This window comes from Vipera ursinii (assembly GCF_947247035.1).
Source record: "Vipera ursinii genome assembly, chromosome: 2".
Classification (NCBI taxonomy): Eukaryota; Metazoa; Chordata; class Lepidosauria; order Squamata; family Viperidae; genus Vipera; species Vipera ursinii.
In genome coordinates, this window is record NC_139513.1 from 16,410,391 (window position 1) to 16,481,086 (window position 70,696).

The window sequence follows — 70,696 nt, forward strand, 5'->3', positions numbered from 1 at the left end:
CTAGACGCCAAAGGCGCACGGAACGCTGTTACCTTCCCACCGTAGTGGTCCCTATTTTTCTACTTGCATTTTTACATGCTTTCAAACTGCTAGGTTGGCAGAAGCGGGGACGAGTAACAGGCGCTCACTCTGCTACGCGGCACTCGGGATTCGACCCGCCAAACTGCCGACCTTCTGATCGACAAGCTCAGTGTCCTAACCCACTGAGCCACCGCGTCCCTTTTTTCTATCTACTCTACAGGAATTCAAATCACTAGAACCAGATGGATTACATTACAGAGTTCTGAAGGAGCTGGCAGATATGATCACTGAACCAATGGTGAGACTCAGCCGGTTTACACCACTTCGGCAGAACCAGTAGCTAATTTTTTTTTTTGTTGCCCAGGCCCAGAATGGTCTTCTGGAAGTGGCATCCACACAGAGAACATCATGAGAAAGGCAGGACTAGATGAATCAAAAGTTGGAGTTAAGATTGCCGGGAGAAATATCAACAACCTAAGATATGCAGATGATGCCACTCTAATGGCAGAAAGTGAAGAACTAAAGAGCCTCTTGATGCGGGTGAAGAAGGAGAGTGCAAAACTTGGGTTGAAACTTAACATTAAGAAAACCAAGATCATGGCATCCGGCCCTCTCAATTCCTGGCAAATAGATGGGGAAGAAATGGAGGTAGTGACAGATTTGATTTTCCTGGGCTCCAAGATCACTGCAGATGGGGACTGTAGCCAAGAAATTAAAAGACGCTTGCTCCTGGGGAGGAAAGCCATGGCAAATCTAGACAGCACACTAAAAAGCAGAGACATCACCCTGTCAACAAAAGTGCGTATAGTCAAAGCTATGGTCTTCCCAGTTGCAATGTATGGCAGTGAAAGTTGGACCATAAGACAGGCTGAGCACCAAAGAATTGAGGCCTTTGAACTATGGTGCTGGAGAAGACTCCTGCGACTCCCTTGGACTGCAAGGTGATCAAATCGGTCACTCCTAGAGATCAACCCTGACTGCTCTTTAGAAGGCCAGATCCTGAAGCTAAAATTCAAATACTTTGGCCACCTAATGAGAAGGAAGGACTCACTGGAGAAGAGCCTAATGCTGGGAAAGATTGAGGGAAATAGAAGAAGGGGACGACAGAGAATGAGGTGGCTGGATGGAGTCACTGAAGCAGTAGGTGTGAGCTTAAATGGACTCCAGAAGATGGTAGAGGACAGGAAGGCCTGGAGGAACGTTGTCCATAGGGTCACGATGGGTCGGACACGACTTCGCAGCTAACAACAACGACAGTGTGCTCGGGTCACGTGATCACCTTTTGCGACCTTCTGACAGGCAGTCAACGGGGAAGCCAAGTTCACTTAACAACCACATTACTAACTTAACACCTGCCGTGATTCGCTTGACAGCTTTAGCAAGAGGGGTCGTAAAATCTGGCAAAATTCAGTTAATAACTGTCTCAGGTGGCAACAGAAATTTTGGGCTGCGCTGTGGTTGTTAAGTCAAGAACTAGCTGTATATGCTTCGCAGTCAAAATATGACAGATGGGCAGCTATTAAAATATAAACAAAAAGCCCATCGTCAACCTATGCAAGCAGCTACATAAACCTGGTAACAAGGGAATGAATAACTAACTAACTTATGCTGCCTTGAGTTGCTTGGGGGAAAGGAGGAGCGTAAACAACAATACAACAGTCGACTTAGCATTTGGGACACCCAGCAACTGGCAGTCATTTGTGGCTGTAATTTATGATGTTTGTTCCCAGAAACTCGTTTTCTACTAGATCTGTAAAAAATGCCCATTGTGGACAATGAGTTTGCTTAACAACCATGGTAATTTACTTAATGATCATCTCAAAGAATGTAAAATCGGGTTTGTTGCATGATGACCTGCTTAATGACCAGCACCAGTGGCGTAGCGTGGGTTGTCAGCACCCGGGGCAAGGCAACCGGAGGTGGAAATAGAGGGGTGGGCGGGCGGTGACATCACGGCACCGCCGAAAAGACGCGCCCCGCAGCAGCGTAGACTTTCCAAGAAGAGTCGCGCGCATGCGGGATGCTTCCGGGTCCCTCTCGAGGGCGGCTGGGCGGGGCTCCGACCTGCAAGAGCCGCTGCATTCAAGCTCGCACGTGAGCCCCGCTAAATAAAGCCACGCATGCGCATGAAGCTAGGCCGGCCGGCCGGCAGGTCCATCTTCGTTCAGCCAAGCCTGCCGGGGCGCCTGCGGGGCGCTTGCGGTTGGCCTGAGCCTGGGCGGAGAGTTGGGCACTTCTATTTATTTTATTCAGTTTATGTGGCCGCCTCTCTCACCTGCCGGACTCGTTTCGCTTTGCAAGAAAGAGCAGCTCGAGAGCGGAGCCAAGCCGACTCTGTGCAGCCCTTGGGGCTCCCTGAGCAGCTCAGTGCGAGCGCGCCCCCCCAGATGTTGTGCCCGGTGCGGCTGGCCCCCCCTGCACCCCCCACGCTACGCCACTGACCAGCACAACTTATACTTTAATTCCAAGGTCAGCTATGATCATAAAGTTGAGGAATAACTACTCTGATCTGTGACTTGTCATAGTAAGATCCATGGAAGATAAATAACTCTACTTTTGTTTTTTGCTGTAACACTTGGAAACATGGTTGTTGTTTTTTTAGTAAGGTTTTACAGTACAGATGTGTCGATCAGGTTATCAACGTAGCACAGAGTAATGTCTTAGCCCCTTAGAATGGTCCATTTAGGGACCATTCAAAGTTACAGCAAAGAAAAAAAAAGGGACCTGGCCGTTTTTCACACTTATGACCCTTGTAGCATTCCCCCCCCGGTCACGTGATCATAACGCCAAAGCTTGGCAACTAGCCTGCATTTATTTTATTTATTTTTTATTTTAATCCCATATATAGCTCTCAGGCCCAGGCTGAGAATTATTTTAATTTTAATTTTAATTTATTTTAATTTTAACTGGGGTTTTACTTATTCAGGGACGGATAAGGTAAAAGGTAAAGGTTCCCCCGCACATGCGTGCTAGTCGTTTCCAACTCTAGGGGCCGGTGCTCATCTCCGTTTCATAGCCGAAGAGCCAGCGCTTGTCCGAGGACGTCTCCGTGGTCATGTGGCCGGCATGACTAGATGCCAAAGGCGCACGGGACGGATATAATTTTATAAAATTTGTTTTTAACTTTTGTATTTTTGTTTTTAATCACCCTGTAAACCGCCCTGAGTCCTTCGGGAAAGGGCGGTATATAAATGTAATAAAATAAATAAATAAATAAATAAATATCCCGCCCTTCTCCGAAGACTCAGGGCGGCTTACAATCTAAGCATAAACCAATGTGCTTAGCAATAGCCTTCATTCTATGTATATGCCTGCTTATTAGGGCTTGCGCCCCCCCCCCGTGGCATTATTTATTTATTTAGTTATATTTATATACCGCCCTATTCCCTTATTACAAAGTCAGCTTATTGCCCCCAACAATCTGGGTCCTCATTTTACCTACCTGGGAAGGATGGAAGGCTGAGTCAACCTGGAGCCTGGTGGGACTCGAACCCGCACTAATTGCAGGCAGCTGGTGTTACTTAAGGAGGCATTAGCCCACTGCTCCACCAAGGCTCTTTATGACGGTTGCCGTGCCCGGGGGGGGGGGAGACCCAAGTGACCCCCCCTTTGAGATTCCTCCCCCCCCTTTCTGACAAGCAAAGTCAAAGGTGCTGCTAACTCACTCACTACGGCGCTGCTAACTTGCACAACTGCGGCAAGGCAAGTCGTGAAAATGGGGCAAAAACTTTCCTTCACCATCGCCTGGCTTAGCCCGGTGGTGGTCGCATAGGCGAGGACCGACCTGACTTACGGCCAACGCCCAGATGGAAAGGGGCTCCTCCTCATCAGAGCCACGGGCGGCTTCCCTGCAAACTCGACCCACCCACCCCCTCCCCCCTCCTTCGCCAAACCCCGGGCATGTGCTAGCCCAGGGGTAGGCAACCTCGGCTCTTTTAGGACTCATGGACTTCAACTCCCAGAATTCACACGAGTTCCTAACTTAACAATTGCAATGATTCACTTAGCAACTGTGGCAAGAAAGGTTGTAACACGGGGCAAAACTCAGCGAACAAATGTCTCGCTGAGCAACATAAATTTTGGGCTCGACCGGTTGTTAAGTCGAGGACTACCGGTAGAGTAACCATGGCAATAAAATCATGTGACTCAGGGATGCTGCAAAGGTCATAAGGTAAAGGTAAAGGTTCCCCCGCACATGCGTGCTAGTCGTTTCCGACTCTAGGGGCCGGTGCTCATCTCCGTTTCAAAGCCGAAGAGCCAGCGCTTGTCCGAGGACGTCTCCGTGGTCATGTGGCCGGCATGACTAGACGCCAAAGGCGCACGGAACACTGTTACCTTCCCACCGCAGTGGTCCCTATTTTTCTACTTGCATTTTTACGTGCTTTCGAACTGCTAGGTTGGCAGAAGCTGGGACGAGTAACAGGCGCTCACTCTGCTACGCGGCACTCGGGATTCGACCCGCCAAACTGCCGACCTTCCGATCAACAAGCTCAGCGTCCTAACCCACTGAGCCATAGATGACCAAAAAAAAAAAAAAGGGTGGGTTGGTTTTTCAGAAGGGTTGCTACAGGAGGCAGTTGGTAAAAACCAGATCTACCCCTCCTGTATCAGGGATTGGCAGCCTTGGCTCTTTTAGGACTTGTGGACTTCAACTCCCAGAATTCTGGGAGTTGAAGTCCACGAGTCCTAAAAAGAGCCGAGGTTGCCTAACACCCTGGGCTAGCCGTTTGGTCACGCGCGTGCGCGCTCCCTCCCCCCCCCTCGGGGCTTCGCTCGGCCGCCCCCCCCCCGGCGCGCGCGCGCGCGCCTGCGCCGGTTTCTCCCCCCTCCCCCCCCCCCTTTTTTTTTTTTTTTGCTCAAAAGGTTAAAGACACCGAGCTCTCCTGCCTAGAAAGGTCCAGATTTGTGGCGGGTGGGGGGGGGGGAAAGGAGTGGGAAGGGTCGTCGCCGCCTCCTCCTCCTCCTCCTCCTCCTCCTTCTTCCTGTCCTGGCTCGGCTCCTTCCTCTCGGTGAGAAACTGCCCTTTGTATGCTTCTCCATCCTGGGTGCCATGGAGAGGGTCACCCATTCCTGAAAGTTGGGATGCAGCGGCGGAAAGGCGCGATGCAAAGGCTGCAAAGGGAAGGTGAGCGCCGGCATCCACAGGAAGGGAAAGCCCGGGCTGGGGAGGCGGGAAAGCTTCCCGGTGGGGGGGGGGTGGAAAGAAGATCTGGCTGGGCACCATAGGACTTGCAGTCCGGCCAGCCGCTCCAGCAAGGCAGTGCTGCTGAATTGCTGGGCTGCAACCCTTGCACGCCGGAGTCCCATTGCACTAAAAGTTCCCGAATCAACGACGTGCAAAGATTTGGTGACGGATCTGCCTTTTTCTCCGGGGTAGGATTGATTTTGCTCCCTGGGACTGCGGTGTGATTTATTTTTTTTTTAAAGCCCCCCCCCCTCCCCGGAGAGAAAGTAAGAAACTATGATGCGGGATCCTTGATCAGGAAATAGGAAAAATAATAAAAAAACACCTTAGGTTCAATCCTGCCCTTGGCTGTTCAGAAGTAAGTTTTGCTAAGTTCCATAATGATTGAGGTTTAATGAGGTAAACAACCGTTTCCCATCTGCTCGGTAATTCGAGTTTGGTACACAGATTACTTAGCTATTAAAGGAGTGAAAAATGACGAGCAAAAACATTAAAATAGATAGGCAATGTATTTATTGTAAAGTGCAGAAAAGGTATTGTAAAGGCATGCAAAAGCTGCTATCCCAGAATATTTCTAAATCAGCCTTAGCTTTTAAGTTAGAATCCATCACTTTGTTCAAAACGTAAACTGGATCGGCATAAATGAATTGTAAAACGTGTATCCAGTATAACATTCAGAAGAAAGACAGCTGTAATTAAATTCAATAGTGAAAAGTGTCAGGAGTTTAGTTTTTAATCCACAACCTATCCAGTTAATTTTTCTCCAACCTATATGGAGATTCCCTACATTGCTTTTTAACAGTTTACACAACTATTTTTTTTGCAAACATCTCCAGACTTTTAAGAAACAAAAGAGCCAAAATGCCTGCAGCCAAACTGGTATAAATATTCCAAAATAATGCTCACCCTGTTGTAGAAATTGATAGATCCAAAATTCATTTTGAAAGAGAATTTTTTTTTGCAATTGCTTTGACGAAACAATCAGGAATGTAGAACATGGGTGTTTTAAACCATAAGCCTTGTTTTTCCTCTCTGTTATCCTTTTTTCTGGATTTTTTAAATTATGATGTCCAATGAAAAATCTTGGAAAGTTGCAAAATATTTTGGAAAATTTCAGTTGGCCTAATAAAAGCAGATATTACTGTCCTACAATATTCAGAATCCCTCACAATAGTCAGGTTTGTCAAAAACTGCCCTGAATAACTTAAGAGCTTCACTGATTCTCCACCTCTACAATAAAGGTATCCAGAGAATTTGAATTAACCAGGCTGCTTTTTGCTCCTTAAGTAGCAATTGGAGACCCCTGCTGAGCTATTCAAACCCATCCAATAGTGGAATAATAGATCCTAATCTACTTTTTATCCACCTTGGGCTACACTGATTATACAGTGATGGGAGATAAAGTGTAGGGTTTTTTTTCCTTGAGTTCTTCAGAAATCCAGGGCTTTTTTTCTCATAGTGAGTTCCGGCACCTTTTTTGGATGGAACCTTGTAGGGTAGGCAAGGCAGGTTGTATGACACGTGTGAGTTCAGGCACCTTTTTCTTTTACAAAAAAAGCACTGCAGAAATCTATTTCCATTTTTACTAGATCCTTAAGGCCCATCCATGTTGTAATAAGGCTGGGTTTTTGCAGCTCTGTCCCTCAGGTTACCTGTATCATACAACCACAGAACTAAATCAGAGCTAGTATGAAGATAGATTTAGTTTTAGCCCCAAACAGCTCTGGGATTCTAGGAGGCTACACAACCTGCTAGTGAGGCCAAGCAAATTGGGACAAGAGCATTAACGGCAGATTATTTTCTTCCTCCTGCTGCCAATGCAGAGATTGACCGGGAATGGCCCTGGAAAAACAGGATCACTGTAGTGTAGTACCTTTGTCTCCCATTTCCTTTTTTTCCAACAAACACAAACTCCATGGAAATGGAGCAGAACACCACGGGATGAAAGAAGTAGGTCTGGCAAGTTTGCTCCAGTTTTGTCTGCAGTGAGTATTAACCCCAGTCAGGCCCCCTGTAGATCTAGGACTGCAGTAAAAAAAAGCCAGAAGATACACTGTCCCATGTACTTCTGCGAGGAGCGTGTACTGCGAGGAGCAGCGTGTACGTGTAAAACTGCCCTGTTTGAGTGGGTTGTCTGACAGCTTAGGGCCAGCTCACAGTGGCAGCTATTTTCTCTGAGATAGTAACTGAGTTGGTTGGGCATATTATACAACTGTAATCTAGGAATTAAAGACCAGGGTGCCTTTCATCCCATTTTTGAATAAAAGAATTACTTTTCAGTGTCAGAAGAAAAAAAACACCTTGAAATCCTAGTTGTTCCTTCCTAAAAAATCAGTTTGGTGGTTGTGTTTGCAAGCATCTTTTTTGGCATTCTAAATTGAGGGGTGCAAAGTTGTTGTTGTTGTCCTGGCTAAAACACTAGGAGTAATACATGGGAATAGAACCTCTTACAGATTTCCAAGTAAGTTGGAATAGACTGTTTGATAAATCATTACTTGCCTTCTTTCCATCCCTCACTGGAGACACTAGTGCAGTGTTTCTCGACCTAGCAGACTTCAACTCCCAGAATTCCCTGGCCAACAAACTGGCTGGGGAATTATGGGAGTTGAAGTCTGCATGTCTGAAAATGGCCAAGATTGAGAAACACTACATTTGGGATTGGACCTGCTTGCAAAGGAGAATTATAGAGTTGGAAAAGTCTAATTCACTTCCTGAGCAGGGACCTGACTAAAAACTGATATAGATGGTGTCTAATATATATCTAAGGGACACGGTGGCTCAGTGGGTTAGGATGCTGAGCTTGTCGATCAGAAGGTCGGCAGTCTGGCGGGTCGAATCCTGAGTGCCGCGTAACAGAGTGAGCGCCTGTTACTCGTCCCAGCTTCTGCCAACCTAGCAGTTCGAAAGCACGCAAAAATGCAAGTAGAAAAATAGGGACCACTCCGGTGGGAAGGTAACAGCGTTCCGTGTGCCTTTGGCATCTAGTCATGCCGTCCACATGACCATGGAGACATCCTCGGACAAGCGCTGGCTCTTCGGCCTTGAAACGGAGATGAGCACCGGCCCCTAGAGTCGGAAACGACTAGCACGCATGTGCGGGGGAACCTTTACCTTATAATATATATCTAGCTGCTGAAGTACAAACAGAGGCCCAGCACTAAGCAGGTGAGAAAAAGCGTTGAAAGACTCCAGTGATTTTTCCCCCCTTCCATTTAGCAGAATAATGAATCTGAAACATTTATATTAAAATAAATATTTAGAACTTAGGATTCCTGTGGAATTTTGCCTTTTTCTCAACTGGCCACGAACTTGGCACTTTTTCTTCCTTGTGCAAAGGGATGGAAGCGAGCTGCATTCCCACAATCTTCTCACAATTCTCATAATATCCCATTGAGAAGATTCTGCCTCTCATATTCCTAATCTTACTTATTGCCTGAGGATAAAACTAGAGCCTTTGAGGTCAATCTGCCTGACATTAGCTGCTCCCTGAAGTATTTAGGTTATTTTAAAAGCCACATCAAGTACAACGTAGGGTTGGAATGTACAGTAGGCATCAAACAGCACTGATCATTAGCCAATTTTCTTTTTCCAGTTCAGATTGTCCAGCCAGCAACTAAGATGGCATCCTGTCACCTGTGGGGGCCAAAACCCCACGCAAACCAAGGGGAAAGAAACTCTCGTATTCTCTATGGGGAAACTGCAAAGAACATCCTGTCAGGGTCAGCTTTCCTGCAGAACAAACAGGGACTGGATGTAGGAGGCCTGCAAGAGAGCCAAAAAACTCAACAGCAGAAAGGATTGCCGATGGTGCCTTCTCTTTACTCTGTTTGGAGACCATCACGGTTGTTTGAGTCCGTCCCTGAGGAGGACATGATGGCGTTCAAGGCTTCATATCGGATGATGAAACAGCCCAACCAATTGACCAAGGAAGTGCGTACCCTGGGGAGGCCTATCTTGCAGGGCCTCAGCAGGGAACCACAGAAAGCCCCTGAGAATCTGACAAAATTGGGGCCTTCGAAAGAGCAGACCTTGACTGAGGCTGACAGTGACAGCTTGGAGATAAAACGCCAACATTTCCGGCATTTCTGCTACCAGGAAATTGAGGGCCCTCGAGCGGTCTTGAACGAACTCCAGGAGCTTTGTCGCCAGTGGCTTCTACCAGAGAGGCGCACCAAGGAACAAATTGTGGATCTGGTGATCCTGGAGCAGTTCCTGACCATCTTGCCACTGGAGATGCAGATCTGGGTCTGTAAAAGTAGTCCGGCCACCTGTTCTCAGGCCTTGGCCCTAGCAGAAAAGTTCCTCCGTCAGTTGCAAGAAACGGAGTCTTCTAAAGAAAAGGTAGGTCCGTGGTTCAAAGGCAGTCTACAACACTCTTCCATTGTCATGATTTTTGAGAAAGGAGTTCAAAATGTGGCCTTCTTGGAAGTCTACAAAATATAGCCAGGTATTCTTACTAGGGTGTATCATTTAGCAACCAAATGTGGTCCAAATTTTGCCAATTCTTGTGGCCCTTAATTTCTACATTTGAATGTCCATTGTCTGCATTGGCTCCAAAAAAGCCAAATGAATTTGAGGTTGCAGCAGTCGGAATATTGCTTCCAAATCACATGAATTAATATAATAGTTTCAATCTATTTTAATTATTTAATTTTATTTTATTAAATTTATATACCGCCCTTTCCTGAAGGACTCAGGGCGGTTTACAGGGTATTTAAAATCAAACAGTACAAAATACAAAAGTTAAAAAAACAATTAAAAAGATTAAATTATCCCTTAACTAAAAACCTCAGTTAAAAATTCTCAGCCTGGGCCGGAGAGCTCAAAGAGCCAGGTCTTCAGGTCCCGGCGAAGGTCAGGGGCGGTCCTAAGCTCCACGGGCATTAAGGAGGTGACATGTGTTGTCACTTATGTGTTGTTACAATACAGAAGCTCAGTCTGTAGTTTTTTTATTGATTTTCCAATATTACAATAGTATCTTTAAAAAGCAACGTGGTGTCTGAGTTACAATAATTCCATTTCGTACAAATACATATTATTACAAATCTCCAATTTGTTATAACCAGAATTTCCTCTTTTTTCCTTTGATACATATTATCTCTTATCTAAATAAACATACTTCTTATTTTTATCCATCAATTATTAAGTAGTTTTCTTACATTTATCAATACTTTAATATATTTTATATTTTAACATTCCATCTTTAAGACATCAAACCTTGTATATTTTTCCAGCTTTAATTTTGCATTAATATTAAAATTAAATGTTTGAAAGTTTCTCAGTTTTATATTTCTAGGTGACCTCCCTTCCCTTTACACAATTCTAATACCTGGTAATATAGATACACTTCTTATCTATTTCATTTCATATCAACAAGTTGATAAAACAATATAATCTTGTTTTCATTATAATTTCCACATATTAAAAATTAGCCAAAAATTTCTTCCATTTCAACATTTAATACATCCTTTCATCTTTCATATCACTACCTCTACATATATTAATTACATTATATCATTCTTAACATATACACATCTTAATCAATTTCATTTAAACAGCTCAGTATTTCAATTTAACAGTTAATATTCATACATCTGAGTTTTTTTTTAATTAGTATTTTAATCTACTCATCAAAACAATCTCTCATAATCCAAATACAATCCTGTCTATTTTAATATTCCGTTTCAGGCCTCTTAGATATGTCCATTTTTCTTCAGTCTTATTCTTGCTTTTTTCCTTTGCCATATGATTTTTCACTTCAAGGTCATCAAAGAATTCTTGTATTGTTATATCGTATTGAAGTGATTCTCCAATCTTCCTTTTTGAAGGGTTGAGGTAAAAACACCAAATCCTCTCATTATTTTCATCTCTTGATATAGTTGTCCTGGACTACATAGTTTTTCTTCCATTTATTTCTCATTTTTATCTTCAAATGTCTGTGCTTGTTGAGTAGTTAATTCTTCCATCAATGTATTTAATTGTTGAATTTTTTCTATTGTGTTCTGTCCCAATAAATTATTAGTTGTAGTCAGAATTTGAGTTTGCCTCTCCAAAACGCTTTCTGGTTTTTTTCCCAAAAGCTCTTATTTCATTGCCGACTGTAGACAGAAACTGATAAGTTTGGTAGGATATTTTCATTATAGCATAGATTTGTTTTTGCATTTCTTCCATGGTGGAGTCTCACATCTGGTGTTGAAGGCTAGTCTTACCTTATTTTTCTAGGGAGTCAGCCAAAGCAATTTCAATTGCAGTTTCAGGTTTGGCCACTGAGTGTACCCCAAGCGCTTACAGAGTTTCTTTTCTGTTTCTTTTAGGGAGGTATCTGTAAATCTCTTTCAATTATTTCTTCTATTTTGGAAGAACAGAGACAAATTTTCAAATAAGAGTAGGGGGTATGAAGTAGATAGTCAAAAGCTTTTAGTCCACGTTATAAAGTTCTAATTGAGATCAATTTGTTTTTTTCAAAAAAAATTTTAAAAACACCCCTGAAGGCTAGATCACTGCTCTCTTGAAGGGAGGATTGAAACTCCCCCCTCCCTCTCCACAGGGGGGAAAGTACTTAGCAGCTTATTTAGGTGAAAAGAAGAAGATTGGAATATCAGAGAAATAGGAATCTTACCAGTAGCTTCCACACTGCTTTAATGTTGCCTGGTGGTAAGTGTCACTTTGGCTGTCTGCAGCCTAGTAACCAGCCATGTTGTTACGGCCGGTCTTTCATCCGCCGGTTCGAAGGGAATGCACTAATGAGGGGGTTGTGGCTCCCCCGCGTTTCTGCAAAACCCCCTTCTTGCTGGTCCCCCCTCCAGGGTGACTGGCCCTTTTAGAGCTCCCCAGCAATGCGAAACTGGACGTGGAAGACGAGAGCCATCCTCCAGACGTCCATGTCGGGTGCATAGGCAAACCGGAAGCCCAGTGTGTGTGTTTTTTTTTATTTGCATACACTCTGGATTCAGTTTAGGCTCAAATGAGAGTAATTATATGAATGCAGGATACTTAATTGTGTGACTCAGCTACCAAGATTATCTCTGAAATTTCATTCAAAGAAACTGGAATTTGTTCAGAGAAAGGCATCCAATAAGGCTGATCAAAGTGAAAAAACAAGGAGAGAATAAGGGAACTGGGTATGTTCAACCTAAAGAAGAGAAGCCTTTGGGATGATGTGATGACAAAATTTTGATGTAATGAGCCTCCATTTAGAGACAGAAAAAAAATTCTGTGCAGTTATGCCACCTGTGCATTCTGTTGAGTTCCCCTGAAAGAACAAACAGATCTGGACAAAGCACTTAACATTTATGTTAACACTATGACATCTGTGATGGCTGACATGGATAGGCCAGGATCATACATCTCTGCAATATATTTTTTCATGCCTCTTTTTTTATGAACTGCATATAAATCTGGGCTGCGCCAATAGAAATGGCGACAAAGCATTGAGGACTGGATTTACCAGCATGTTTAGGGCAGGGCTTTTCAACCTTTTGCCCCATTATACCACTTTTAGGATATGGCAACATCCGAGTACCACCAGTCGCCTAGCAAGGTGTCAAGTTCTTGACACCCCCAACACAAAAAGAGAAAAAAGTGATGAAGTACAGGTAGTCCTCGACTTACAACTGTTCGCTTAGTGACTGTTCGAAGTTACAATGGCACTGAAAAAAGTGGCCCCAAGCCACAGCCGAGCAAGACGCCTGCCTGCCCGCCCGTCGGCGCTCTTCCTCCTGTCTGAGGTTTTCATTGTTGTGGGCATTTCTGTTGAGGATTGGCAGTGGGGGTGTTGTGGGGGGGCGTTTGGTTTTTATTCCCCGTCTGCTGGGTGGTTGCAGCAGGTTTTGGTCATTTCACATGATCATGGGACACTGTGACCGTCATAAATATGAATCAGTTGCCAAGCATCTGAATGTAAATCACAAGACTGGAGATGCTGCAACATTCCAGCTGATCGGTGCTTCTTCTGGGCTCAGCAGAAGCACCGGGATCAGCGCCGAGCTCCAACTGGAGCCTGGCGCTGATCCTAGCACTTCCACTGAGCCCTGACAGCCCTGAAGAAGCGTTGATCCTGGTGCTTCTGCTGAGCCCTGACAGCCCTGCAGCTCCAGCCGTCTCTCGCTCAGGCTTGTGCGGTGCTGCCACCAGTTCAGCTCATTCCCCTCCCCTGCTACCACTTCTCTAGGATGGTCGCGTACCACCTGGCAGGAGCCAATGTACCAGAGGTGGTACCCGTACTACTGGTTGAAAAGCCCTGGTTTAGGGCACTTCAAGCAGTATAAAGCAATTAGGTGTCACTCAACTACAATGTCAGGGCTGCCTCTGTTCAATCCCTAGGGAAGAAAACCCCTTGACTTCATAGATTTGAGAATACAGCAAAGTTTGAGCAAGGTGTGAAGAAAAATTGCCTGAAGAAAGAAGCTGAAGGCAACCCCAGAGCCCGCCCCTCCCAATAGCCAGGCAACCAGAGTTCAATCATCGGCCAGAAAGATGTTTTGTGAAAGTCTCTGGTCCTGGTGCACCATTCTTTCTTCGTACAGTCCGAAGCTTGGATGGTGGCCTTGAAAACGCTAAACAACCCAAGCTAGCCTCCCTGAAACCAGGCCTTCTCACCGCTTCTCAGGCGTTTCATTTCTACCTCCTGCACACTTCGCCTCCTAGATAGATATCCAATGCTCCACCCTGTACCGTTTCCAGGGCAGCTGGCAGCAAGCTTGAAAGAAAGTGAAGATGCAGGCTGACATACGATCAATGAACAGTCAAAACAGAAACAAGATGGGATGGGTCGTTCAATACAAAAACAGATACAAAAAGGTCCGTGTAACAATAGTCGATGCGAGGCTTGATCTGGCATAGTAGCTACTTTGGAAAATAAAGTACAGATTAAAATAATAACAATAATAATAATAATAATAATAATAATAATAATAATAATAATAATAATAATAATGTTGATTGATATCTCTGTACCAGGAGATGCCACAGTCGATGAAAAAGAACTGGTAAAAATTACAAAATACCGCGACATGGCCATCGAAACTGCCCGATTATGGATGAAACGTGTAACAGTGATACCCATTGTCATCGGGGCACTGGGAACTATGTCCAAAAACTTTGCAAAATACATCCAAGAAATTGCAGCTTCCTGCAATAACTCCAGCAAAGCTACAGAAAACTGCGCTTACTCGCTGGCTTACATTTTAAGGAGATACATGGTTGATACCTAGGATGCTGACAGCAGCCCGTGACAACCATTAGCGCCAGTCAATTAGAGTGTTCAGTTGACTGAGTTTGATGTTTAATGAATAAAAGATTAACAACAACAACAATAATAATAATAAAGTTGGAAGGGGCCTTGGTGGTCATCTAGTCCAACCCCTGCTCAGGCAGGAAACCCTATACCATTTCGGGCAAATGGCCGTCCAGTCTCTTCTTAAAAACTTCCAGTGTTGGAGCATTCACAGCTTCTGGAGGCAAGTTGTTCCACTGGTTAATTGTTCTAACTGTCAGGAAGTTTCTCCTTAGTTCTACGTTGCTTCTCTCCTTGGTTAGTTTCCATCCGTTGCTTCTTGTCCTGCTCTCAGGCGCTTTGGAGAACAGCTTGACTCCCTCTTCTTTGTGGCAGCCCCTGAGATATTGGAAGACTGCTATCATGTCCCCCCTCGTCCTTCTCTTCGTTAAGCTATACGTACCCAATTCCAGCAACCGTTCCTTATATGTTTTAGCCTCCAGTCCCCTGATCATCTTCCTCGACCTACAACCATTTGTTTAGCAACTGTTCAAATTTAGTGGTGAAAAATAAAGGACTCCATTCACTCATTCAGTTCCTATAGCTGCCCAACTCAACCAGGTGACTCTGGGTGACTTACAACCATCCCAGTGTTCCTGCTTTCACATGATAAAAAAAAAACAGGCTCTTGGCAACTAGCAAGAATTTATGAAATTTATGAAATCCTGGGGTCACAAGATAGCCATTTGCGACCTTCCCAGGCGTTTCTGACAAGTGAAGCCAATGGGGAAAGCCAGATTCACTTAATAAATGTAGCAAAAATAAAAAAGGTCATAAAATTGGGCACAACTCATTTAACGACCACATTGCTTAGCAACTGAAGTTCTTCTGGTCCTAACTGTGGTCATAAACTGAGGACTACCTGTAGAAAATTGACAAAAAAGAGTATCTGCTTCAGGTTATTCTCTGAGGAGTTGGGAAAGAAGCCTGCTTGTGACAAAAGTCCATTGGAATAAAACGGAGGTCTCCAAACTTGGCAAGTTAAAGACCTGTAGACTTTTAATGGGAATTCTAGGGAATTCTGGGAGTTGAAGTCCACAAGTCTTGAAAGTTGCTAGGTTTGGAGACCCCTGGACCAAAGGAATTGGAGATAAGTAGGGGGAAACCGAGTTATATGATCTTTCACCTCCTCCACCCCCCCCCAAAATAATAAATAAATCCAAAGATTGATTCTTGATTCTCTTCTTCCAAACAAACCTGCTTAGCTTAGGGTTGCTGACTTCATATCAAACCCTTCCGCCTTGGCTAATCAGATACACGTGGTGTCTTTTGTTCTTCAGGTGCCTGGACTTCTAGAGGAGGAATTGGTGAATTCCCCCACCTCTGAACATAATCCCTCAGACAGCGTGGAAAGCTGTATCTCCATAGATGATGAGGAAGAGGAAGCCATTTTGGGTAAGACTGAAGCTCTGTATTCATCAACGTTCTCTTTGAATTGAATTGAATTGATTAAAATTTATATGCCGCCCTTCTCCCTAAGGACCCAGGGCGGCTCACAACAATAAAAAGTTAAAAAAAAACATAAAATACAAAATTTTAAAAAGAATTAAACAATAAATGTAATACATACATAACAATTAACCCAATAAAACCAAATTTAGAACTATAGTCAGTCCAGGCCCGATTGTTGGAACATCCATGTCTTCAGGTCACGGCGGAAGGACCGAAGGTCAGGGGCCATCCGCAGCTCCGGAGGCAACTCATTCCAGAGGGTCGGCACGCCCACACAGAAGGCTCTCCCCCTGGGGGTCACCATTGCTTAGCTGACGGAACCCCGAGGAGGCCGACTCTGTGGGAGCGAACCGGGCGATGGGAGGTTGACAATGGCAGCAGGTGGTTTCTCTTCAAGAAACCTGATCCACGAAAGGCAAAGGGAGGGCTGACCTGCATAGACCTTAATTAATATCCAGAATTTGCCACTATAGTTTTGGGGTAACCATGCCTGCTCAATCTCTGTGCATTTGTTGAGATCTCTTTTGCTCAGTAGTGAAAATCAATATTTAGAGCCAATCAGCTTTTTTCCTTTGGCTCCAAGATCACCACAAACGGGGACTGCAGCCAAGAAATTAAAAGACGCTCCTGGGAAGGAAAGCCATGGCAAATCTAGACAGCACACTAAAAAGCACAGAGACATCACCCTGTCAACAAAAGTGCGTATAGTCAAGGCTATGGTCTTCCCAGTTGCAATGTATGGCACTGAAAGTTGGACCATAAGAAAGGCCGAGCGCCAAAGAATTGAGGCCTTTGAACTCTGGTGCTGGAGAAGACTCCTGCGAGTCCCTTGGACTGCAAGGCGATCAAACCGGTCAGTCCTAGAGGAGATCAACCCTGAGTGCTCTTTAGAAGGCCAGATCCTGAAGCTGAAACTCAAATACTTTGGCCACCTAATGAGAAGGAAGGACTCACTGGAGAAGAGCCTAATGCTGGGAAAGGTTGAGGGCAATAGAAGAAGGGGACGACAGAGAATGAGGTGGCTGGATGGAGTCACTGAAGCAGTAGCCGTGAGCTTAAATGGACTCCAGAAGATGGTAGAGGACAGGAAGGCCTGGAGGAACGTTGTCCATGGGGTCGCGATGGTTCTGACACGACTTCCCAACTAACAACAACAGCTTTTGAATATTTGGAGATTAGTCTGATCTGTTCTGATGAAATAATTCAGAGAAAAGCAATGGAACAAAAGATATTTTTTTTTCTTCTCTGGAATTATACCCACACCAACAAACTGGGTTTGTTTCCCCTGGCAGAAACTGGCTCAGGACTTTCGTGATGTGGGAGTTGCTGTGTGCACGCACATATATATTGCTTTTCTTCAAGAGCTCTCATGGCATCACCCACAATATACAGTCCGATATACCATCTTCCTCAGCCTTCTGTCCTTCAGATGCTTTGATGGGCGAATAGTTATAGCCAGCATGCCAGATGCATCTATATAAGACAATGGAGTAGAGAAAGGAGGGCATTCATTTTCAGAGCAAAAAATAACCAGCATAACAAAGGTATCGGCTAGCTTGAGAGGGCCTTTAACATTTACAGCTATACTCCCTACCCATCTCAAAATATTCAGCAGGAAAATTCTTAACCATATAGATTGCAAGTAGTGAACAGGAAAAATAATAATAAAGTTGTGGGGAAATTATAGAACATGGGGGGGGGGAATTGGAAATGGGATGTCTTGGAAATTCTGGGTGGCTGAAATGGCAGAGCAGCTTTTTCCAACCTTAGCCATTTTAAGATGTGCGGACTTCAACTCCCAGAGTATCACAGCCCAGCAATGCACAATGTGGAAGCAATAACCGTTTCATATAAAAACATCACAACAAATATTAGAAAAAATGTTTGCAACCTTTACCATAACATACAGAAGGAGCTTATAGCAACACGGTATTTCGATAACGCAGTTTAGACCATCATGTTTAATAAACCACATTTACTAACATTAAAAAAAGGGTGAGGCGGGGTTCACATATTTTTAAAATTATTAAAGTTTTAAAAACATTAACTGCTCTCTGGCAAGTTACTCCAATGACTTAAAAAAAATGAAAAATGCAATCATTGCAATGCATAAATCATGATTTAAACTTTGACTAGGTAACCTTTTTGCCGTTTTAGCTTCTGAAGACTGGATTTTTCAACCCTCCTGAATCTTTTTAGGAGTTGGAAGACTTTTAGTAAAGTAGATTGTGGGGGCTTAACTGTGAATATTAAGAATATTTTGGTATATTTTTAGCTCCGGATATGGCAGGAAGTCAGTCTCGGGAACCTCCAGAAACTTGGGTGGATCTCCTTCACATGGCCGGGGGTTTTTCATGTTACTGTTTAGCTTGGGGTGAAGGAAGATCCTTTGACCTGTCCAGCAAGTTCAGTTTGACCACGAGGAAGGAATCTAGCCAATGAATGACCCCTTCATGGTTTTTCATGATCGTGTGCTTCCTTCTTTCAGAACCTAAGGAGCCTGCACAGGACAGCCAGAAGCAAAACACCCTTCTGCTAGGAATATCGGAGCCAATGGAATGGGGTATCCCCTTAGAAAAAATCACAGGAAAGTTGCTGTCCAATCCTGAGCTAGAAGAGATTCACGGGGGCCGCCAGATGCACTACCCAGGGAAAAGTATGAAGCAGGATCGCCGTTTGGGTGAAAATAAGAGGAGCTGTCAAGAGGTCAGTCAGAAGAAGAAAAAGAAGACGACGACAACCACCAAGGCCGTTGCTGAAAACGGCCTCTGTCCAAGCCTGGGTTTCCTTAAGAATCGGAAGGTACAGACGGAGAAGGTGCAGCGATGCAACCCTTGCGAGGAAAGGTTGTCTAAAAAATCAAGCTCAGGGACGCCAGAGAAAATCGGTGCTGGAGAGCAGCCGTCTAAAGGCTGGCCGCGGGGGAGTGACCTGCCCAAGCGTAACGCCACCCTGACACGAGACGAAGAGGGACCCGAAAACCAAGAGGCAGTCTGTAAGTGTAAGGCTAAGAGGAAAAGCCCTGAGAGCCGACGCTTGCCTCAGCCCAGCTCTGCTCACTTGGGAGCGCTGCCCAAGGGGGAAAAGCCAGCTAAAAGCACCGCCTGCCGGGAGAGGCTCTCCTGGGAATCTCCTTTTCTGAGTCTTGAAAAAACTGATCCGGGAGGAAAACCGCACCAGTGCTTTGAGTGCGGCAAGAGTTTTAGCCAGAAAGGCAACCTCAACATCCACAAGAAATCCCACACGGGGGAGAAGCCGTACCCCTGCTTGGAGTGTGGGAAGCGCTTCGTGACGAACTCTCGGCTGCTGACCCACAAACGGGTGCACACGGGCGAGAAGCCGTACAACTGTTCCTACTGCGGCAACAACTTCAGCCAGCTGGCGCACCTAGTTCAGCACCAGCGGAGGCACACTGGGGAGAAGCCGTACAGCTGCCCCTACTGTGGGAAGAGCTTCAGCGTCAAAGCCAACCTGATCACCCACCAGCGCACCCACACGGGCGAGAAGCCGTACGAGTGCCCCGAGTGCCCCAAGAGTTTCGTTTCCAGTTCCGATCTTAAAAAACATAAAAAGGTGCACACTGGACAGATGTGTACATGAGTAGGCCTAAGAATCATCACCCTCATGCTCCCATTTATAGTAGGTGGAGACCCCCTTGAGTATTTTTAGTGCACTGTGAAGATTAAAATAATAAAGGCTCCTTTTTTAAAAAAAAAAAGAGGTCGATCAAGCTTGTGCAGCTTACATTTTTGCTCTTCTCTCTCCTCCAAGCTGTGTGTGTGTTGATCCTGCTCTATTTTTTTTTCTTCCTATCTTGGACTATTTCTGCGAAAGGATGCCTTTAATGCATAATTAACTGGATTTTTTCTGCCGTTAAGATGCAGAATAGCCATTAGTGCAGGCAGCTTTAAAGGCAGCTGCACAAATGATGCCAGGGTGGGGGTGGGACGTCTAGCTATCAATGGCTGCTTGGTGGCTCTTTGTTATTTTTAGAATTACTAGCAGCCACTTTTAAACACCAGTTGTTGGGGAACCCCAAAAGGAAAGATTTATGCTCCCTCTGTTCATGCCGGTGAGTTTCCAGATTGGCCACTGCATGATACAGAATGTTGAGCTAGGCCCCTGATTTATTATTTTTAAAACATATTTCTAGCCTGCAAAGACTCTTGACTGCTTACATAGCAATAAATTTACATTAGGTTTATTTATCTAGTCCAGAAAATCACATTTCCATGGCTAACCTGGCTAATTGCTGGGAATTTGGGGGGGGGGGACCTGGGATTCACACGTCAACCAGTTACCTAAGTTGAGAATCATTAATTTACATTAGTGTTTCCTAACCGTGCAACTTGGAAGATGTGCAGATTTTAGCTGCCAATTTCCATGCTAGCTGGGGAATTCTGGGAGCTGAAATCCACACATCACATTATCACAGTTGAGAAATACTGGTTTACACAAAGCACTTCCTTCAAGTGCCCTTGAAGGTGGTGCTAGACTGCAGAGTTCCCATCAGCCATGCCAAGCTTTGAATAGGCAGGTTGGGAGTGCATCTGGCCAGGCCCATCCTGGCAGCCATTTTGGGAGAACACCTACAAGATTTCAAAACAGTGTTTGCCTGCTTCTAATCTGGCGCTCAACCTGTTTTCAGAAGCAAAGAGAGCAAAAGAATTGAGAGATTTCTTTCCTAAACCCAGAGTGGGGGGGGGGCATCACAAGCACTTGCTCCTGCCTTCTGGATCAAAAGAAGAAAAACTCCCAACTCTTTTAACTGTAAAAAAAAAAAATCTTTCCCCAGGGCTTTTACCTTCGTGATCCACTAAATCCCAAACGGTATTATAGCCAAGCGCCTACTGCGCAAGATAAAAAAGTGTTTTGCAAATCCAGAAAGTTGGCTTGGAGTTCATTGTACTAATTCCTTGTGTGCCCAATCACGCCTGGCCAGTAAAAGAATTCTGTGGTTTTATTCCAATATCTTCACCACCAGCCCGAGCAGCAGAAGGGACACCCTTGAAATCTTAAATTTGGGGAGGGGGGGGAAAGAATTCTGTGGTTTTAATTCCAATATCTTCACCACCAGCCCGAGCAGCAGAAGGGACACCCTTGAAATCTTAAATTTGGGGGGGGGGGAAGAATTCTGTGGTTTTATTCCAATATCTTCACCACCAGCACGAGCAGCAGAAGGGACACCCTTGAAATCTTAAATTTGGGGGGGGGTGGGAAACGTTTTATATTGTTGGAAAGTTATCTCGTCGCTCCCTTTCCCCCACCACCACAGCAACCTTGTGAGGCTGAAAAACGAATCAGCCCAAAGAGTCCCTACGCCTAGGACAGGGGTAGGCAACCTCGGCTCTTTTATGACTCATGGACTTCAGCTCCCAGAATTCCTGAGTCAGCTATGCTATGCTACGCTATGCTATGCTGACTCAGGAATTCTGGGAGTTGAAGTCCATGAGTCATAAAAGAGCCGAGGTTGCCTATCCCTGACCCAGGAAGTCGCGCACCCACCCACCCGCTCCCCACTCCCACTTTTGATTCAGACGTGTATTCATTTTAACATCCCGGGTTGCAATGCTGCGAAACGGGGCCCGAGTTCCGACCCCGCGCGAGACGCTCTCCTCCCCTCCCCCCGCCCCCGCAACGCAACGCCCCGCCCAGCCTCTTTTTCATTCTTCACCAAGTTTAACCAGCGCAACCGGTTTCACGAGCCTCGCGCGCCCTCCCGCCCGCCCTTCCTCGCGCGGCCCAAGCCCGCGCTTCCGCTGGCGCTTGAGCCCCCCCCCCCAAAACCCAGCGAAACAGTTAAAGCCATAGAGCGGGGTCGGGCTAGAGAGGCGTCGCCGAAGAGGCGCCGCTGGCCTCTCTTCCCCTCCCCGCCCCCCACCGAAAAAAGAACGCGGATCGCCCGCGAGGCTGCAGCAGCCCGGATCGGGAAAGGTAAGGCGCGTGGCCAAAAAAAAGAAAAAGAAAAGAAAAGCAACAATATATATATAGATAGATAGATAGATAGATAGATAGATAGATAGATAGATAGATAGATAGATAGATAGATAGATAGATAGATATAGATATAGATATAGATATAGATATAGATATAGATATAGATATATAGAGATATAGAGATAGATATATAGAGATATAGATATAGATATAGATATAGATATATAGATATATATACTACGAATCCTAACCATCGCAGCTGGCGGGCCGATCATCATCATCCTCCTCATCCTCATCATCATGGCAAAAGCATCGCCGGGGTTGCAATCCGAGCGATCCGCTTATTGCAAATCAGTTTTTCCAAAAAAAAAAAAAGTAGTGCGGAAGCGGTGAACACAAATGTTAGGGCGATTTGGGCGATTTCTCTCTAGAAGGGGGAGGAAAAAAAAAGTACGTTTTAACTTGGCTGATGGCTTGCAACCGGCCACTTAAATTAAACCCTTTTCCCTGCCCCTCCACCCGGTGGGTGCAAAACGACCGAGGGCCGTCAAAGTGAATCGCTGGGGGAAGAGAAAACCACCCCACCCCCAGCTTTGGAAAGGCCAGATGCCTCCCGAAGACAAAGGTGGTGGTGGGGGGGGGGAAGGAAATGCTCTCGTTGCAAAAAGCTCGGGCCGGATTTGGTATGGAAAGAAGCTGGAGGCCCCTTCGCAAAGGGGGTGGGAGTGGGGTGGGGGAGATCGGGGGTGGGAGTGGGGAGAGAAAGACGGGAGGGAGGCTGGAGGGAGAGGGCCGGGGATCGGCGGCACACGTGGCTTCGACTGAGCTGGGAACTGCCCCCCCCCCGTTTTCTTTCGACTTCTTTTTATTCCAACTTGGGTTATTAAAGGGAGCGACACCTTAAAGGATCTCCAAACCCAGCGGGGAAATTTTGGCTTCATTCCAACCAGGAAATCTTTTCTTCTGCCCCCCCCCCTGCTCCCAACTCTTAAAAGAGAAACCCTATTGGAGAGGTAGAAAAAAAAAAGGGGGGGGGTCTTTTTAAAATTCCTTCCGACATCGCGTGGCCTCTCTCTAATGTTTTTTCCTCCTTCCTTCCTTTCTTTCCCCCCCTCCTGCAGGGAGGGAACAACTATGGAGGAACAGGAACTTGTGCAGGAGGAAGAGGAGGAGGAAGAAGAGGAGGAAGAAGGAGGAGGCACCCGGAGAGAGGAAGGAGAGCCGATTGTGGTCCAAGTGAAGACCATCGAGGATTTTTTGAACAAGGGCGGCCTCCCCCGCATCAAGACCGAATCCGAGGAGGAAACCCACCGATATTGGGACTCGGAATGGCACGAATTCCTGAAAAGCGTGGCCTGGCTGTCTCCCACATCGTCCCCGCCTCCGTCGGAGGAGGACACCAAAGATTTCCAGGCTTCCCTGGGGAGAATCAAGGAAGAGCCAAGGCAGGAGAGCTCCGGGGGAGCCACCAGGGATCCCAACGTCCGCGGGAAAGCCTGGATAGGCAGAAAAAAACTCGAATCCTGCAGGAAGATGAAAGAGACTCTGGAGAAGATGGGGATGGAGAGGCAGTGGCCTTTGCACCTCAAACAGTTCAACCCCCAGGATACGGAGCGGGCCCAGGTAATATCCGGTCCCTAAAGGCTGAAAAGGGCGGAGAGGGGGGGGGAAAGGGGAGGAATATGAGGGTGGTACAAAAAAGCCAGGGAAATGATTAAGCTGGGAAATGAGTTGCTAGTCAGTTGTAGTAGCGGAGTTCAGAGTTTGGGTTTCGGTTGGACTGGAGGTTGGTGGGGAAATGAAGCTTTCCATTGTTTTGTTACTGTGCTATACAAGTAGCAAGGGATCGAAAATCATCAAGGAGAGAAGCAACCTAGAACTAAGGGGAAACTTCCTGAGAGTTAGCACAATTAACCAGTGGAACAACCTGCCTCCAGAAGCGTTGAATGCTTCAACATTGGAAGTTTTTAAGAAGAGGCTGGACATGGTATAGAGTTTCCTGCCTGAGCAGGGGGTTGGACTAGATGACCCCCAAGGTCCCCTCCAACATCACCATGATGATGATGATGATGTCCTTGACTTACAACACTTTGCAAAGTTAAAATGACACTGGAAAAAGTGACTTACGACCATTTTTCACACTTAACAACCGTTGCGGTATCCCCATGGTCATGTGATCAAAATTCAGGCACTTGGCAACTGGTTCGTATTTAGGACCGTTGCGGTGTGCTGGGGTGATGCGATCCCTTTTTGTGACTTTCTGGTAAGCAAAGACCATGGAGAAGCCTGATTCACTTGACAACTGGGTTGCTATTTTAACAACTGCAGCGATTCACTTAACAGTGGCAAGAAAGGTTGTAAAATGGGGTAGAACTCACTTAACAACCGAAAGGTTGGGCTCAGTTGTCGCAAGTTGAGGACTACCTGTGTTTGTGAACAGTTGCTTACTGAGGTAGGAGCTAAATGAGAAGTGGTTGTATTTTGGCTTGTGAAGCTTGGGGTTAGGCTTATTGTGTAAAAAGCCGGCCAAACGTTTGTATATGAAGACGTGATCTGCTGTTTTGCAGGCAATTGCCCAAAAAGATGCAGCCACTCCCTGGTTAGTAATTACTTTGGTTAATGACCATTCAGAAATACAATAATACATGTAGTCCTCGACTTGCAGTGGTTCATTTAATGAACCCGTTTGAAGTTACAGCTGCACTGAAAAAAAGAGACTTATGACTGCTTTTCACTCTTACAACCATTGCAGCCTCCCCATTATCATCCGATCAAAATTCAAATGCTTTACAACTGACTCATATTTATGACAGTTGCAAGGTCATATTATCTCCTTTTGTGACCTTCTGACAAGCAAAGTCAATGGGGAAGCCAGATTCACTTGGCAACCATGTTGCTAATTTACCAACTGGAATGATTGTGATAAGAAAGGTCGTAAATTGGGGCAAAATTCACTAAACAAATGTCTCACTGTGCCACAGAAATTTTGGACTCCATTGTGGTTGTAGGTCGAGGATTACCTGTAGTATCAAATTAATTTTGTGACCACCGTGGGCATTTTACAACCTCACATCTTCACACTCTTGGTCACATGTTAGCTATTGGAGCTAGCATCACAGATATTTTGCTCTTATTTTTACTTGCTTATTTACATGTTTATGTGTTTATATCCCATACCAAGTTACCTGCAAAGAGAAAGAACTCCAACACACCGGAAGGCATAAGAAAGAAACAAAGGAAAGTCATCAGTCTCAATTTGAAGATGAAGATCATCAAAGCGTACGCTGACGGGAAGAAAGTGACTAACATAGCTCGAGAAGAAGGCCTGGCCCATTCCACCATCTCCGCCATTTTGAAGGACAAGGAGAGGATCAGAGAGGCCATAAAAGGATCATCGGGAATGAATGTAAGTATAACCAGACAGCGAAAAGGCCTCATCCACGAAATGGAAAAACTCCTGATACTCTGGATCGAAGATCAGATACAAAAGAGGCTGCCGGTGAGCCTTCTCCTCATCCAGAACAAGGCGCGCAGCATTTTCTCCACACTGAAAGAACGAGCAGGTGAGGAGTGCACGGAAACGTTCACGGCCAGCCGTGGCTGGTTTATGCGATTTCAGCAAAGATTTCATTACCAGAAAACACACACGTCAGGTGAAACTCCAAATGGTGATGAAGAAGCTGCCAGACGTTTTCTGAATGAACTTGATGGTATCATAGCGGAAGGGAACTATTTTCCCGCACAGATATTCAGCATGGACGAAACTGGGTTGTACTGGAAAAGAATGCCGGAGCAGACCTATATACACAAAGAGGCCCAAGCAATGCCTGGTTGTAAAGCATTCAAAGATAGAGTAACTGTACTATTGGGCGGAAATGTTGCCGGATTCAAGCTGAAGCCATTTGTAATCTACAAATCAGATCACTCCTGTATGTTCAAAAACATTAACGAAACTGCACTGCCCATTTATTTCAGATCTGATCCTAAGGCCTGGATAACGCCCCTCCTGTTTGAGGATTGGTTTATCAATTGTTTCATTCCCCAAGTAAAGGAATATTGTTGGGAAAAGGGAATTCCTTTTAGAATTCTTCTGATCTTACGCAAAGCACCTGGACATCCCCCAGATCTCGACAGTTTCCACCCCGACATAAAGGTAGTTTATCTACCCCCAAACACCTCCGTGCTCCTGCAGCCTATGAGCCAGGGAGCGATTTCAGCATTCAAGGCCTATTATTTGCACGCCGTGTTTGCCAAAGCTTTAGCCACAATGGAAAATGACAGGATAACACTGAGCGAGTTTTGGAAAAGCTACAATATCCTGGATTGTATCGAAAACATTGTGGCAGCCTGGCAGGATGTTAGTGTGAAATGCATGCAAGGCATTTGGAAGAAGTGCTTAAAATGTTTTGCTGCTCTGGCGGATAATTTGGAGGAATTTGACCAGCACCAAAACTTAGACAGAATAAATAAGAAGATTTTGACGCTCACAAAATCCCTCGACTTAGAGGTTGTGGCCGAAGATGTGAGAAATTTGATAGCTTACACGGAGGGAGAGCTTTCCAACGAAGATTTAATTGAACTGAAAGAAGAACTGGAAGAACAAAAGGTGGTGGAGGAAGAGGTAGAGAAAGAAGAAAAAAAAGAAGAAAGGAAAGTAGAACAAAAAAAAGTTGGAGAAGCTCAGCCCAAAGCGTTCAGTCTGAAAAGATTGGCCAGCGTTTTCTCAGGTGTTAACAAAATTTTATCAGAATTAGAGAGTATGGATCCGGACGTGGAACGTTTTAGGAGGGTACACTGGGAAATGCGTGAAATCTTAAAGTGTTATCGTGAGATATATGAAGAAAAACGGAAAGAAAGTGTGGAAAGCAGACAAAGTGGGTTCCAGAAGAAAATTACTTCTTCCCCGCTTCCAGTTCCCTCCCTTTTGCCCTTCCGATCCACAGTAAAAGAATGCCCTGATGATCCTCAGCCATCAACCAGCTACGCGAGTGGATCCGAAGTTCCTGAAAACTCGGAAAACCATGAACCTTTCAAAGGATATATATCTGATTTGATGTTTACAGGTATTGTAATTTTAAAATCTGATTTTGTGCTCTTTTTTTTAAAAAAAATAATAATTTGGTAACAACTTTTTTGGGTGTCTTCAAGTCTTTGTTGACTGGTGACAGCTAAGTGGACTGGTACCAATAAAGTATTTATTATTTATTTATTTATTTATTAATTTAATTTGTATACCGCCCTTCTCCCGAAGGACTCAGGGCAATACATAATAAAAACAAGATACAAAAATTAAAAAGTAATTAAACAGCAATGCCCGTAATAAATTAATACAGATTAAAAAGTTAAGATCAATTTATAAAACCCAACCCCATCCCATCAGGCCAGGCCAGCTTGTTCAAAAAGGTAGGTTTTAAGATCGCGCCGGAAGGAGCGGAGATCAGGCGCCATCCGGAGCTCGACCGGAAGATGGTTCCATAAATCCGGCGCGCCCACAGAGAATGCCCTCCCCCTGGGGGCCACCAGTCGGCATTCTTTGACCGGTGGCACCCTGAGGAGGCCCTCTCTGTGGGAGCGTACTGGGCGGAGGGAAGTTGACGCTGGCCGCAGGTGCTCCCCAAGGTATTCCGGACCCTTGCCATGTAGGGCTTTGTAGGTCATTACTAACACCTTGAATCTCACCCGGAAGACAACTGGAAGCCAATGCAGCTCGCGGAATAGAGGTGTGACATGGGAGTGTCGGGAAACTCCCAACACAACTCTCGCGGCTGCATTCTGTACCAGTTGGAGCCTCCGAGTGGTCTTCAAGGGTAGCCCCATGTAGAGAGCGTTGCAGTAGAATATTTATTGAAATGAGGGGTCCTTGCTGCTCTCTGAGCTTGGGGGTTTTCTTTGCAGATGTTTCATTGCCCAAACTAGGTAACATCATCAGTGCTATCACAGTATTAGCACTGATAACGTTAATCTTGTTTGGGTAATGAAATGTCTGGAAGAAAACAACCAAGCTCAGAGAGCATCAAGGACCCTTTATGCTTGGTTTAGTCCTGGCGTTTTCTTGGCAAGATGTGTTGTTTAATGCCTAAGGCAAAACTAGAATTCAGAGTCTCTTTGTTTTTTAGCCAGGGCCTTCAATAAATACCTCGGATGATCCTTGGATTAAGACCACCCATTCAGTGACCTTTCTTACTTGGGATGGGACTGAGAGAGTTCCAGCGATTGTAGTATTCCCACAGCCATGGAATTGCACTTTCTGATGTTCCTTACCAGCTTCCCTCAAGCACAAGCAATGGGGAAGCTGGCAGGAAGTTGGAAGTTGCGGTCACATGACGTCCTCGCTTAATTAACATTGTCAAGCTGGACTGCCAGAATTGCTGCTATTAAGCAGTGCAGTCACGTGACATCTGTGCTCCCTGTTGCCACGGTAACCTGAGCACCGTCTGTAAACCAAACTCTGTCTCAATACAATCTAAATTTCGTACTTACATAATAAACCAACTTTTCACGCACTTAGTTTCCATTTAACCATTTTTAAATAACGCAATGTCATCTTTTTTTACCAGCATCTCTGGTGGAGTAGGGAAAAAAATTTGGTCATTTTGCTGCAGCGTTAACAGTCAATTGTTTTCTGTACTTCTGTGCACCTCGCTACAAAATTGTGGCCCAAAAGTATTTATTTGCTGCTAACCATCTTTACAGAGCTGACTCAGGCTATTTCCTTTCCTTTGTCATATTAGGGGTAGAAGAAATAAAAAGCATTTTTATTAGGGGCCTGCAAATTGCACCTATAAGCACTCCTCAATTTACAACCACAATTGGAACCAGGAATCTGGTCATAAGCTGTAGGGTTGGGGCATTCATATGACTGGACAAAATGTGGGGGTTTTTTTGGACATTTTAATTTTATAGCAATCGTTAAGCAAATCACACAGTCATTCAGCAAACAGCTGCCAGTCATAATGGTGAGCCCATTGCCAAGCACCCACAATGCAGTCACTTGAGTGCCGAGAGGGACCCACAACATTTTACAGTGGCCAGAAGTGCTTTACATAAAATGACCAGTCTTAGTAGACAATCACTTCAATATGAGCCAGCAGTGTGCTGCAGCTGCCAAAAAAGCCAACACAGTGCTAGGCTGCATTAACAGGGATAGAATCAAGATCAAGTGAAGTACTAATACCACTCTACAATGCTTTGGTAAGGCCACACCTGGAATACTGCATCCAGTTTTGGTCACCACGATGTAAAAAAGATGTCGAGACTCTAGAAAGGGTACAGAGAAGAGCAACAAAGATGATTATGGGGCTGGAGGCCAAAACATATAGGGAATGGTTGCTGGAATTGGGTATGTCTAGTTTAATGAAGAGAAGGGTGAGGGGTGACATGATAGCAGTGTTCCAATATCTCAGGGGCTACCACAAAGAAGAGGGAGTCAAGCTATTCTCCAAAGCACCTGAAAGCAGGACAAGAAGCAACGGATGGAAACTAGTCAAGGAGAGAAGCAACCTAGAACTAAGGAGAAACTTCCTGACAGTTAGAACAATTAACCAGTGGAACAACCTGCCTCCAGAGGTGGTGAATGCTCCAACACTGGAAGTTTTTAAGAAGAGACTGGACAGCCATTTGCCTGAAATGGTATAGGGTTTCCTGCCTGAGCAGGGGGTTGGACTAGATGACCTCCAAGGTCCCTTCCAACTTTATATTATTATTATTATTATTATTATTATTATTAATTATTATTATTACCAGTCGTAAGTTGAGGATGACTCATTCTCCAATTCTGATTTAGTATGTGATCTTACTGGTGAATGCAGGCTTCAAAATGGACTCCAGAATTGTAATTTTTGTCCATTAACTCTCCAAATGGGATGCCCTCTTCCCAGCTGGTTTGAGTATTACTCATCTGGGAGAGAATGAAGAATAAGTCTAGTGCACAATCCTGCAGGACTTGTTTTTGTTGAGTCAAGTTTTTTTTCTTCTTCTTTTCAGTCATCCCAAAGAATACCATGCTAAAATCTCCGAAACAGGAAGAAGAAGCCTTTGAGATTGTGAAGGTGAAGATTCCTATGGATATAAAGCAAGAGAGTGATGGGGAGCCCAATTAATTAGGTAAGGATGCAGATTCTTTGGAAACATTCGTAGGGTGCTTTGAACTAACGTGCTCTCTGTTTTGAAAGGGTTTCAAAACCCATCTTGCAGAACAGACTGGTTAATGCCGTATTTTCACATTTGATGGTTCACCAAGCCAAATGCCATTTTCTGGAGAGGAAAAAGGTCCCAGTTCCAATCATGGAATTTTTGGTTCCCAGAATCTTTGCTTGAAAGGATCAGTTTGCAGAGGATGAGAAAGACCTGACTGCCAATTGAGCATTTAATGGCGTTAGATTAGCTGTCCCCTTTTTTCTCAACTTCTGTCAGGTGGACTCATAGCTCGATGGAGTGATTATTATGTATCATCAACTCATGTTGACTATGAGCAGCCACATAGATTTTCTCCCAAGACAAGATCTGTAGCCTTTTGGTAGAGGGGATAGAGTCTTACATTTCGAGAAAGCCGGGAAATTCCAACAGTTGTGCAGGGTGGGAATCCAAATTCAGCCACCCCCACATACAGAGTTACCTAGTTTCTGCCTGGCTAATAATGAAGGAAAACTTCCTGCCCTTCTGGCCCATTGCCTTATCTGTCCTGTTGCACGGATCGATCAGGAATGAAGGATTCTGGGAACTGAAGTATGGTCGTCTAGGAAAGGCTGAGCTTAGTTATAACCTCATTTGCTTGGCTTAGAGCAGGGGGTCCCCAACCGTGGCCCACTACCGGGCTGCAGCCTATCTGTAACCTGGCCGCATGAAAGGCAGGCTGGCAGGCACGCACGCACACAGCTCAGCTTGCACAAGTGGCAGGCTGACGTGTGTGCACATGTGTGCTGGCCCATTCTTCACACAGCCTGGCTGCCCTCTTCCTCACCGGCCAGGCTGCAAAGGTTGGGGACTGCTGGCTTAGAAATGTTGCATGTACCCAGCCGTCAAGAGTTTGTACATTGTTAGCGAGTGAGCCCACTTCTTGTATTTAATCAAGAAATATATTTAAGTAATAATAATAAGTTGGAAGGGACCTTGGAGGTCATCCAGTCCAACCCCCTGCTCAGGCAGGAAACCTTATACCATTTCAGGCAAATGGCTGTCCAGTCTCTTTTTAAAAACCTCCAGTGTTGGAGCATTCATCACCTCTGGAGGCAGGTTGTTCCACTGGTTAATTGTTCTAACTGTCAGGAAATTTCTCCTTAGTTCTAGGTTGCTTCTCTCCTTGACTAGTTTCCATCCGTTGCTTCTTGTCCTGCTTTCAGGTGCTTTGGAGAATAGCTTGACTCCCTCTTCTTTGTGGCAGCCCCTGAGATATTGGAACACTGCTATCATGTCACCCCTCACCCTTCTCTTCGTTAAACTACACATACCCAATTCCAGCAACCGTTCCCTATATGTTTTAGCCTCCAGCCCCCTAATCATCTTGGTTGCTCTTCTCTGTACCCTTTCTAGAGTCTCGACATCTTTTGAGAGTAAATCAGTGGCTTAGTCCTAGAAGAGGACTTTATTAATGATGAGGTCCTTCCAAACTAGAATGTTGCATGGACCAAGCTACAATAATATTTAAAATGTTAGTGAGCCCATTAATTGGTGGCTTATTGACATATGAACTATTCTTTGTTGCCCTAGAAGGCAACCTTCTTGATGTTGAAGTCCAAGCTGGGGCCTTCAGACAGTGTTGAAAACCATTAAATGAACGTGATTAAATTTAGGATGTCTTAACTTTAGGAGGGGAAGATGAAGTGGTCTTTTAAAGACAAGGTCAATTGGAAGAAGGAAGAGGTGGCATGTGAGGAGACCCAGCAACACTAGAATTCATAGCAGAAGTTGTTTGATTGGAATTCATTGTTGGGAGAAAAGTTACATATTTTCTTTCTGTTTCTCTCAGAATATACATATTTTTTTTCTGTTTCTCTCAGAATATGACAAGATATAAGGAGAAGACTTTCCAGGTGGGAAGATCTGAACAAATAGATATTTGCAAGAGTTTGGAGGGAATCAAAAGCTTGTATTTCTGGGGTTAAAGAAAAGTGAATAAATCCACTGGGAGCACAAAGGCGTTCAGGAAAGAAAGACAGTGAAGCTTTCCTGCCTGAAGATGATGAAAACTTAAAAAGAGGCCAATTTTCAGTGCAGCAAAAAAAAAAATCGGAATTAAGAGGAGCCAGAGATGATGTGCAGCCATCAGTGTTCCAGATACTCCACATGTGCAAGGATAAACTGCATAAATACTTACACTGTTAGAAAATTAAAAGCAACCCCCACCCCCATTATTCAGCAGGGAAGCACTCCCTCAGCAAGAGAAAACTGTTGTTACTTCTTCAGAGCATGGAAAGTTTTGATTGGAAAACAATCCTCACGAAGAACAACAGGGCCCACACAGCAAAGAAGCCATATAAAAATCCAGACTACCGCAAAAGCTTCATTGGTCAGAAGCCCTCATCAAGAGACAAGACGATCCGTACAGGAGGGAAGCTGTATGAATGCTTAGAGCAGACATGTCAAACACAAGGCCTGGGGACCGGATCCGGCCCGCGAAGTGGTTTCATGTGGCCCGCGAAGCCATCCTGGAAACAGTGAGGGAACAGCCCCCACTGCCTTGGCCCTGGCCCAGAGACCCTCCTCCTGCCAGAGACCCTCAGATCTGTCCCACTCCTGCCCAGGCCCCCATAGGCACCCTTGATGCGAATGATGTCGAGCTGGCCACGCCCACCCAGTAGGCCATACGTACTCTAGCCACGCCTACCCAGTAGGCCACGCCCACCCTGGCCATACCCACCCGGCCCCTTGGGGGCAACCACAATGCTGATGCGGCCCTCAATGAAATTGAGTGTGACACCCCTGGCTTAGAGTGTGGGAGAAGCTTCCGGATCGGCTACCGCCTAAAACTCTGTAAAAGGATGCACACGGGCGAGAAACTACACCAGGGTTTGGAAAGCTTTGGTGACAGAAAAACGAGAGGACCCACACGGGCAAAAGCCTTTACAAGTGCTCCCAATGTGGTAAAAGCTTTCGGACCAGCTTCCAGTTGAAAAGTACACAAAAGGACACACACACACTGGCCAGATGCCATATGAGTGCTGATAAGTGATCCACGTGAGGGTCAACGCTATAATAGAGAGACTGTACAGGTGCCCGAGTGTGGGAAGAGCTTTTGTTTCTAGCTCACATCTCAGGAAGTTTAGTTTATAGTTAGTATATATGGCCAAGCAGCTAGCTGCATATGTGCTCCTACTAGTGGGAAAAGCATCAGTTGGACATCCAACTCGGCGGTCGACGAACAGATACATATCTTGAGTTCTTCCATGTTTCATAAACACATGAAAATCCACCCAGGAGGGACATCCTAGAGGGCAGGGTTGGTGTTTGGGTCTAACACGCCGTCTCAGAGAGAGTGATCATGACATTAGCATTGGAGTAAAGCGGCAGACGGCTAAAAGTCGAGCACAAGGGGCATTGGTGGCTTTTAAACATACTGATACATTAAAAGATTGTAAAGAAGTCCTCGTTTCACACTGCAGTTCTTTGTTCTCTGGAGTAGCAGGCAGGTTAGAGATGGGTCATTTTCTGAAATCTTGGCACTTGCCGTCAGCCGGGATTAGAGGACTGAATAGATTGACAAGTCAGTATCTGTAAGGGATGTTTCTGGATGTCCTGTGGCTCCTTGCAGAATACATTTTGGCCTGTGGGGATTTGGGGAGAGGAGCTGCAGCCAAACACAGTACAGCAGGGGTGTCAAACTCACGTCACGTGACATGTTGCGACATACCGAGACCTTTTTTCCATTGACTGGGTGGGTGCAGTTTCACCATGGCGCATCCAGCCCGCGGGCCGGCAGTTTGACACCCCTGCAGTACAGTGAAACTAACTCGGTAGGAAATACTCGGGTGGCAAAAACAGATTTTTCTCAAAGTTGCCCTCATAGGCCTACACCCATTCTTCAACCTTCACATCTCACCATGGCCTGCTCTGCTTGCATCTCTTGTGATTACTATTTAATCAGTAAACCCTATAATAAGATTATTACCCAGAGTCATTGGGAGTCAGCTGATGGTTTATTTAAGCAATTTATATTGATGCTGGGCAATAGGCAAAAGAGTTTTTAACTCTTTGAAGTAATGAAGATGATGTTCAATAATCTAGATCAGTGTTTCAATAGACGATACCTGTAGCTCAGGCTTGAACTGTGTAGCTCTTTGCCCTCTGGGGTTGGTTGTTTGCAGATGTTTTATTACCCAACTAGGTGTTCTACCAAGGAGAAAATCATACCCCTGTGAACACTAGCCAGGCACGATACTGTAGGTAAACTGGAAGGAAACCCTACCCTCCTTCACACTTTTGATGTTACCTAGTTGGTAATGAAGGGATGCGGTGGCTCAGTGGGTTAGGACGCTGAGCTTGTCGATCAGAAGGTCGGCAGTTTGGCGGGTCAAATCCCGAGTGCTGCGTAACAGTGAGCGCCTGTTACTCGTCCCAGCTTCTGCCAACCTAGCAGTTCAAAAGCACGTAAAAATGCAAGTAGAAAAATACGGACCACTACTATGGGAAGGTAACAGCATTCTGTGCGCCTTTGGCGTCCACATGACCACGGAGACGTCCTCGGACAAGCGCTGGCTCTTCGGCTTTGAAACGGAGATGAGCACCAGCCCCTAGAGTCAGAAATGACTAGCAAGCATGTGTGGGGGAACACCTTTTAGTTGGTAATGAAATGTCTGCAAAAACATCACGAAGCTCAGAAAGCATCAAGGACTCCACTGATCACGGTTTCTCAACCTTGGCAAGGCTGACCATGGAGTTCTGAAGTCCGCATGGCGTAAAATTGCCAAGGTTGAGAAACATCAGGCTAGATCAGGGGTGTCAAACTGCCGGCATGCCCAGCCCAGCTCCAGCAAGGAGAAAAAAGTCACGACACGTTGCGTGACGCAGCAAGTTTTGACACCCCTGGTCTAGGTAAAAATGAGGTTGAGGGGACGATGTAGGCATGGCAGCATCTTCCAGACACGTTGAATGGGTAGTGGTGGAAACATCCAAGGTATGGAAAGGAAAATCAAGAGAGGCATGAAAGGAAAAGACTATAGGTGATAGCATAAGAGTATTGTATCAAATTAGGAGAGTAGAAATCATGTTCCTAAACATTCCTCCATCTTATTTTGTTATTAAATTTGTTTATGTGCCAGTGGCTCATGGTGGTCCGCATCCCTTGCAAGCAGAAATATAACATTTTTGTGTGCAAAGTTCCCACCTAGTCCTTTGTCTCCTCATTACACGTCGCTGGATATCCCATTGCTGGGAGTCCATTTTAGTCTATGCTACCATGTTGTAGAGGGATTTTATTCATGCAGTTTTTCTCCAAAATGGTGGGAATTTTCACATGAATCCTGAACTTCTGCAGGAAAATGGTGATTCCTGAAATACAACAGTACACCGTATTTATTTTGGAATGGGGTATTTCCCCCATCTCCCCCTTCCCAATTTGTCCCGTCTATCGAAGTGCCCAATATCATCAAGTTCTAACATTGGGTCTTGCATGCCAAACTAAATAGCCTTAGGGGTTTTGCAGTAAAAAGCTGGAGGCATAGCCAGCTGATGTCCAGATTCCTTAATTCCTTTATAGTAGGATGTGATACCAGAACCTAAAAATAACGAAATGCTGGTTTCCAGAGTTGTTAGTCTCTTAGCTGCATCAATGTGTCTGGAGCTTTAAGCTCGCGTAAGTTCATATGCATCACTTTCTCTGCTTCTCCTTCCATATTTTAAGAAATCCCTTGGTCAAGGCACTTTTTTATGTTTTGACACAACATCATGCAGGTTAACAACAAGCCTTGGAGTCAGATGGCCTGAGGCCAAGTTTCATGCAGGACCAGGCTGCTCTGGGTCACATCTATTAGGGCAGAGGTCCCCAACCTTGTCCACTTTATGACTTGTGGACTTCAACTTCCAGAATTCCTCTGAGGAATTCTGGAAGTCCAAGTCATAAAGTGGACAAGGTTGGGGACCCCCATATTAGGGAGATGCTTCTGGCAGGCCCCAAGAAGAGACCTGTTTCTGTCCTGGAGCCCATCTTTCTGGACCATCATCCCTCAAGCAAACAGACTGCCCCCAACCCTACTACTGGCTCTCCATTAAGCCTTGAAGTCCTTTTTGTTACTGAGCATTGAGCCTCGGTTGCGTGGCTAAGGCCAAATTATGGTTACATTAATAGTGTTGGCTGGATTTTTACCTTCCCTGTGGACCGTGTTGTTTATTTCACTGCGCTGTTTTTTTTGTCCTGTTTTTTATTTCATATATTTTGAGATGGGCAGTTGTCTGAAAGCATGCAGGCATGCATGCAGGCGTGAAAACGAATGCACACATGACATACCCTTCTGAATAAAATTAAATGGTGAAAAGTGGGGTGAGATTGGGGGAGGAAAGAAAGGCATGGTTTTGAGTTAACGCGATTTTCATCCAAAAGCCACCGGAGTTCTCAATAATAAAATGACTTCCCACAGTGCAGGCTTCTGCAGGTTAAAAGCACTCCTTAGCTTCCAAGTTGTTGGTTTTTTTTCTTTTTTCCATTAAATTCTTCCCGTTAACATCTGAGACCCCAGATAGATCTCCTCTTGGGAAAACCCACACAAGCTGCCTTGCAGAAATTCACAACAGACTGCCATCCGCTTGGGCGCCGTGTATTAGGCAGGCGTACGATGGCTTTATCTGCTGATCGTTTTTCACGTTTGGATTATTTTGTAGCGCTCGTGTTTCGGCCGAGCAGTACACCCCTAGCAAACAAACGAGTGCATTAATAATAATAATAATAATAATAATAATAATAATAATAATAATAATAATAATAATAAGAAGAAGAAGAAGAAGAAGAAGAAGAAGAAGAAGAAGAAGAAGAAGAAGAAGAAGAAGAAGAAGAAGTTGGAAGGGACCTTGGAGGTCATCTAGTCCAACCCCCTGCTAAGGCAGGAAACCCTATACCATTTCAGACAAATGACTGTCCAGTCTCTTCTTAAAAACTTCCAGTGTTGGAGCATTCACCACCTCTGGAGGCAGGTTGTTCCACTGGTTAGTTCTAACTGTCAGGAAGTTTCTCCTTAGTTCTAGGTTGCTTCTCTCCTTGACTAGTTTCCATCTGAACAGGTTCAGTGGAGAAGTCGGTCCTTAAGTAGCTAGGATGGCCCTGAGGCAACCAGGCAGCTCTGAACATCGGCCAGGATAGCAAGCGATGCCTTCCTCCCTCCCAACAAGCTATCGCGCCCCTCCAGGAAAGAAAGAAAGAAAGAAAGAAAGAAAGAAAGAAAGAAAGAAAGAAAGAAAGAAAGAAAGAAAGAAAGAAAGAAAGAAAGAAAGAAAGAAAGAAAGAAAGAAAGAAAGAAAGAAAGAAAGAAAGAAAGAAAGAAAGAAAGAAAGAAAGATTTATTGTCAAAGTACAACATGTGTACATTGAGATTAGCTGAGCCTCCCCCCCCCCTGCTCTCTCCCCCCAACACACAATGACAACAAACCCTCCATCCCACCACACTATTGTGAACCAACACTACACCACACACCGGCCTCCCAAGTCAATTCTGCATAAGATTATGTCCCATTTAAAAGCCTAACAGCCCCCAGCTTAGCCTATATGCAAATGAGAGCCTGAGCTCCGCCTCCGAGAGGCTTCCTGGCCCCTCCCCCTGCCAGGCCGGACTGGCGGCGAGCTTGCGCTGCGCTGCCGCCTCGGAGGGAGGGAGGGAGGCGCGTCGGTGCTAGGAACAGCGCCGGGTGCCAGAGGCGGCGGCTCTTCCCGCGGCGGGAGGGTCGCGTGGTAAGAAAGCGTGGGCTTCCCGGCGAGCCGCGGGGAAGCAACGGCGGGAATCCCGCTTTCCTATAGAGCGCCTGGCAGCCCAGAAGTTTGAGCCTTTGGATCCGCAGGGACAGGTCGAGAAGCACTTTTGCAATTTTTTTGGGGGGGAGGTCGGGGGTCGGGATGGGGATGGGGTGGGTGGGGGGAAAAAAACCTCTCCGTTTGGCCTGGATCTTGTTGGAATCTGGGATTTGGATCCCAGCTTCCTGATTACTGGGATCCGGTTGAGGGTTTTTTTTTATCAGGCTGCTAAAACTTTGCACGCTGCCCGTTTTAAACCAAGCTAATTTCGGTAGTAGCTTTGCTGGCAACGTGGGGGCAGGTGCCGGAGTGGTAGCATCCCTGTGGGTTGGTGGCAGAGAGAAGCTACGGGGGAACTTTGCAGTGTCGGGGAGCTTTCCACCACCACCACCACCCCCGCCCTCCAAATTAAGGACATCAATTATTCTATCACTATCAAAGACAGGGGTCTTCAAACTTGGCCCTTTTATGACTTGTGGACTTCAACTCCCAGAATTCCTCAGCCAGGCATGCTGCCTGAGGAATTCTGGGAGTTGAAGTCCACAAGTCTTAAAAGGGCCAAGTTTGAAGACCCCCCTGATCAAAGATATGGCTTTACTAGAGTTTGATTCAGAAGGACTAGGGCAGGGGTAGGCAACCTTGGCTCTTGTATGACTCCTGGACTTCAACTCCCAGAATTCCTCAGCCAGTCCCTTCCAACTTCTTCTTCTTCTTCTTCTTCTTCTTCTTCTTCTTCTTCTTCTTCTTCTTCTTCTTCTTCTTCTTCTTCTTCTTCTTCTTCTTCTTCTTCTTCTTCTTCTTCTTCTTCTTGTTGCACTCGTTTGTTTGCTAGGGGTGTACTGCTCGGCCGAAACACGAGCGCTACAAAATAATCCAAACATGAAAACAGTCAGCAGATAAAGCCATCGTACGCCTGCCTAACCCACTGGCTGAGGAATTCTGGGAGTTGAAGTCCAGGAGTCATACAAGAGCCAAGGTTGCCTACCCCTGGACTAGGGCAAGTGGTAGCAGTATTCCAGTATTTGAGAGGCTGCCACAAAGGGGGTGGTGGTGGGATCAGCTTATTTTCCAAAGCATCAGAGGGCAGGACAAGAAACCATGGATGTAAAATCAAGGAGAGAAGCGACCTAGAATTAAGGAGAAACTTCCTAGTGAGGATAATTAACCAGTTTGCCATCAGAAGTTGTGGGTGTCCCAAACGTGCTTTTTTTTCCCAGGAGGCAACTGGACTTTGTGGGGGGTTTTTTTGTTTGTTTGTTTGGAAGACGTTTCGCTTCTCATCCAGGAAGCTTCTTCAGTTCTGACTGGATGGTGGGGAATGGAAGGATTTATATCCCGGCTGATCATTTGCATTCTTTTGGAGAGTTGTTGAAGGTTTATCTGTGTCTTCAAGGTCACCTGAATAGGGCAAATGTGTGTGGAGCCTTCTTGGCTGCAAGATGTTATCTGCCCGGTGTCCCTTCACTATTGAAGAAAGGCACAGGCTGTTGGGGATGAGTCTGTGTTGTCTGCATCTCAAACAGAAGCACAAATGCTTCCTGTAGTGTGCAATATTGTCTGGAAATCCGTTCATACACTATCAGCATTTGAAGGGTGTTCATCCCAAAGTGCATAGTTAAAGGTCTGTGGAGATTGTCAGTCATCCAGGTCATAGTTATCCCAAAGGTGCTTTTTCAGGAGGCAATTGCGCTTGTTTTTCTTTGAAGACAGAATTCCTGGCAAATAGATGAGGAAGAAATGGAGGTAGTGACAGATTTTATTTTCCTGGGCTCCAAGATCACTACAGATGGGGACTGCAGCCAAGAAATTAAAAGACGCTTGCTCCTGGAGAAGAAAGCCATGGCAAATCTAGACAGCACACTAAAAAGCAGAGACATCACCCTGTCAACAAAAGTGCGTATAGTCAAGGCCATGGTTTTCCCAGTTGCAATGTATGGCTGTGAAAGTTGGACCGTAAGAAAGGCTGAGCGCCGAAGAATTGAGGCCTCTGAACTATGGTGCTGGAGAAGACTCTTGCAAGTCTCTTGGACTGCAAGGCATTGAAACCAGTCAGTCCTAGAGGAGATCAACCCTGACTGCTCTTTAGAAGGCCAGATCCTGAAGCTAAAACTCAAATACTTTGGCCACCTAATGAGAAGGAAGGACTCACTGGAGAAGAGCCTAATGCTGGGAAAGATTGAGGGCAAGAGAAGAAGGGGACGACAGAGAATGAGGTGGCTGGATGGAGTCACTGAAGCAGTAGGCGTGAGCTTAAATGGACTCCAGAAGATGGTAGAGGATAGGAAGTCCTGGAGGAACGTTGTCCATGGGGTCGTGATGGGTCAGACACAATTTCACAACTAACAACATAACACCCAGGGGAAGGGCCTTCTCTGTGGGTGCGCCTGCCCTCTGGAACCAGCTGCCCGTGGAGCTTAGGACTGCCCCCGACCTCCACACATTTCGCCGGGACCTGAAAACCTGGCTCTTTGAGCTCTCCGACCCAGGCTGAGAATTTTTAACGGGTTTTTAATTCTAGGGATGATTTAATCTTTTTAAATTTGTTTTTAACTTTTGTATTGGTTGTTTTAAATGCCCTGTAAACCGCCCTGAGTCCTTCGGGAAAGGGCGGTATATAAATTTAATAAAATAAAATAAATAAAATAAATATACATTTGCGCTTCAGTTTGAGATGCAGCCGACGCAGATTCATCCCGAGCAGCCTGTGCCTGTCTTCAACAGTGAAGGGACACAGAGCAGAAAACAGGCAACAGGTGACATCGCATTTATCTTTTAAAGCTCTCTGGACTGCATGTTGGGGGAAAGAGGACAGGCCACATGTACCTGGGCCGTGCAGTGAGGACCTGAACGTGGCTGCCATTTTGTCCCACCCAGGACCAGGAGGAAAATGGCAGCCACCTGACAAAAACTTGGTTTTCCTGCGTTAGCGAGGTCTGCACAGCGCTGCAGAAGCTTCTGAATGCTGTGGAAAGCTTCTGCAGACCTCATGAAGGCAGCTTATTTTCCAAAGCACCAGAAGAGTCCAGCCCCCTGCTCAAGCAGGAGAACCTATACCAGGGGTTGGCAACCTGAAAAAGGAAAAGAGCCACTGGGAACCGGTTCCATCACACATAAAAAAAAGTGGGAGCCGCGTGCGTGCGTCCATGCACGCGCATGCGCAAAAAATGTTTTGTGCATGCGCAAAATGGGTTTTTCTTGCGCATGCGCAGACACACGCGGTTGCCATTTTTTTAAATGTGTGATGGAACCGGTTCCCGGTTGCGCGACAGCGATGGCCCGTTTGCAGAGCTACCGCCTTCGGCAGCCTGCAAACGTGCAACGACAGCTTTCCCAAAGAGCGCCGCCGCTGCCCGTTCGTGCAGAGGTGCGCGCGCACCTCTGCCCATTCTGAGAGGTGCGCGCGCACCTCTCGGAATGGGCAGCGGCGCCGCTTGTTTGGAAAGCTGCCGCGGCCCATTTGCAAACCTGCCGCTTTCGGTAGCCTGCAAACGTGCTGCGGCAGCTTTCCCAAAGAGCGGCGCCGCTGCCCGTTCGCGCGGAGGTCCGCGCGCAGCTCTTCAAAGGTTTGGGGAGGTGCGCACGCACCTCCGCCCATTCAGAGAGGTGCACGCGCACCTCTCCAAATGGGCGGTGCCACTCTCCATTTGGAGAGGTGCGCACGCACCACTGCCCGTTCGAAGAGGTGCACGCGCACCGGGCGGCTAGGAGCCGCAGGAGATGGCTCAAAGCCGCATGCGGCTCCGGAGCCGTGGGTTGCCGACCCGTGACCTATACCATCTCAGACAAGTGACTGTCTAGCCTCTTCTTGAAAATCTCCAATGATGGAGCGCCCACGATTTCTGGAGGCAAGCTGTTCCACTGGTTAATTCCCCTCACTCTCAGGAAGTTTCTCCTTAATTCCAGGTTGCTTCTCTCTTTGATCAGGAATCCCGCAGCTGAGAATTGTCTTTATTCCAGTGAGAACATTTTACAAATCTTGGAAAAATAATGAATATCAGAGAGATGGGAGAGGATCTTTTTATTCCTTCCACATCATGTTGCCCTGGTTAATGTTTCCTTTCCTTTTCCCATCTGGAACTGCAGAGAGCAACAACTATGGAGGAACAGAAGCTTGTGGTACCCCAAAAAGAAGAAGAGGGAACTGAGAATGGGGGAAGAGATCCTCTGATTGTCCAAGTGAGGACTCTTGGGGATTTTTTGACCCGGGATGGAACATCCCACCTTAAGCCTGAGTCAAAGGATGAAATACACCAATGCTGGGACTCTCAATGGCAAGAATTCCTGAAAAGCGTGGGCGGGCTTCCCATAGCACCACCCCCCTTGGAGGAAAACACCACAGACTCCCAGGCTTCCTTGGGAAGAGACAAAGAGGATCCACGGGAGGAGAGTTCTGGGGAAGCTAGAGGGAAGTCTGTGCTCCAGAGGGATCCAAGCATTGATGGTAAAGCCTGGATGGCCAGGGAGAAGCTGGATTCCTCCGTGAAGGTGGAAGTGAAGGTGGAAGAGATTGAGGAGGAAGTCAATCTGGAGAGCCAGGCGCCTCTGCCTCTCAAGCAATTCAGCTCTCAGGATGCTGAGGAGCAACAGGAGGTATCTAGCACCCAAAAATCAAAAAAGGGGGGAAGTGAATTGGGAGGCAATGTGGGGAAAGGGTTGCAAGCAGTCGTCAAAATGCTACTAGCCGGCTACACAATTGCAGGTGTCAGATTGTTTCAGTTTTGGTCCCTGTGAAAAATATTTCAATTAGCGTAATGGTCTCAGAGCACAAAATACTGGGAAATACCTTAAGGAGATTACGGGAGATTCTGTTTTGTCTATGGCAGGGGTCTCCAAAGTTGGCAACTTTGCGACTTGTGGATGTCCACTCCCAGAATTCCTCAGCCAGGCATGCTGGCTAGGGAATTCTGGGAGTAGAAATCCACAAGTCTTAAAAGTTGCCAAATTTGGAGACCCCTGGTCTATGGCGATGAGACAGCTGCCCAAAGGAGAATATTTAGAAGGGCAGAGAAGAATAGTAAAGTTTTCAGATCGTTCTGTTTAGCTTTGTGTTGCCTAGTAAGGAAAAAAAATGAATAAAGGTAACTTTGTCCTTTGTTTTAGAACAGGGGTCTTCAAACTCGGCCCTTTTATGACTCATGGACTTCAACTCCCAGAATTCCTCAGCCAGGCATGCTGGCTGAGGAGTTCTGGGAGTTGAAGTCCATGAGTCATAAAAGGGCCGAGTTTGAAGACTCCTGTTTTAGAATATAAAGTGTTTTGAATGACAGGGATAATCAGGGCTGCTGATTTCTCTTTGATGCTGCTCTCCGGCCCAGGCTGAGAATTTTTAACTGGGGTTTTTATTTTCAGGGATAATTTAATCTTTTTAATTGTTTTTTAACTTTTGTATTTTGTATTGGTGTGATTTTAAAATGCCCGGTAAACCGCCCTGAGTCCTTTGGGAAAGGGCGGTATATAAATCTAATAAAATAAAATAAATAAAATAAACAGCCTCACCCTGCAGTTGATAAAAATGTGCCAGTTGGAAAAGGTTGGATTTTTGAGAATACATACATTGTATATAGTAAGTTTTAGGTGTGTGTCATGTATGTGTTTCACTTTGAGAGCGGGCAACTAAATTTCATTTTTGATGTGTGCCGTTGTGCCCACAGTAAAAAAAATGACAAGGATTATTTTATCTTAATCCCAGCTTGGGAATTATAGATTACCATCACCCTAGAGTCAGGCGGCTTAAAAATGCAATATATTAAGGTTTATTGCATAGTCAGCCAGATGCTTAGTTTGGATTTGGCATTTTTATCCACTTATCAAGTCTTTCCCAAGGACTTCCCAACTCCCAAGAAGTCAGTGTTTTATGGTGTTAAAGGTATTGTCGCAGGCTGTAAGCTGTTTTGAGTAAAGCTGTTTTTTGCAATTGACCAATGGTAATTTTGTCAATGCCAATGGTGTTTAAATGAAGCTCCATTTTTGGCTTTGCACCCAATAGGCTTCGTACCTATTACTATTGGTGCAACCTTTGCTTTCTTTTGCCACAGTTGTTCAATTTCTGTTTGTAGGTCTTTGTATTTTACTATTTTCTCCAGTTCTTTTTCTTCTATTCTGCTATCTCCTGGAACCACTGTATCCATTATCCAGATTTTTAAAATTTTCTTATCGACAATTGATAAGTCTGGGGAGTTATGTGGAAGGTGTCTGTGCAAAGTCTAAAGTCCTGGAGCATTATTATTTTTTTTAAATCCCATTTATATCCCGCCCTTCTCCGAAGACTCAGGGCGGCTTACAATCTAAAGCACAAATCAATGTGCTTAGCAATAGCCTTCATTCTATGTATATGCCTGCTTATTAGGGCTTTTGCCCCCCCCCCAAGCGGCATTATTACAAAGTCAGCTTATTGCCCCCAACAATCTGGGTTAGCTTCTTCATTTTACTATGGGTACTACCTTTGCTTTCTCTTGCCACAGTCATTGCTATTATTATTGATATACAGGGACTGGATGCTTTGCGACTAAACATGTTACAGGATCTTCACCTTTATCTTGAAACTAGCATGAAGAAAATCATTCATCCATAATATGGTTGAAATATCTGGTCTTAGTAAATTATGCAAACAGCAATACACTTCTTCCTTGCTTAGCAACCACAATCTATTCTTTAAATTGGAAGCAAAATGGTCACGAGTGTATGTGTGTGTGACAGAGGGGGGGGGCTGCAAAGATCTCTGTTAGCTTTTGTTCCATTCAGATAAAGTTCTTTCTTGTAGCAAAGCCAGAGTTATACTGACTGTAATATGTGTTATTTTCAGGCACAGAAATTTGGTTGTTAAGTGCATCCATTTGATATAATTTTTTCCCCCATTATTGTTGCATTTGCAAATGGTTGCTAACCAAGTATTGTGGCCCATGAAATTAGGATTAGCCTTATGTTTGAGAATCCAGCCAAGGGTTTGTAATCAAGGAAGCGATCTGCTACTTCTGCAATAAATAGCCCAGCATGAGTTGCAGTTGTTCCTCATTTAATAACTACCTTGCCTAATAACCGTTTGCAAATACAACAGTAATAAAAAAATTATGCAACAAACGAATGAACGGATTTTTGACTTTTGCACATTTCTCTTTCAGTAACGTGTTCGTATTATAGTTCGTGTTGCATGTAATCTGCTCTTATTTTTTTTACTCGCTTATTTACTTGTTTGCATGCATTTATGTCCTATATCAAGATGTCTTCCAACAGAAAGAACCCCAGTTCGACTGAAGCAAGTAGCAAGAGACGTAGGAAAGTCATGGATCTCAATTTGAAGATGAAGATCATCAAGGCGTATGAAGCTGGGAAGAAGATACATAAAATAGCGAAAGAAGAAGGTCTGGCTCATTCCACTCTCTCCGCTACTGTGAAGGACAGGGAATGGGTCAGAGAGGCATTGAAAGGAGCAGTAGGAATGAGCACAAATATAACCAGAATGCAAAAACGCCACATCCCTGAAATGGAAGCACTCCTTATACTTTGGATCAAAGATCGGATACAAAAGAGGCTGCCGCTGAGCTTTCCCCTCATTCAGACTAAGGCACGCAGCATTTTCACAACGCTGAAGGAACGAGCAGGAAAGGAATGTAGCGAAACTTTCACTGCCAGCCATGGCTGGTTTATGCGATTTCAGCAGAGATTTCATTACCAGATTTCATTACCGTCAGGTGAAGCTTCGTGGGCTGACCAAGAAGCTGCCGAACATTTTCTGGATGAACTTGAGGATGTTGTAGCAGAAGGGAACTATTTCGCCGAACAGATATTCAGAGTGGACGAAACTGTGTTATATTGGAAACGAATACCGGAGCAGACCTACATACACAAAGAGGCTCAAGCAACGCCTGGTTGTAAAGCATTTAAGGATAGAGTAACTTTGGTATTGGGCGGAAATGTGGCTGGATTCAAGCTGAAGCCATTTGTGATCTTGAGATCAGATCATGCCGGTATGGTTCAAAAAATGAACAAGGACGCACTGCCTGTTTATTACCGATTTGATAGCGAGACCTGGATGACATACACCCTGCTTGAGGATTGGTTTATGAATTGTTTCATACCTCAGGTAAAGGAATATTGTGGACAAAAGGGGATTCCTTTTAAAATTCTCCTGCTTCTGGATAAAGCCCCTGGATATCCCTTGCATCTCGACAGTCTCCATTCTGATGTAAAGGTAGTTTATCTACCCCAAAGCATCACCACTCTCCTACAGCCAATGTGCCAGCGAGCAATCTTGGTATTCAAGACATACTATTTGCATGCAGTATTTGCCAAAGCCTTAGCCACAGTGGAAGATGGCAAAGCAATATTGCACAAATTTTGGAAAAGCTATAATATCCTGGACTGTATTGAAAACATCGTAGCAGCATGGGAGGATTTTAGTATGAAAAGCATGCAAGGGTTTTGGGGAAAGTGCTTAAACCGTTATGCTGCTTTTGCAAATAATTTTGAAGGATTTAACCACAAACAAAATTTGGATGAAATAAATAAGAAAATTTTGACGCTCACAAAATCCCTTAATTTAGAGTTTGAGGCTGGAGATGTGAAAAACTTGATAGCTTACACCGGGGGAGAGCTTTCCAACAAAGATTTAATTGAACTGAAAAAAGAATTGGAAGCACAAAAGGTTAAGGAAGAAGAAGCAGAAAAAGAAGAAGAAAAAGTTGTAGAAGTTAAACTGAAAACATTCACTGAGGAAGGATTGGCTGGTATTTTCTCGGGTGTCGAAAACTTTTTATCAGACTTAGAGAGTATGGATCCAGATAACGAACATTTTAGAAAAGTACATTTGGAAATGTGTGAAATCTTAAAATGTTACCACAAAATATATGAAGGAATAAAAAAGGAAAAAAATAAAAAAGATAAAGAAACCAAACTTCCCTCCCTCTTGCCCTTCCCATCCACAGGAATAAAACACACGGACAATCCTCAGCCATCAACCAGCTATGCCAGCAGATCCGACGTTCCTGAAAACTCAGAAAACCATGAACCAGGATGTATGTCCAATTTGATGTTTACAGGTACTGTAATTGTAAATTCTCATTTTGCGCAGGCAGTCTTCATTTCGCAACCGCAGTTACAGTAGTGATGCGAAAGTAACTTTGTGCCCAATCACAGATTTGTACAGACCTTCATCGAACTGTACAACAAAGTAGATATGAAGCACTTGGTACCGTGCTTATGATTCTACTTCAGCGTGTTTTGCTTTACAGAAACGCAGAGGTCATAAACGCAAGGATTAAGTATAAAGTTATGTTTGCATCATGTTGTAGGCTGGGATCTTGAGTGGGTGCTATGGAGTGTGGGTGGTCCGGCGGCCGAGGGAGGAAGGGGGGGGCTACAGACTGGAGGCTGACAGGGAGGCACTATGGAGTATGAGAACCAGGATCCTATACTCTAGTGCAGGGGATAGGCAACCTTGGCTCTTTTATGACTCGTGTTCTTCAACTCCCAGAATTCCTGAGCCAGCTGTGCTGGCTCAGGAATTCTGGGAGTTGAAGTCCACGAGTCATAAAAGAGCCAAGGTTGCCTACCCCTGCTCCAGTGGGCTTCTTGGAAGAAAAAAGTTGGGAAGAATTCGGGCAGAGGCTTTTGAGCTTTCTTGCAAGCTTCCACACTAATGTTGGTTATGGGAAGTTGGCAGGTGGAAAGGGCGATTACATGACCACAGCTCCCTATTCACATGATAGCGGGGACACTTGGAACTCTGAGGAAGTTTACAAGTCCTTGTTTAGTACCATTCTAACTTTGAGTAGTCGCTGAATGAGTGATCACAAAGTGAGGACTTCATACACCGAGTTTCCCTTTTTTTTCCTATTTATATTCCACCCACACTCGATAGCACCCACTCAAAATCCCAGCCTACAACATGGTGAAAACATAACTTTCTGGGGAAAAAAATGTCTGCATAAAGGTAGTCCTTGAGGTACGACAGACCATTTAGCTACTGTTCAAAATTATCACACGCACAAGCTACATAGCATCCCATTTCAAAGTTACAAAAACTGCAGCTGCCATTTTGTCCCATCCTCTTGGAACACTCCTATCATGACACCCTTAGTCCTTCTCTTCATAAAACTACACATACCCAATTCCAGCAACTGTTCCTTATATGTTTTAGCCTCCAGTCCCCTAACCATCTTTGTTGCTCTTCCCTGTACTTTTTCTAGCGTCTCAACATCTAGCGCTTCATATGGTTTGATTTGGGAATCCAGACGTCAGAATTGACTTTTTTTTTTCTTCAGGCACCCCAAATTCTGGAGGATATAATGCTAACACATCTCAAATTAGAGAAACAAACATGGGACATTCTGAATGCGAAGCTTCCAAGGAGAAAAAGCAAGAGAATGAAGGGGAGGCCAACTCACTAGGTAAGGTTGCAGACAGTCAACGATTGCAAAGATTTCTGGGGTGCTAGAAGAGAATTTTCTTGATGATGATGTCCTCTCAAACAGGAAGCCTATAGGTAGATGCTGGATAACCACTAAATGAGGATGCTTGAATTTGGGATTTCTTAAGTCAAACAGGAAGGGGAAGACTAGACATCTGAAGAGATTTGCCAACACTAGAATTTGTAGCAGAAATTGTTTGAAATGGAATTATTGCGGGCAATAAGATATAAATGCTTTTCTATTTCTCTCAGAGTAGGACATATGACGGATACATAAAGGGAAGACCTTCCAGGTGGGAAGGCCTGAAGTAATAGTCATTTGCAAGAGTTTGATATGAGTCAAAAGATTACCGTTTTTCCCCCAAAATAAGACCCAACTGGAAACTAAGCCCTAGCATAATTTTTCAGGACGATCGTAATATAAGTCCTACCCCCAAAATCACCCCCAGTTAGGATCGTCAGCCATACAACGGACATATTGAATTATGTAATAACAACAACAACAATAATAATATATTGACATTAATGCTTAAAATAAATGATAATATAAATTATAAATAAGTATTTGTATATACCGCACCCAAGTGGGTGCCTTCGGACCATATGTAAACCAATGAATTGGAGACACCGTCGGCGCACGCACAGGTGGTGGCAAGCACGCAGCGGCCGATGGTATTCGGCAGCAGCCACCGACCGCTGCCCCTTGGCCGGCGCACTCTGAGCCTGCCAACCCCGTGCAGTGCAGGTGAGTGGGAGCCTGCTACCACTGGGCCGTCCCTCTCCATCCCACTGTCTGCTTGCCTGCAGTTGCAGTGGGGCATGCAGCTGTGTGGCATGTCCAGCAGGCCAGTGCCAGCACCACAAAGTGAGGTGAGGCAGGGAGGGGTGGAGCTGTCTGAAGTGCCCTGCACCTGTGCTCCTTGGGGGCCCGCAGCCAGGCCACCCTTGCCCCATCACCTGCCTTACCTTGTGGCGGCAGCCCCACCCAGCAGGAGCAAGCCCCCCACCAGACCAGGAAGTCCAGCCTAGGCAAAGAGAGCGAGCACAGCAGGAGCTCAAGGGCCAGGCCGAGGGGGTCGGTGAGCCTCCTCAGATGGGACAGGCCCCAGGGCCTGCCCCAGTCCTGTCCGGGCCCCCATAGGGCAACCATAATGCCTGCCCCCCAGGCAACCACAATGTTTCACCCTAGCCCTAACTCACCCCAGGGCAACCCCATTGCCTAACACACACACACACACACACGGGCACACACACACACACACGGGCACCACAATGCTTAACCCTAACTGTAACACACACCCCCGGCAGCCACAATCCCTAACTCTTAACCCTTCCCCCTTCAGGGCAGCCACAATGCCTAACCCTCAGTGAAATCAAGTTTGACACTCCTGATTTAATGGTAGATTTAAAGGGAATAATCTTTTCACCCCCAGACAAGATGAGTGCAAAAAGGAAGAGTTATTCCGTCGAGTTCAAGAAAGCCATCGTGGAGGACTCTCGGGGCAAGAATCTAACGGCTTTCTGCAAGGAGAAGATGTTGGATGTCCGAATGGTCCGAAAATGGCGAGCAGAGTACGAGAACCTCAGCCAACAGGTGGACAAGGGAAACGCCAAGAAGCGCAAGTGTGGATCAGGTCGGCAGCCATTCTTTCCTGAACTGGAAGGCAACATCTGTGAATGGATTGCTGACAGGAGAGCAAAGGCTTTGGTCGTGCGCAGGGCTGACATTCAAGCGTTTGCCCTTGCAATGGCGCCACAGTTAGAAATATCCCCAGAATTCAAAGCATCACAGCACTGGCTGGATGACTTCCTTCATCGATATAAACTGTCCCTTAAGAAGATCAACAACATTGTTCAAGCTGAACATTAAACGTGCACTTTCGTTCAAGCCCTTTGTTGATGGCATCGACTTTTCTGAATAGGGTTAGGCATGGTGGTTGCCCTGGGAGGGGAAAGGGTTAGGGTTAGGCATTGTGGTGGCCCTGGGGGGGGGTAGGGTTAGGCATTGTGGTGGCCCTGGGGGGTGGTTAGGGTTAGGCATTGTGGCCCAGGGGAGGGGAAGCGTTAGGCTTAGGCATTGTGGTGGCCCCGGGGGGGGGGAAGGGTTAGGGTTAGGGATTGTGGTAGCCCTGGGGGGAAGGGTTAGGGTTAGGCATTGTGGTGGCCCTGGGGGGGAAGGGTTAGGGTTAGGCATTATGGTGGCCCGGGGGGGTGGTTAGGGTTAGGCATTGTGGCCCGGGGGGGAAGCGTTAGGCTTAGGCATTGTGGTGGCCTTGGGGGGGGAAGGGTTAGGCTTAGGCATTGTGGTAGCCCTGGGGGGGAAGGGTTAGGGTTAGGCATTGTGGTCCTGGAGGGGAGGGTTAGGGTTAGGCATTGTGGTGGCCCTGGGGGGTGGTTAGGGTTAGGCATTGTGGCCGGGGGGGGGGAAGGGTTAGGGTTAGGCATTGTGGTAGCCCTGGGGGGGGAAGGGTTAGGGTTAGGCATTGTGGTAGCCCTGGGGGGGGAAGGGTTAGGGTTAGGCATTGTGGTGGCCCTGGGGGGAGGGTTAGGCTTAAGCATTGTGGTGGCCTTGGGGGGCGTTAGGCTTAGGCATTGTGGTAGCCTTGGGGGGGAAGGGTTAGGGTTAGGCATTGTGGTCCTGGAGGGGAGGGTTAGGGTTAGGCATTGTGGTGGCCCTGGGGGGTGGTTAGGGTTAGGCATTGTGGCCCGGGGGGGCGGGAAGCGTTAGGCTTAGGCATTGTGGTGGCCCTTGGGGGGGAAGGGTTAGGGTTAGGCATTGTGGCCCGGGGGGCGGGAAGCGTTAGGCTTAGGCATTGTGGTGGCTCTGGGGGTGAGGGTTAGGGTTAGGCATTGTGGAAGCCCTGGGGGGGAAGGGTTAGTGTTAGGCATTGTGGTGGCCCTGGGGGTGGTGGTTAGGCTTAAGCATTGTGGTGGCCTTGGGGGGGGGGGTTAGGCTTAGGCATTGTGGTGGCCCGGGGGGGGGAAAGGTTAGTGTTAGGCATTGTGGCCCTGGGGCACCTGGCAGAGCCAGGGGGTGTCCAGGGGTCTCTGGTGGAGTGAGGCAGGAGCAGGGTGGGCGCCAGGGCCTGATCCACCTTAGGAGCCTCACCAACCCCCTTTGGCTGGCCCTTGAGCTCCTGGTGTGCTCGCTTTCCTTCCTTGGGCTGGACTTCCCGGTCTGGTGGGGGGCTGAGGGGCTGCTGCTGGAGGAGGCTGCTGCTACCGGTGCTGCCACCATGAGGCAAGACGAGGTAGGTGGCGGGGCGGGGGTGGCCTGGTTCCCAGGCCCAGAGGAGTGCGGGGGCATAGGGCAGCTTTGCCACCTGCCTCGCCTCACCTTGTGGCGACGGCACCTGTGCGGCCGCTTGCCCTGTTGCAGCCGCAGGCAAGCAGATGGTGGGAAGGAGAGGGCCGGCCTGGCAGTAGCAGTGCTCCCACTCGCCTGTGCTGCATGGGCTTTGCATCCCCAGAATGCGCTGGCCAAGGGGCCGGTGGGCTGCGTCTGCTGCCAGACACTGTTGGCCCTCACACGCTCGCCGCCTCCTCTACATGAAAAAATAAGACATCGCCCAAAAATAAGCCTTTATGGGTCTTATTTTCGGGAAAACAGGTGTTTTTCTGCAGTCTGGGCATAAAGGAAAGCCAGCAAAACCAGCCGGACCATAAAGACACTGAGGGGGGGGGGGAAAGCCATTGAAGCTTTCCTGCCTGAAGAAGGTGATCAAAGCTTAAATGAAACCAGTTTTCAGTTTGGGGGGAAAAGTTGGAATTAAGAGGAGGCTGAGACAGTGTGCAACCATCATCGTTCTAGATATTCCACGTGCGCAAGAATAAACTACGTAAATACACTGTTAGAAAATTAACAACACACACCCTTGTTATTCAGAGGGAAGCATTCCCTCAGCAAAAGAAATCTATTATTTCCTCAGACTACAGGAAGTTTTGGTTGGAAAAGAAGCCTCATGAAGAACAAGAGGATCCACACAGCAGGGAAACCCTACAAACGTTCAAACTGCAGCGACGTTTTCAACATGAAATCCACTCTGATTAAATATGAGAAGTCCCATATAGGAGGAAAGCCATATGAATGCACTGAAAGTGGAAAAGCCTTTTTTTTTTTTGGAAAGGGATTCTAGTCAAGCCACCAACACCACTCCCCGAGAATACACACAGGTGAAAAGCCACATAAATACTGGCAAAAGCGGCATTGGGTGAGATGCCCTTATCAAACACAAGAGGACCATACAGAAGAGAAGCAATATGAATGCTAAATCAAACTTGGTGGCTGACAAGCAGATCTGTACCAGAGAAAAGCACACAAATGCTCAGTGTATTAAAAAAGATCCTATGGTTCTCATCCAGGAGGGACATACTACAGGGCTAGGTTGGTGTTCAGGTCTAGCCTGCTGACTCAGAGATTATGAAAATGATATTAGCATTGGAGTGAAACAGCAGATGACCAAGAAACAAGCACAAGAATTGGCGGCTTTTAAATATATTGACACATTAAAATGTTTTCAAGAAGTGCTTGTTTTGCATTGAAGTTCTTTGTTCAAACTCTGGGTTATCAGACAAGTTAGAAATGGTCTTGGTAGTTGCTTTTACCTGGGATGGGTAGAACTGAATAAATCAGCAAGTCGATATCCGTAAGGGATGTTGCTTTGTGCCATGTGGCACTTCCCAGAATATATTTGGTCTCCGCAGAGGTTTTGGGAGAGGAGCTGCATCCTAACCTAGTAAAACCTAAGCAGGGAATATTTGAATGGCAAAAGGGGGAATTATCTGGAAGTGCCCTCATAGGCCCACACCCATTCTTTATCCACCCAATTTTATCTTGGTCCTACATATTTCATATCTTTTAATTTTATTAATTAAACTTGTGATTAAAATACATCCAATGCCACTGCATGTCGGGCAGCAGGCATATACATGTTATCTATCTTCAATAGCAATTTAAATACTTTTATTCGGTGATAATTTATATTTAAATAAATCATATCTTCCAGTATCTCAGGGGTTGGCCACAAAGAAGAGGGAGTCAAGCTATTCTCCAAAGCACCAGAAGGCAAGACAAGAATGGATGGAAACTAGTCAAGGAGAGAAGCAACCTAGAACCAAGGAGAAATTTCCTGACAGAACAATTAACCAGTTGAACAACCTGCCTCCAAAAGCTGTGAATGCTCCAAAAATGAAGTTTTTAAGAAGAGACTGCATAGTCATTTGTCTGAAATGGTATAGGTTTCCTGCCTGAGCAGGGGTTTGAACTAGATGACCTCCAAGGTCCCTTCCAACTACATCATCATCATCATTACTACTATTACTACTTCTTCTTCTTCTTCTTCTTCTTCTTCTTCTTCTTCTTCTTCTTATTATTATTATTATTATTATTATTATTATTATTATTATTATTATATTTTATTCTTGCCCTGTGAACCGCCCTGAGTCCTTCGGGAGAAGGGCGGTATAGAAATATTATTAAATAAATAAATAAATAAATAAATTATTAGGCAGCCCTTGTCATAACAATGGTTCTGGGTTGTAGGAAAAGTTAAAATTACATTACACTTAAATCAATAAGCAAATAATAAATCTTAGCAAATAAGAAGCATGGCACCTACAAACCAGGATATTTTGTTGTTTTGGTGCACTAAGTCTACAGGAAAAAGAATTGTACAGGAACTAGAATTACCATTACTGCTGACTGAGAAATACACACTTTCATTCTTTTACGCCTCCACTCCATTCTTTTCCCCCCCAACCCCGGAGCTTGGCTAAGTATTGGGATGAAGGACCACCGTGAAACCCTTTGGAAGAGGCATCACAGAGGAATCCTATAGCAACTTCTCTTCCTTTATATTATCAAGAAAGCAACACGATTTATGCTGTAGTAAACATTACACCCAAAAGCGAATTTGGCAAGTCTTTGGAGAACTTGCCTAGGACGGCCCATACGAGCCTTGAGCAGCCAGGCGTCGCCGAACACCGGATGGTAGCGAGCAATGGATTTCTCCGCACCCTACCACGATTTTTCCAGAAATCAAACTTCATCGCTTAACCCAGGGGGTCTTCAAATTCAAATTTGACCCTTTTATGACTTGTGGACTTCAACTCCCAGAATTCCTCAGCCAGGCACGCCGGCTAAGGAATTCTGGGAGTTGAAGTCCACAAGTCATAAAAGGGCCAAGTTCGAAGACCCCCTAGCTCAGGGGTAGGCAACCTTGGCTCTTTTATGACTCATGGACTTCAACTCCCAGAATTCCTGAGCCAGCATAGCTGGCTCAGGAATTCTGGGAGTTGAAGTCCATGAGTCATAAAAGAGCCAAGGTTGCCTACCCCTGCCCTAGCTCAACCTGTGCAAATGCAGCCTGAGCTCCGCCTCTTTGGAAGGCAGGCAGGCAGACAGACAGGCGCGGGATTTCCCAGGGAAGAAGGCAGGGGTCCCCTTCGGATCGGGGAGCCACTGGAGCAGCCGCGGGGGATCCCTTTTTGTTTTGCTTCCCGCCTGCACGTGAATGGCAGCCCAGAAGCTGAACCCTTTGCTCCGATGAACAGGTGCCCTTTTGCATTTGTTTTGTGGGGGAGGGGGAGGAAGGAGAGGCACTTTTGCACTTTTTTCGGGGGGGAGGGGGGAATCCTGGATTTGGGATCGCAGACTTTTATTCCATGTACCTGATTACTTGGATCCGATTGTGGCTTTTGAATGAGGCAGCTGGAACTTCTTGCGATGGCTTTGCCCCTTCCAGTTTTCACTAGCCTGCATGGTAAGATGCGTGGTGGAGGCCCCCGAAATTTATTATATCAATTATTCTATCATTATCAAATCTAACAGTTCGCTAGACTTTTATTTAATAGATTTGTTTGAAATATTTGACTCTGAATATGTGACTATTGGGCAGAATTTTCTATCAGAGGATGATAAAGAGCAGGGGTCTTCAGACTTGGCCCTTTTATGACTTGTGGACTGCAACTCCCAGAATTCCTCAGCCAGCGTGCCTGACTGAGGAATTCTGGGAGTTACGCTGGCTGAGGAATTCTGGGAGCTGCAGTCCACAAGTCATGAAAAAGGCCAAGTTTGAAGACCCCTGATATAGAAGGAGAGCTCGTTTACCAACTGCTGCCTGTAGCAAACATTTTTTGGGGGAAAAAGTTTATATTCAAATTGTAGGGCCCCCCATCCAAACAAGTCTGGTCAATTCTCCACAGGTTATCAACAATGAAAAGCAAGTTAAAAATCAAAATACAAACTTTTTTTCCTTAACATTTACAATCTCTGCAGCATCCTTCAATCTCATAATAATATTGTTATTACTACTGTATATTTGGTTTGTAGGGCCTCCCATCTCATCTAAGCAGCTCTGCAACTCTTGAGAATGTGGAAGTCCTAGACCTGCAGGCAGGTAAGTGGCTGCCACTGGTTGGGGCAGGAAATGGGGGGGTGGGGGTGCGTGGCAGTGTAGGGACAGTGCTGTGTGGGCTAGGGGGTCACATGCGTGTCAGTAGGTGTGTGGGACTGCAGGGAGGGTGTTATGCAGGTCAGTGAGTATGTGCAGTAGATGCAGCATGGGTTAGGGCAGGGGTAGGCAACCTCGGCTCTTTTATGACTCGTGGACTTCAACTCCCAGAATTCCTGAGTTGAAGTCCACAAGTCATAAAAGAGCCAAGGTTGCCTACCCCTGGGTTAGGGACAGTTTGTGGGAGTGCAGCAGAGGTTAGGGAGGGTGTGTAATGTACAAGCAGGTGTGTGAGGGAAGGTGATGATGCGATGGCTACATGGCAGTGCGGCATAGTTTGGGGAGGGTTTGTGGTAGTGCAGATGGGCTTGCAAGGGTGTGAGTGAGGCATGGCAAGCATAAAGGAGCGTGCATAGGATTGTGTGTGTGATAGGTAAGGAAATATCTTTGAAACAGTGACCCAATGGGTCAAGGATTGTTGTTGTTAGTTGCGAAGTCGTGTCCGATCCATCGTGACCCCATGGACAATGTTCCTCCAGGCCTTCCTGTCCTCTACCATCTTCTGGAGTCCATTTAAGCTCACGCCTCCTGCTTCAGTGACTCCATCCAGCCACCTCATTCTCTGTCGTCCCCTTCTTCTCTTGCCCTCAATCTTCTCCAGCATTAGGCTCTTCTCCAGTGAGTCCTTTTTTCTCATTAGGCAGCCAAAGTATTTGAGTTTCAACTTCAGGATCTGGCCTTCTAAAGAGCAGTCAGGGTTGATCTCCTCTAGGAATGGTTTGATCGCCTTGCAGTCCAAGGGACTCGCAGGAGTCTTCTCCAGCACCAGAGTTCAAAGGCCTCAATTCTTTTGCGCTCAGCCTTTCTTATGGTCCAGCTTTCACTGCCATACATTGCAACTGGGAAGACCATAGCCTTGCCTATATGCACTTTTGTTGGCAGGGTGATGTCTCTGCTTTTTAGTGTGCTGTCTAGATTTGCCATGGCTTTCCTTCCCAGGAGCAAACGTCTTTTAATTTCTTGGCTGCAGTCCCCATCTGCGGTGATCTTGGAGCCCAGGAAAATAAAATCAGTCACTACCTCCATTTCTTCCCCATCTATTTGCCAGGAATTGAGAGGGCCGGATGCCATGATCTTGGGTTTTTTACGTTGAGTTTCAAGCCCACTTTTGCACTCTCCTTCTTCACCCGCATCAAGAGGCTCTTTAGTTCCTCTTCACTTTCTGCCATTAGAGTGGTATCATCTGCATATCTTGGGTTGTTGATATTTCTCCCAGCAATCTTAATTCCAACTTTTGATTCATCTAGCCCTGCTTTTCGCATGATGTGCTTTGCATATAAGTTAAATAGGCAGGGCGACAGTATACAGCCTTGCCGGACTTCTTTCCCAATTTTGAACCAATCGGTTTGTTCCGTGTCCAGTTCTCACTGTTGCTTCTTGACCCGCATATAGGTTTCTCAAGAGACAAATAAGATGGTCTGGTACTCCCATCTCTTTAAGAACTTGTAAAAAAAAAAGAGAGTGATGTTTGGCCTTTAAACTTAAAAAGAAAAGAAAAGAACTTGTCACAGTTTGTTGTGATCCACACAATCAAAGGCTTTAGCATAGTCAATGAAGCAGAAGTAGATGTTTTTCTGGAACTCCCTAGCTTTCTCCGTGATCCAGCGTATGTTGGCAATTTGATCTCTAGTTCCTCTGCCTCTTTGAAATCCTGCCTGTACTTCTGGTAAGGATTCCCTAGTATACTACTAAAACTCTCATTGAGTTTGTCTGTTTGTACTCTCAAGTTAGCAAAAGCACCAGGGAATAGTCCTGTGGAAAACAGGATGGTAGGTGTTGGTTCTGCACGCTACCTAGATCCCGGGCATGGGCAGATGAAGCTTCATTTGCTTGCACAGCCCAGTTTCTAGTGGGCCACTGACAGGTACCGGGGGTTGGGGACCCCTTGCAATTACACTGTAACATTTTTTGAATCAAGGCACCTAAAATCCTCTAACTGAAAGAACACACAAAAATCCAGGACCGATTAATTCTGTGTAACTGACATTTCCAAGATGGTCAGACCAGTTTTATTCACAAAATGGTGGCTATTACAGTGTTTCTCCCCCCCCCCCACATCCCCAGTCATCCAATCATGACCTCTGACTCTCTCTGCCAGTTTCCCGTAACCAAAGTCAGTGGGGAAGCTGGGAGGAAGTCAGACATCGCTCCCTGTCTCACAGTTTTTTGGCGTGCTTGTGCTCATTCTGTTTATCGGTTGAGGTAAGTAAATGTTGACTTATTATTAAATTTTGTTTGCCAGTGCAGATAACCCTCCGCTTAAAGCAGTTTGTTCACTGACTGTTCGACGTTAACAACGGTACTGAAAAAAGTGACTTATGGCGGTTTTTCACACTTACGACCGTTGCAGCATCCCCAATGGTCACGTGATCAAAATTCGCACATTTGACAACTGACTCATTTTTATGAGGGCTGCAGTGTCCCGAGGTCGTGTCATCACCTTTTGTAATCTTCTGACAAGCAAAGTCCATGGGGCAGCCAGATTCGCTTAACAACCGTGTTACTTTTGCCCAGGTTCGCCTGGTGCGCCAGTTGCGACCCTATCTGGACCGAGATGCCCTACGCACAGTCACTCATGCGCTCGTGACCTCCCGTTTAGACTACTGCAACGCTCTCTACATGGGGCTGCCCTTGAAGACCACTTGGAGGCTTCAACTGGTGCAGAATGCGGCCACGTGAGTTGTGATGGGGGCTTCCCGATACTCCCATGTAACACTTCTACTCCGCGAGCTGCATTGGCTTCTGGTTGCCCTTCGGGTGAGATTCAAGGTGCTGGTGATGACCTATAAAGCCCTTAATGGCTTGGGTCCGGGTTATCTGAGGGAACACCTGCTGCCGGCATCAAGCTCCCTTCGTCCCGTGCGCTCCCACAGGGAGGGCCTTCTCAGGATACCGCCGGTTAAGGAATGCCGGCGGGTTATTCCTAGGGGAAGAGCGTTCTCTATAGGAGCGCCTGCCCTCTGGAATGATTTACCCGTGGAACTCAGGACCGCCCCCGATCTGCGTTCATTTCGCCGGGACCTGAAAACCTGGTTTTTCGATCTATCAGGCCTGGACTGAAGCGGTTTTAGCTTTTTAAATATTGTTTTAATTGGGCTTAATTAATTTAATGTATTTTAATTTTATATTATCTTTTATATTGTATTTTATGCTGCCCTGTAAACCGCCCTGAGTCCTTCGGGAATAGGGCGGTATAGAAATTTAATTAATTAAATAAATACGTACATACTAACTTAACCACTTCAGAGATTCACTTAACAACTGTGGCAAGAAATGTTGTAAAAGGGGGCAAAGCTCACTTAACAACTGTCTCATTTAGCAACAGAAATTTTGGGCCTAGTTCTGGTCGTAAATGGAGGACTACCTGTACCAAATGTTCTATTTATAACATTTAATCTCCTTAGGTGATGACGGCACCAGCCAGCATTGGGATAAAAAATACTGTCAACCTAATTATGCCACGCGGAAAGAGAAGGCGAAAGTCATGGTCAAGAGATGACCACAAATGTCGTCGGAATGCAGCAAGGAGGAGGAGAGAACAAGAATCGGATGAGGCTAGGGCTGCTCGACTCCAGGATCAGAGAGTCAGGACAAAGAGAAAGAGAGAGAGAGAGTCAGGGGAAGAGAGGCATGCCCGTCTCCAGAAAGACAAGGAAAGACAGAGAAAGAGAAGAAAGAGAGAGACGGAGGAAAAGAGGCATGCCCGCCTTCAGGAGCAGAGAGAAAGAACCAAGAGAAGACGGTACGAAGAAACGGAGGAGGAAAGGGCCGCACGTCTCCAGAAAGACAGAGAAAGGCACAGAATGAGGAGACAAGCGGAGACGGAGAAGAAACGGGAGGATCCACCTGAGAACCTATGGCAAAGAGAAATTAGCGCGGGGGTTGCAGAACACAATGCCTGCCTTCGACAACAAAGCCTCAACAGAGAGAAAACAAAGCCAAGTGCACAGCGGGTATGGTGTGATATTTCTGCCGAGGTTGGTGCGATGGCCAAAGTCTGCCCTCATTGTCGTGCCGGACTAACAACTTTTCTTTCAGAGGATGACCCAACAAGTCACAGAGTTGTCCGGTTTATTCTATCGCTGTCAAGATATATCCGTTTGCTAGTGTTTAATATAATTTGTCTGCAATATTTGACTTATTTGGGTGTGTGAGAGTGTTGGGCAGCGTTTTCCAGGATGATATGGTACAGGGTTTCCTGCCTGAGCAGGGGGTTGGATTAGGTGACCTCCAAGGTCCCTTCCAACTACATCAGGGGTGTCAAACTCAATTTCATTGAGGGCCGCATCAGTATTGTGGTTGCCCTCAAGGGGCCGGGTGGGTGTGGCCAGGGTGGGCGTGGCCTACTGGGTGGGCGTGGCTAGAGTGCGTATGGCCTACTGGGTGGGCGTGGCCAGCTCTACATTGTTCACATCAAGGGTGCCTATGGGGGCCTGGGCTGGAGTGGGACAGATCTGAGGGTCTCTGGCAGAAGGAGGGTCTCTGGGCCAGGGCCAAGGCAGTGGGGGCCGTTCCCTCCCTGTTTCCAGGATGGCTTCGCGGGCCACATGAAACCACTTCGCGGGCCGGATCCGGCCCCCGGGCCTTGTGTTTGACATGTCTGAACTACATCATCATCATCATCATCATCATCATTATTATTAGTATTATTATCAGGGCTTTTTTTGTCATAGAACGCTCAGAACAGAGATCCGGCACCTTTTTTGGATGGAACCTTGTAGGGTAGGCAAGGCGGGTTATATGACATGTGCGAGTTCCGGCACCTTTTTCTTTTACAAAAAAAGCACTGATTATTATTATTATTATTTACAGCTAGACCTTGCTTACCAACTGCCTCATACAGCGACTAATAACTTTGTGACCAAGACTTGCATTTATGGCCTTTCCATCATCCCTCAGTCACATCATTGCGATGATAATGATCACGACGATGATGGTGATTATTGCTTACATGATTTGTAGGTCCCCTATCTCATCTAAGAAACCCTGGGTAGCTCAGAACTGGTTAAAATAATAAACAAGTTAAAAACCAATATGTAAACATGGAAACTGTCCATAATCAATTTAAAAAACCAAACAAAATTGCATTCCATAACAGAATTCACCCTACAGTAGGTCAATACAGCCCTTTTAAGAGATCCTCACCATTGCCAGACCCAGCTATGGTGGGAAGCCATGTCTTCAGGGCCTTCTAAAGGCCAAGCAGATTGGAAGCAATGGCAAGTCCTGGAAGAGAACGCCTCCTGCAGCAACCATGAAAAATTACGACTGTGAAAAAACCCCTTGTGATTAATTCCTACATTTATTTATTTATTTATTTATTTTATTTTAATTCCATTTATATCCCGCCCTTCTCCGAAGACTCAGGGCGGCTTACAAGCTTAGCAGTAGCCTTCATTCTATGTATATGCCTGCTTATTAGGGCTTTCACACACACCCCAAGCGGCATTATTACAAAGTCAGCTTAATTGCCCCCAACAATCTGGGTCCTCATTTTACCTACCTCGGAAGGATGGAAGGCTGAGTCAACCTTGAGCCTGGTGGGATGCAAACCTGCACTAATTGCAGGCAGCTGGCATTACTTAAGGAGGCATTAGCCCACTGCTCCACCAAGGCTCTTTTTATGACCATTGCAGGTGTGCTGTGGTCACCTACTCATCATTTGTCCTCTTTCCAACCAGCTTGCAACAAAGAGTCAGTGGAGAAACTGGCAGTAAAATTGTCTCAAAGGTGCTTTTTCAGGAGGCAACTGGGCTTTCTTGTTTTTCTTTGAAGACGTTTCGCTTCCCATCCAAGAAGCTTCTTCAGCTCTGACTGGATGGTGGGGAGTGGAAGGATCCACCATCTAGTCAGAGCTGAAGAAGCTTCTTGGATGAGAAGCGCAACGTCTTCAAAGGAAAACAAGAAAGTCCAGTTGCCTCCTGAAAAAAAGCACCCTTGGGACAACGAGGACCTAGATGACCGAGAATCTCGACAGACATTTGACAGTAAAATTGTAAGCCGGGGGCCATGTAATATTCTGTTCAGCGTCCCTGCCACTTGGATGAAGGGGCAATGACATAACTCTAACATGGCCGTGTGATTTTTCACTTAGTGAGCACAACGCTTAGCAACAGTTTCCGGTCCCAATTTGTGGTTGCTAAGCGAGGACTAGTTGTATATCTATCCCTTTGTCTACTACAGAAAATAATTTACTTGTTCACTTGCAACTGCCGTCTAAACAAGAGTAGGGCGGAATGACCAGGCCCTAAATTGAATCACTGATCAAACAAAGAGGTTTTTACACCCCTTTGAAAGGCCAGAATTTCCCAGAGAACAAGGGAGCTCATTCCAGGCGTACGTAAAGGCCCCCAAACTTGCAGACCCCAACCCTAAGCAAGGGAGGCTCCGAGGATTCTGGGAAGACAGAAAGATGGAGGGACAGCAGAGGCGGGGGGACTGAGAAGTTTGAAGGACCTGTGGCTTCAATTTAATTTGGTTTTTTACTTCAGTTCTATTAGGGAGCTACCAAGCATCATCTGAGACCTAAATGGTCTTAATTCTGAGAAGAGAACATTTTGCAAACCTTAAAGATGGATATTATAAACACAGAAAAGGGTCTTTTGACTCCTTCATTGCTCTTATTAATCCTTACTTTTCCTTTCTGTAGCTGCAGGGAGGACCAGCTGTGGAGGAACAGAAGCGTGTGGTATGCAAAGAAGAAGAAGAAGAGGAGGGAACTGAGAATGTGGGAAGAGACCCTCTCATTGTCCAAGTCAGGTCCACCTGGGACTTTTTGACCAACGATAGCCCATCCCACATTAAGATGGAGTCAGAGGATGAACTACTACACCAATGCCGGGACTCTCAGAGGCAGGAACTCTTGAAAAGAGTGGCAGGGTTTCCCACACCACCATCCCTTTTGGAGGACAACACCAAGGACTTCCAGTTCCCCCTGGGGAGAGTCGAGGAGGATCTGCAGGAGGAGAGCTCTGGGGAGGCCAGAGGGAAAGCTCTACTCCAAAGGGATCCGAACATCAGTGGGAAAGCTTGGATGGGTAGGGAAAAGCTGGATTTCTGCATGAAGGTGAAGGTGGAAGAGACTCTGGAGGAAGTTGATCTGGAGAGCCAGGGTCTCCTACATCTCAAGCAGTTCGTCCCGCAGGATGCTGAGGAGGTATTGGGCCCCCAAAGGCTGAAAGGGGGGGAGGAAATTGGGGGGGTAGAGGGTAAGGGGACTCAGTGGCTCAGTGGGTTAGGACGCTGAGCTTGTCGATCAGAAGGTCGGCAGTTTGGCGGGTCGAATCCCGAGTGCCACGTAACAGAGTGAGCGCCTGTTACTCGTCCCAGCTTCTGCCAACCTAGAAGTTCGAAAGCACGTAAAAATGCAAGTAGAAAAATAGGGACCACTACGGTGGGAAGGTAACAGCATTCCGTGCGCCTTTGGCGTCTAGTCATGCCGGCCACATGACCACGGAGACGTCCTCGGACAAGCGCTGGCTCTTTGGCTTTGAAACGGAGATGAGCACCGGCCCCTAGAGTTGGAAACGACTAGCACGCATGTGCGGGGGAACCTTTACCTTTACCTAGAGCAGAGGTCTTCAAACTCGGCCCTTTTATGACTCATGGACTTCAACTCCCAGAATTTCTCAGCCAGGCATGCTGGCTGAGGAATTCTGGGAGTTGAAGTCCATGAGTCATAAAAGGGCCGAGTTTGAAGACCCCTGACCTAGAGGGTAAGGACTTACCATAAAGTTACTTTTTCATAATTGTATCTAACCACCTGTAAGATCATAAACACAGTCACTTTCACTGACTTTATTGTCAGCCCCGATTATGGTCTACCTGTACTCTTTTTCATTTCAAGAAACACAATTTTGTACTTATATAAAACAAGTAATCCTCAGGTTAGGAAGGCATTTGGAACTGGATTTTTTTTTGTCTCTCTTGTTCAATGCCATTGTAACTTTTGAATAGTTGCTGAGTGAGTGGCCGTAACCAAACTTTCATACACTGAGTTTCTATTCAACACTTTTTCTCCCCCTTCACACTGTTTGTTTATAAACACTGTACGCAACTGCACACAGTATTAAAGCAAGGCTTTAAAATGTTCTTGTGTTATAAATTCTCAGAATGATATCCAAAGATTTAAAAAGTAATACATTATTAGTTTATTTTTAACTGAAAAATTGTGTTAGAATTAACGACATCTTTGCAATAGAATGTGCAAAATGTTGTTAAAAGTATTCAATCATAATTGGTGGGCCTGGCTTAGGACTCCCCTTTTCTCTCTCTGTTCCAGTTAGACTCCTCAGCCGGAGTGAGAGGACGGCTGAGGTTGTCCCTTGGAACTCCATCTCGGGTGAGAGCTGAGATGGCTTTGCAGATTGAGAGATATGCCCACTGGACCTGTTCTTTTTCCATCTTCGTACCATCAATGAACAATCCTTTGGCTATATTTTCAACATCAGCCCCAAGAGACTAATTGAGTGCTATATGATCCATCGTTACTCCGAAGCGGACTTGTATGCCCTTAGGGCGGTTCCTGCCTCATGGGCGCGACCTGTTGCCTGTTTTCATACTCCCCTTAATGACGGGCCCAAGCCTTGGGACTCCGAGAGGTGGTTGGGCTTGGATAGGGGCCTCGAGTTAAGACGCGCTAAGAGGCCCCTGATCAGATTTTTAGCCGGTTATTTTAGGAGGTTAGGGAGGGGGAGGGAGGGGGGGATGGGGAGGGAACTTGTAACCGGCACTCAGTCTGGTCCTGTTAGAGGTCCTGGTGGGACGGGGTTGGGGGAGGTGGCTGCTGGCGCTGGGAATGTGGGGGTGGGGTATCGAATCCCCACGGCGATAGGGTATGGCAGCAGGTGTTTGCGAGGAGGGTCATATCAACATCTGGGATCTCGCCCCCGCTATCTTCGAGCGGTGGCGCGCTCCGACCCTCCGGTTAGCACCCTCTTACCCGGGGATGAGGGTGATCAGGCCCCTGAGCTCAGGCTGGTCTATTTTAACGCTAGATCCGTAGTTAATAAAGCTCCCCTCATCCGTGATCGGATCGAGGAGGAATGTGCGGATCTAGCGTGCATCACGGAAACTTGGCTGGGCTCGGAGGGAGGGGTGCCTCTCACCGAGTTATGCCCGCCGGGTTTCCGGGTGCTGCACCAGCCACGGGCTCAGGGCAGGGGTGGTGGGGTGGCAGTGGTTATTCGGGAGACATTGTGTCCTCGGGAGGCCACCATTGTCCAGATGGCCGGGAGTGAGACCCTCCTCTTGAGGTGTGGTCCTCGGGTTCAGTTGGGCTTGTTGCTTACATACCTGGCGCCCAGCTGTGTGGCAACAGCCCTGCCCGAGCTGCTCGACACCCTCTCAGGGCTGGCGGTGGAGTTCCCCAGGCTCATAGTCCTGGGTGACTTCAACCTGCCATCACTGGGAGGGTCGTCGGAGTTAGCTCGGGAGTTCATGGCTTCCATGACAGCCATGGGCCTGACCCAGGTTATTGAGGGCCCGACTCATGAGGGGGGTCACACTCTTGACCTGGTGTTTCTGTCTGGACAGTGGTTGGATGATCTGGGAGGGGGTTCTCCGTCCATCACCCCTCTGTCATGGTCAGACCACTACCTCCTGAGGCTAGTTTTCCGTCATGCCATCCCCCGCCGCTGGGCGGCGGAGCCGACCAGGTGGTTCCGCCCCAGGCGCCTAATGGACCCAGATCGGTTCCAGAGGGCGCTTGGGCCTATACCTATCACCCTTACCCACAGCCCAGTCGATGCCCTGGTGGAGGCCTGGGAAACGGCAGCCACCAGGGCACTCGACTGCGTTGTACCCATGCGACCTCTGACCCGACGCAGATCCCGTTGGGCCCCATGGTTCTCTGTGGAGCTCCGGGAGATGAAGCGGCGAAGACGAGGTCTAGAGAGCGGTTGGAGATCCAGCCGATCCGAATCCGACCGATTGCAGTTAAGAACCTTTATAAGGTCTTATCTTGCGGCGATAAGGACGGCGAGGTCTAACTACTTTGCCGCCCTTATCGCGTCCGCAGATAATCGCCCGGCCGCCCTGTTTAGGGTGACTCGCTCCCTCCTTAACCAGGAGGTGAGAGAGGATCCCTTGCAGGGACGAGCCGAGGAGTTTAGTCATCATCTGGCGGACAAAATCGCTCGGATCCGGACCGGCTTGGACTCTGACTGGGCAGAGTCTAATGTGGAGGAATCAGGCGGTCTTGAGCACGTTATCTGGAATGAGTTCGACCCTGTTTCCCCTGATGATGTGGACAGGATCATGGGGAGACTGAGCACCACCACCTGTTTGTTGGATCCGTGCCCCTCCTGGCTAGCTTATGCGGCTCGGGAGGGAACACGAGGCTGGTTCCATGCAGTAATAACTGCTTCCTTGAAGGAGGGTGTCTTTCCTGCCGCCTTGAAGGAGGCAGTGGTGAGACCCCTTCTCAAGAAGCCTGCTTTGGACCCGGCTGTTTTAAACAACTACCGTCCAGTCTCCAACCTTCGCTTACTGGCGAAGGTTGTTGAGAGTGTGGTGGCGCATCAGCTCCCTCTGTTCCTGGAGGAAACTGATTATCTGGACCCGTACCAATCGGGCTTCAGGCCCGGACACAGCACGGAGACGGCATTGGTCGCGCTGGTGAATGATCTCTGGAGGGCTAGGGACAGGGGTTGCTCCTCTGTCCTGGTCCTATTAGATCTCTCAGCGGCGTTCGATACCATCGACCATGGTATCTTACTGCGGCGTCTCAGGGGGCTGGGAGTGGGAGGCACCGTTTTACGGTGGTTCTCCTCCTACCTCCAGGGCCGCTCGCAGTCGGTGTTGACAGGAGGGCAGAGATCCGCCCCGAGGTCTCTCATTTGTGGAGTCCCTCAGGGGTCGGTTCTCTCGCCTCTCCTGTTCAACATCTATATGAAGCCGCTGGGCGAGATCATTCGTGGTTTTGGGGTGGGGTATCATCAGTACGCTGATGATACCCAACTTTTTCTTTCCACCCCGAACCAACCCAGTGATGCCCTCTCCGTGATGTCCCGATGCCTGGAGGCGGTTCAGGTCTGGATGGGGAGAAACAGGCTTCGTCTCAATCCCGCCAAGACTGAGTGGCTGTGCATATCGGCATCTCGGGTTAACCAAGTTATTCCATCCTTAATGATGGGGGGTGAGGTGTTACCCCCCGTCGATAGGGCTCGCAACTTGGGCGTCCTCCTGGATTCACGGCTCAATTTTGAAGACCATATAGGAGCCGTGACCAGGGGGGCTTTTGCCCAGGTTCGCCTGGTGCGCCAGTTGCGTCCCTATCTGGACCGAGACGCCCTACGCACAGTTACTCATGCGCTTGTGACCTCCCGTTTGGACTACTGTAACGCTCTCTACATGGGGCTGCCCTTGAAGACCACTCGGAGGCTTCAACTGGTGCAGAAGGCGGCCGCGCGAGTTGTAATGGGGGTTTCCCGATACTCCCATGTAACACCTCTACTCCGTGAGCTGCATTGGCTTCCGGTTGCCCTCCGGGTGAAATTCAAGGTGCTGGTTATCACCTATAAAGCCCTACATGGCCTGGGTCCGGGATATCTGAGGGAACACCTGCTGCCGGCATCAAATGCCCTTCGCCCAGTGCGCTCCCACAGGGAGGGTCTGCTCAGGGTCCCGCCGGTAAGAGACTGCCGGCGGGTGACACCCAGGGATAGGGCCTTCTCGGTGGGAGCGCCTGCCCTCTGGAACCAGCTGCCGGTGGAGCTGAGAACTGCCCCCGACCTTCGATCATTCCGCCGGGGCCTGAAGACCTGGCTCTTCGAGCTCTCGGGCCCAGACTGAGGAGGAATTTTTAATTTGGGGTTCTTTTTAACTGACTACAGGGTTAATTTAATATTTTTTAATTTGGTTCTTAATTTTTGTATTCTGGATTTTTAATTCCCTGTAAACCGCCCTGAGTCCTCAGGGAATAGGGCGGTATATAAATATAACTAAATAAATAAATAAATAAATAATAGAGCTATAAGGGACCTTGGAGGTCTTTTAGTTCAACCCCCTGTTCAAGCAAGAGACCCTATACCATTTCAGACAAATGGCTGTCCGGTCTTTTTTTTTTTTAAAGCCACCAGGGATGAAGCGCTGGAGGATAACAGAAATTGAGTATGGAAGGCTGAGGTAAAATTGCAAGCGCAGTCACAATTACACCTAAACCACCATGATGATCTGATCCTTGGAGCAGAACGAGGATTGGGTATAATCAGCAAACCAGAAAAAAGGCTTGCCTGGGGGAGGGGGGACACTGCTAGGGCCGCAGGCCCTAGGGCAGGGGTCTTCAAACTTGGCCCTTTTATGATTTGTGGACTTCAACTCCCAGAATTCCTCAGCCAGCGTGCCTGGCTGAGGAATTCTGGGAGTTGAAGTCCACAAGTCATAAAAGGGCCAAGTTTGAAGACCCCTGCCCTAGGGCCGTACTGCCAGCCCACAAGCCCGATGCGTCATGCCGAAACCGCACCCACCCGAGCTCCGGCAATGGGGAAAAAGTCATGTTACGTTGCAACACGTCATGTGACATAGCGAGTTTGACACCCCTGCATTAGGCATTAGGTGAGGTCTACACCATTGTAGAACTGCTTCCACGGGCACTCTTCATTTTGAATCAGAGAAGCTCTCAGATGGACAGGCGCGGTTCCTTCCCCAGACCGTTGTAGGGAAACTCGGAATGGTGGGCCACTTTATCTCTCCCTCGGGGTTTGAAGTAAAAGTGGGGCGAGGGCTCCTTGTTTAGCTCGGACCCCACGTCTGAAAGAGCTGCCCTCACCCAAGGCAGCTTCCCCCCGCCTTCTCCGAGCAAGCTTATAGGAGGCAGCTGCACAGGATTTGCAGGAGCCATTTGATTTATTTAAATATACTTTTTTTATTAAAATGTTTTTAAACTAGAAGATAAAATCTGACAGAAAGTAAGGAAGAAGAAGGGGAAATAAATAAATAAATGAAAAAGTGTGACAAAAGAAACATTTGGGAGAAAAATAGAAAGATGATTAAAAAGAAGCGGCTTCCGATATTTTTCACAGCAGTGAAAAGTCATCCCCAGTGCACCATTGTAATTCAGATCCTGACTTACTTTGCTCCATACAGTACTATTAAGGCTTTTTGTCCATTTTAAATCTTTCAGATAACTAAAATAGTAAAACCACTGGCAACTATCTTTTGAGGCCTTTCAGTTCTGAGGGTTTTGTCTTGGTTAAAACCAGTGGTGGGATTCAGCCCGTTTGCACTGGTTCATTAGAACTGGTAGCTAATTTTGGTTGAGTTTGGCGAAGTGACTGAAGCCCAGCCTAGCCCTTTTTCACAAGGCCTAGAATGGCCCTCCGGAAGTGCATGGACGCTACTTCCGGAAGTCCGTTCTGGGCCTTGGAGGCCCGGAGGAGGCCTCCCTAGCTCAGAATGGCCTTCTGACCTGAGAGGCTCATCTTCCAGCGTCATATCATTTTGCCTTTTGGTACTCTCCATAGGGTTTTCATGGCAAAGATACTGGAGTGGGTTGCCATTTCCTTCTCCAGTGGATCACATTTTGTCAGAACTCTTTGCTATGACATGTCCGTCTTGGGTGGCCCTGCACGGCATAGCTCATAGCTTCATTGAATTATGCAAGCCCCTTCGCCACGACAAGGCAGTAATCCATGAAGGGGTGCTGCAATTGGGTACATCTAATTTAATGAAGAGAAGGACGAGGGGTGTGACATGATAGCAGTATTCCAAAATCTCAGGGGTTGCCACAAAGAAGAGGGAATCAAACTATTCTCCAGAGCACCCAAAGGCAGGACAAGAAGCAACGGATGGAAACTAGTCAAGGAGAGAAGCAACCTAGAACTAAGGAAAAACTTCCTAACAGTGAGAACAATTAACCAGGGGAACAACTTGTTTCAGACATTGTGGGTGCTCCAACACTGGAGGCTTTGAAGAAAAGATTGGACTGCCAATTTGTAGGGTTTCTTGCTTAAGCAGGGGGTTAGAGTAGAAGACCTCCAAGGTCCCTTCCAACTCTGTCATTCTGTTAATTCTACTGTTACTCTATTAATCTCAAACTGACAGGAGGGAAATTCAAAAGTAATGTTAGAAAGTATTACTTCACAGCAAGAGTAGTTGAAGCTTGAAAACGACCTCCAGCAGAGGTCGCTGTGTTTCCATCATCAGTAACTGAGTTTAAACATCCTTAGGGTAAAGTCATCGTCCAGGTCCATCATCTGATAAATTTAAAGATAAAAATAATTGGAATTAATTATGAATTAATTAAAAGAAAACAAAAGCTCAAAGGCCAGACTTGATGGGCCACTAAGTTGTTTTCTGTGTTTCTATGTTTAATGGTCGGGATGGTGTGAGAGTATGCCTGAGTGATAGGTAAGTAAATTGATTTACAGGTGGTCCTCGACTTAAAATGGTTCATTTAGTGACCATTCCAAGTTACAGCAGCCCCGAAAAAGTGACTTATGACCGTTTTTCGCACTTACAACCGTTGCAGCATCCTAATGTCACATGATCAAAATTTGGATGCTTGGCAAGTGGCTCATATTGATGACGGTTGCGCTGTCCCAGGGTCATGTGACCTTCCGACAAGCAAAGTCAACGGGGAAGCCCGATTCACTTAACAACCATGTTACTCAGTTAGCGACTGCAGTGATTCCCTTAAGAATCGTGGCAAGAAAGGTCGTAATTTGGAGCAAAACTCACTTAACAACTGTCTCGTTTAGCAAGAGAAATTTGGGGTTCAGTTGTGGTTGCAAGTTGAGGTCTATCTGTATTTATTTGATTTCTATAGCTGCCCATCTCAATAAATGGCTGTGTTGTGATTCAGGGTCAGCCTGTGGGTTCGGCAGTTGGGTCGGATGACTCAGAGGAGGAGGAGGAGGGGGGTGTTGAAGAACTTACTGATGATGGCTTTGAGGCTCCGCAGAGCCCCCAGCCAGGCCTCTCCCACCTGGTGGAGACCCAGCTGTGTGAGCCTTACAGCGTGGATGAAGATGACCCACAGCTG

The 70,696-nt window shown here is 46.5% G+C and overlaps 3 protein-coding genes across 3 annotated transcripts; all 3 read left to right on the forward strand.

Moving 5' to 3' along the window:
• The first annotated feature begins 5,012 nt into the window (after positions 1-5,012).
• LOC310635342 (uncharacterized protein) lies at positions 5,013-19,644 on the forward strand. Its single transcript, XM_083354172.1, has 4 exons — positions 5,013-5,146; positions 8,799-9,547; positions 15,761-15,875; positions 18,421-19,644. Exons 1-4 carry the CDS (start codon positions 5,050-5,052, stop codon positions 19,530-19,532), a joined length of 2,073 nt encoding a protein of 690 aa, XP_083210298.1. The 5' UTR covers positions 5,013-5,049; the 3' UTR covers positions 19,533-19,644.
• Positions 19,645-21,808: 2,164 nt separating this feature from the next.
• Positions 21,809-33,706, forward strand: LOC310635338 (tigger transposable element-derived protein 1-like). Its single transcript, XM_083354168.1, has 5 exons — positions 21,809-21,866; positions 22,991-23,492; positions 25,051-26,932; positions 29,853-29,972; positions 31,865-33,706. Exons 2-4 carry the CDS (start codon positions 23,004-23,006, stop codon positions 29,966-29,968), a joined length of 2,487 nt encoding a protein of 828 aa, XP_083210294.1. The 5' UTR covers positions 21,809-21,866; positions 22,991-23,003; the 3' UTR covers positions 29,969-29,972; positions 31,865-33,706.
• Positions 33,707-45,013: 11,307 nt separating this feature from the next.
• LOC310633350 (tigger transposable element-derived protein 1-like) lies at positions 45,014-50,090 on the forward strand (the record flags this gene model as incomplete). Its single annotated transcript, XM_083351052.1, has 3 exons — positions 45,014-46,832; positions 48,057-48,182; positions 49,636-50,090. 3 exons carry the CDS (start codon positions 45,014-45,016, stop codon positions 50,070-50,072), a joined length of 2,382 nt encoding a protein of 793 aa, XP_083207178.1. The 3' UTR covers positions 50,073-50,090.
• Between the last annotated feature and the right edge of the window lie 20,606 nt (positions 50,091-70,696).

Excerpts from the sequence above, each read along its gene's own strand:
- LOC310635342 (XM_083354172.1), top strand. The coding sequence starts at position 5,050 with ATGCTTCTCCATCCTGGGTGCCATGGAGAGGGTCACCCATTCCTGAAA. Across the intron at positions 5,147-8,798 it reads GCAAAGGCTGCAAAGGGAAG|TTCAGATTGTCCAGCCAGCA; the intron begins GTGAGCGCCGGC and ends TTCTTTTTCCAG. Across the intron at positions 9,548-15,760 it reads CGGAGTCTTCTAAAGAAAAG|GTGCCTGGACTTCTAGAGGA; the intron begins GTAGGTCCGTGG and ends TTTGTTCTTCAG.
- LOC310635338 (XM_083354168.1), top strand. The coding sequence starts at position 23,004 with ATGGAGGAACAGGAACTTGTGCAGGAGGAAGAGGAGGAGGAAGAAGAG. Across the intron at positions 23,493-25,050 it reads AGGATACGGAGCGGGCCCAG|TTACCTGCAAAGAGAAAGAA; the intron begins GTAATATCCGGT and ends TCCCATACCAAG. Across the intron at positions 26,933-29,852 it reads ATCTGATTTGATGTTTACAG|TCATCCCAAAGAATACCATG; the intron begins GTATTGTAATTT and ends TCTTCTTTTCAG.